Consider the following 62407-nt stretch of genomic DNA (forward strand, 5'->3'; position numbering starts at 1 on the left):
TACAGAATCTAGATCTCCTTGGAGTTGTGCAGCTTTTTATGTAAACAAAAATTCAGAAATAGAAAGAGGCACTCCTTATATTTTAAATTCATAATAAATCGAGTTTGGACAATAATTTTATTTTTAAAATAATAAACTTATAATTTATGAATTTTAAAAATTATTGAATACAATATTTGTATATATTTTCTTTTTTTTTAAATAATTTTATTCAATCCCACTCTAGAATCAAGAGTAAAAAATTTATATTTGTACCATCTCACTCAATTATACAATTAAATATATTTTAGAGTTATAATATAGCAAAAACTTATATATTGTCAATATTGATTAAATTCTATTTTATCAGTCTTAACTGATGATTTAGATGTGTGTGATTTTCATTTTGTGCATAGAGATTGTAATAGAGCAGCTCAATTTATTACTTACAAAATGCTTTATAATGATACTTTTGTTTATAATTTTTCAAAGCAATTCAACTTTATACTATTTTCTTTACCTGTCTAAGGTTTAATAGATTTACTTGTGTTGCAAAGCATGGAGATGGGCCAGGCCCAATGGGCCCCATTCTATTGATGAGTTCCAAACCAATCTCTTGAAATTTGAATCCTTGAACTCACATCCTTGTTGGTCCACTGAGTGTCTTGGCCCATGAGAAGCTGTCCATTTTAATTCAGCTTCACTAGTCACTACCTGAGTCAAGCCCAATCTCTTCTCTCCTTTCTCTTAAAAACAATTTCAAAGACTTGGGAAGGAAGGACGGACAGAAGATCAGCCTCTCTTATAGCAGGGTCTGGTTCTAATTCAAGTCTTCGAATCAGCTTCATGTGCATCTGCTTATTCTGTGGTAGGGCATATCTGCGAGAGAGAGGAATATGAAGCATTATGGGGCAACCCATAATTTTAAACACTGTCCACATTCCACTGCATTTATTGCTTCAGTTTTACCCTTGGAAAAGGATAGATACCCTACAAATTGATATAGTTGGTGGAGTTTATTATTTTAGTTGTGACCCATTACCACTTCAATTCCTTAAATTGTATCCAGACAATTTAGATATCTTCTGCTGGGCATTTATGCTTCAAAAAGCTTATGCCTTCACAAATCATTATCATTAAAATGATTTAATCATTAATTATTAATTAAAGAGAATATCTTTTGGATAGTAATAAAAGGGTTTGAAAAGCCTTTTTTTTTTTTTAAGTAGAATTTGAAGCTTTTAAGCTTGTTGATAAATATAAAAAAAAAATAAATTTAAAATTTTAAGTATTGAAATAAATATATTTTTTAAAACCACTTAAATTAGTGTTTAGGTGTAACCTTTTTATTTATAAAAATATGACAAATTTATAAAATAATATATATATTTTTTTAATTTTGAAAAAGGTATTACTGATTTATAAAAACATTTTTATCTCGTAAATTATTTGTAAATGCTAAAATAAAAAATACTTAGTAACAATATTTAAAATTTAAATATTTTATATAAATTTAAAAAAAATTATTAAAAATATGTAAAAATACAATGTAATAAGTATTGAAAGTTTAATATTAAAATTTAAAATTAATTAATTAAATTTACGTTATTTATTTAAAATTAATTTAATAAATATAATATTTAATTATTTATTTTTATAATTCCCTAATTGAGTTAGTAGTTTATTGATTAAACTAAAAGTGATATACCTCAAACGTCAGAATCCAACCCTATCCCTCAGCCATATCAAAATCCGAGCCAGATCTGATAACACTGCCGAAAGTCAAAAAGCCTAACTTTGCTCCTTTAGTTACCCTTGAAGTGACTGTCCAAAGGAAAGAGAAGCCTAAGCTTGTGGATAGCGTTTGAATTGAATAGGTTTAAAGTTGTTTGCTCACCTGGGCTCAATGAACAGACCAACAATTACCCTCTAAAAATATCTGAGAGCCAATTCCTAGGTCCTAAATTATTATTTATTATTTAAGAGAGACTTTAGGTAGCTAGGGAGAGACACAAAGCATACAACTTCATTCCTATTGAAACATACATATTCATAAAGCATGAAGGAAGCACCCTACAAATAACAGAGAAGTGAATAAATGATACTATGGAGATGGAGGCCAACCATATAATTCAGCATACTCAATTCCTTCATAGAACCTGAACTCAAGCTCCTCCAGCCTTTGCTCATCATCCCACATTTCATCAATACGAAGCAAAGCGCTCAGCAGCGTCTAGTAGATCCTCTAGTAGATGAGGCCCCAAAACTCTCACTTTTGGGAACTTCTCCTTGAGGAAGTTGCTATCAAGTTTCACATTCCAGCATCCTGTCAAATTCACAAACTCGAGCTCAGGGCAGCTTGAAAGGATCTTCAACACGCTTTCTTTGCCGCTGAGGCGATGGTAAGCAATTTCTAAATGCTTCAGCTTAGGCATAGTGGCAGCAATGGCACGAGCCTCATCATCTAGTGGGAACTGGTCTGCTGAAGATGATAGCTCCATGTTCCGGTACAGGACCAGAAGCAATTTACAATGTTTTCCAATGGTCTCTAAAGCTTGAGCACCGATTTTATTGCAATAGCTCACATCCAAGAAAGTGATTGTTGAAAGTTTTCCAGCAATCTGCTCAACAATTGAATCGCTTATTTCGCTTCTTGGCACTTGCAAATTCTCAAGGGATCCAGCACTTGCAAAACCAAAAAAGAAAAAACCCAAGTCACTAGGTTTCTGATTAGAGAATGCCACCATTAAAAGTCTTCGCCTAATGATGATACAAAGCCAGCTCCACAGATAGCAATTACAACGAGGAACAGCTACAATAAATACATTTGAGCATTGCAAACATAACAAACAAATAAAGATCAAAACGAGACATGTTTTCACATCTGCATTGAGAAGATCCTAAATGAACACAGAATAGAGAAGCAATCAAGATCACCTATTAAGCAAACCGCGCTGCACCTAAACTAGAAATTGCGAGCAGATTACAAGATTTCATGAAGAGCTTAGCAATTGAAAATTGAAGTTTGATCAAACAAGTTTAGTTCAGCTTACTGCTCAACGAGGAATGAGAAAATAGAATTATTGGAAATGCCAGTGACAGAGAGCTTGCGGAGGGATCCACAGCTTCGAGTGATCAACATTCGAAGCATGCGATCAAGGTGGTGAGGCTGGCGACTTTTACTCCATTCCTCGATGTCTATCTCTTGCCAACAATATGGCCCTGAAACTGCTCTGCCCCATGATTTGCAAACCCTTGGGATCACTGTTAGTATCTCTTGTAGAGAAAGATTTCTAAAGATTAGAGCAAGGGCATCTGGTATCAGCTCATCCCAACAGCGATAATCACTTGCCTCGTCCATATATTTTGCCTGTAGAATCAAATAACACAAATGTAGGGGAAATCCAAAGTTAATCCAAGCATGACACAGACCTCTTGAATCTCATTTATGGATATCATCAGAAAGGGTTAATCCTACAAGAGAACTTTGAAGGGAAATCTGCAGAATTCAAGAATCCAAAACTAAAAGAAAAACACAAAAGATCTGAGATACACGCAATTAATTTTCAGTAACAAAATATCTTTTAATTATCAAACATAAGAGAAAAAAAATCGACAATGATATTAGTAGGTTACATGCAAGGGAAAGAGATCAGATAAGGAACTAAATTACCAAAAAAATGAGAAAAAAATAACAAAGCTTGTATATTTATATTAATCATTCAACATCAGTAAACCAAATGAAGACATTAGGACCCAAAAGATTAAAAATTTCCAATTACAGTAAAAAAAGAGGACTAAAATCTGGATAAAACGAAAGAAACGGCAAAAAAAAATTGATCGGGAGAGGGAAATCAAGAAATAAACTGCAAATCAAAGCACGAATAAGATGTACGCTAAGTAGCTTTACAGATCCATGAAGCTAGATCCACACAAGAAAACTGGTTAGAAACATCATTTGCATGTCTATTACGGCGGGAAGCGAGCGGGTGATGATGAGTTTAAGCTAAAACTCTGAATGGTTGAAATGAATGAGAAGCAAAAGACAAGAAATTGCATGTTCTTGCAATTCAAACAACCCTGAAACAGAGTGTGTTTTCTGGGGTAAGCAACGGACAAAGAAAGAGAGATATAAAGTAATAACAAGTCTCGACGTATTTGCATAAACACCTTGAAGAAAAAGAAGCAATTTTCCCCCCCTTGGAAGACTCTGGCTTTCTTAGTTTCTCTGTGATTTGGGTTCTGCAACAGGGTCACCGATTTATCCCCCACAAACGCAGGCAAAAATAAAACAGAGAGAGAAGGCGGTGGGGTAAAAAGAAACAGAGAAAGCTACAAAATTAGTGGAGCCCGCATCTGCCCACCTAACAATACAAGAACCAAATGGTAAAAACAAAGCGTGTAAAAGCAAAATACAGCGGGAAGTATAAACGTACGAGTTAAATACCCACCAGAAAATGGAATATTTTGCAGCAAGAGAAAAAAACAGAGACAAAAAGAAAAAGAAAATATCCAATGGGAGCGTTTTATTATAGAGATTCAGAAGTGTCAAGCACTCAAAGCTCGTGCTAATTACAGTTTTGTTTCACAAGCACTGTTTTAGTATATTTATTTCTCCTCTGAAGTATAGGTTTGAACTTTGAATAAGACTCAAGCCGCTTGACATTTGTGCAGATTTTGTGCAGATTTTAGCGAATTGCGACATGAATGTTTACAAGTTCCAAATGGGTCTTGTAGAACCGTGAACTGGCAGGGTAGGGCATTCCACGGAGTTCAAGATGACGTTGGTCTAGGCCCATGACCATGAGATATTTGGACTTTGGTTTTTTAGCCTTGAAAAAGTTGCATTTCAGGTGCCAACTTGGCAAGATTTGAGCTCAGGATCAGGCTCCACCAGCTGCTCATACTTTGCACTCTACAGTTCTACACCACCTCCACCACCATAACACAGAGACCAAAAACGTACGGTATCCTGCTGGGTAGCAATAAAGATCGTAATCTACTACTATACATTTCCCCGTTATACGTACTTGTGTACGCGTTTGTTTCATTGATTTGATGGTCGTTGGGCCATGTGGTTCCAATCGTCTTTTACGTCAACATCATGTCACGGATAAAGCTAATGTAATTTTGATCTCATCCTGAAAGTTTTGGTACCATAATAAACATGAGTGATTTCGACAAAAAAAAAAAAACATTAATGATACACCAAATTGTTACACCCAACAAAACAAACACATATTCAATTATTTATTTTATTTTTAATTTGATTTTGATAAATACAGAAGCGAAAATGGGTAAGAGATTGCCTGGGTGGGTATGGATTGTGTACTGTTTATGGGGTTATTGAACCTAATCAAATTGAAAACCGTACTCTATCATATTGGAATAAAAAAAAAAATCGCCAATATAATAATCAAATCAAATTTTTATTTATTATTTTCGTTATATTTTAATTTTTTATTAAAAATTGAAACGAAATTATATTAAATCAGAATTTTAGGTAAAATCTTATCGAAATTGAACAACCTAAATTGTAGGCAGAGAGCGAGGAGTCTGATTTTTCAGATAAATAATAATACTGTCATTGAGATTTTTTATGTTTTATTTTTTAAATCTAAAGATAGAGATTGCATTGATAGTAAAAGAGGCATTATAAATTTGCGTCTTGGGGGTCTTGTTTCTCAATGTAGACAGTTGCTTCAATTACCTTGGAAGGTTGAGTTTCTTCACTGCTGTAGAGAGGCCAATAAGGTGGCTGATGTTTTAGCTAACTTGGCTGTTCAAGGTGAAGAAGGGTTTCATCAGCTTAATTCGATTTCTATTGAAGTTGTGCAATTCCTCCGCTAAAATTAATTTCAAATAATGTTTGATTTTCTGGGGGCACACCCTACCCTTTCTATATATATATATATATATATATATATATATATATATATGAAAGACATTATAGGGCTACAATCCAAATATTATAGAGCCACAATAAGCCTGATAAACAAGCAAAGAAACTAAATGAGGTCCAAGCACAAATCATAATTCAACCCCATGACCTAAAACATAGATTCCTACAAACCCAATACAACATCAGCCCAAGCCTAGCAACCAACCCTAGTAAGGCAGCAACCAGGAGGCAGCCATTAGGAAGGACCCCAACATCAAAGCCAATCACTAGATCTAACTGTCAAGGAAGAACAATGGCCATGTAAGCTAAGTTTGAACAAAGATGAGTGAACTGGAGCAGAAAAACAACTCAGTTGAAACTCACAGTAACCATGGAGATGCCGGGGATGCAGCAGAGAGAAAGAGGGCTATGAAGAGCTCTTCAGCATTTTCTCAGCCATAGAGTCGGGCAGTTTTTAGTGGGTAAAGACCCCAGAGGTTTCACTTGCCAAAGACATAAATTCTCTGCACACTCAACCAATCAGATCAATCCTCGTCTAGACAGCTTCCATGGTACACAGAGGTCCCTAAAGACAGGTCCCTTTGACATTACACCGACCTGCAACAAAATAATATATATATATATATATATACATCTCAGTCCCAGAAACTAAGAGAGGAGACCCGCTCTCTGAGAGCACGGGAAGGAGACACAACTGCAATTTTATGTGATGACAAATTAATTATAGGATAATAATTATTATTTAAATTAAAAAATATTTTTAATATATAAATAAAATTAAATTTTATAAAATTTATTATAGTCCATCCCCTATCCGAATGTGGCTAGAACTACATGTTTCTGACGCTGGTATTGGTATATTATACTAATTCTTTTATCCTTCTCGTTTGGCCCACAAGTTTGAAATTTTTTAAAAACCAAACCATATTGCGATACTATTTATTTTCATTTTTTTTTTATATTTCTGACAATAATATAAGATTTATTTTCTATATTATAAAAAAAATATATATATTTTTGTAAAAGAAAGAGTATTATTTTTATGTATAAAAAAAATATACTATAATCTTTAATAACTTATCGCATGAGTCGATTTTTATGATTTAATTTTAGGTGAATTACTATAAATATTGCCATTATTTGTCTCTTAAATCTATATATTAACAATTATGTTAGAACTGTCACTCTTTCATTTTAATAGTTTGATATAATATTGCCCAGCAAAGTATTTTCAGCTTTTACTAATTGCGATCGATATAATTTTATATATAGCAAAGTGATTTTAACTTTTATTAGTTTTAATTTCCATAATTATTTTGTTTAAGATTATTTTGCTTAACAAAAGTTCATGCTTCACAAAATTTGTGTATTTTATCTCATAAGTTTTACGTAAAGTGATATCTTTTTAAAAAAAGTAATTATTTAAAAAAATTAAATTAATAAAAAATAATAACACTTTATATAAATATAAACATATATATTATAAATAATATAATATAGTGTTATTTTAAATTTATTATAATAGTACTAAATTTTTATTAAAAATAAATCATTTAATTCATTGCTATTACTTAATTATAAGTTCTTATTATATTAATCTAAAAAATGCTATATTCATACATATTTTTGAAGTATATATCACCATTTTTCTATTATTTTAATATATTTTTTAAAAGATAATTATTTTGTAAAAATTAAGTAACACTTTACGCAAATTGTATGAGATAAAAAAAAATTGTGAAGTATAAATTTTTAAAGCAAAGTATTTTTTATTATTATTATTAAAAAGAAAACAGAGTGCGTGTGTACAAATAGTTGAGTTTATGATTATTCTATTTTACATAAAGTAAAATTTATATATAAAAAAAAACTTTACATCAAATTTATAAAATAAAAAATAATTTTTGGAGATAAAATAGTATTACTCTATTTTATATTAAATAAATATAGAAACATCCTTTGTATTGCATATAATTATTTATTATGTTATGAATACATTATAAATAGAATATTACATAAATGAATGTTAATTAAATTTGATTATATTTAAAGATTATTTAAGTACATTATATTGATTTATAAGCTTATAAATTATTGAATGATATTAAATTATATTTATTATTAATTAAAAGTTATATCATATTTAATGCCTTTTTCATTTTTCTATTATTGTTTAATAAATATAAATTATAATTAATTAATTAATTTTTTTATTATTTAATATTATAATAAATATTAATATAATTAAAACTCTATTTATTTTGTAAAAAAAAATTAATTTCTATTTGATAAAAAAATATTTTTTATTAATCTATTTTTTTAAGTATATCACACGCTATAAAATATAAAAAAAATATTTTCAATAAAATAAATCACCATTTTTTCACTCATTTTAACTTTGAAGGACGGATTAATAAAGCTACACTAACTTTTACTCGTTAAACTAACTGTTGTTCGTTAAATTCAATGTAACCATTGTATATACGACATCTGATTTTGATCATTGATCATAATGCTCTTTATATAAAATTTATTATAATTAATAATTATAATAATTTTGTTACACATAAAACGATTTTATTCCAAAAGTTTTCAAAATAAAGGAATTAACTATTTAAGTATTAGCCCCTTCAACCTCCATCAAACGCACCACAAGTATTATATTATAGAGTAATTGCAGCATCCTTTTTTTCCTTTCACTATTATAATTAATAATAGAATAAATTTCTCCAGTAATCACTCAACTCAAATTGTTAAATGTTTCATTTCACATACAATACTTTAATTTGTTTAATAAAATCACTCATTTTCTATTTTTTCACTACCAATTAATCAAACTAAAATACGATTGAATTTCCAATAGGACTCTTATATGGTGTGTCTTATATAGTTTTAAATCATAAAAAAAAAAAAAAATTATTCCCTTACCAGATCAAATTAAAAACCAAAGCAAAAAATCAAATTTATCCCTACACTGATTATTACATTTACTAATATCTATTTTAAAAAAAAAAAAAAACTAAAGAAAACAACAAATTTCAATCCCTAACAAAGATATAATTTTTTTTATATAATTTAAAACAATATATAAGACACACAAATTCTATTAAATTCTAATCTAGGGACTACTGGTGGAAAAAAATAAAAAATAAAGTAATTTTATTAAAATAAATTGAAATATAACAACTAAAATAAAACGATTAGCATAGTTGAATGACAGCGGAAAATTTATCCTTAATAATCCAATCAAGGCAAATGAGCTACAACACCACTAGTTGCAAATCTTAAAAGATACAAGGGATTTATTTAACATTATAATTAAAATTATTATTAAAAAATATTTTTTAAAATATATTAGTTAAAAAATATTAAAAATTAATTATAATTAAATTTCATATGCTTTAACTAAAAAAATTAACATAATTAAATCATTTATAAATTTTTTAACATTGTTTAAAATATTTTTTTTTTAAAAAAAATCATTTTTTAACCTCCCAACCATGGAGATAAAATGACACCTTGCCTTTCAAGTTTCAACTACCCAGTACCAAGGCATAGTCTAGACTCTAGAGTCTCTTAACTCAAAAAAAACAAAAAAAAAACAACTTGCCTTACCGGTCAGCAGTCTGCTATAGATCCTAAAACCTACCCATGACTTTTATCTCCCAAAGAAGGAAATTTATTTCTAGCATATAAATAGAAAATAGATGACTCCTACCCAACGACCATGAAACGGAACTCCTACGAAATAGCAAAGTCCTACGGGCGCACGCACCATTCAAGTATGCAATTCTTTTGTACCCGAGAAAGGCCTTCAAAAGGGCATAATATATGATGCAACAATAGAAAGAATGTGTAAAGGTCTCAATTAATAATAATAATAATAATAATAATAATAAATGTTAAAAAAGAATGTGAATCCCCACTGCACACAATACAGATGCATGTTTTCTAACAATGCTCATCACACTTGGCACAGCATTTCACTTTTGATTATCAGTCTATCACAACAATTGATCTAATGACAAGGAAAGAAAAAACAGATACATGTTTTCTAACAATGCTCATCACGCTTGGCACAGCATTCCACTTTTGATTATCCGTCTATCACAACAATTGATCTAGTGACAAGGAAAGAAAAACCATGCACATTTGTATAACATTTGTCTAAAATCAAACGTTAACATAGAATTTCATCCCATTAACTACTCAATTTGTAATTTGTGTACTAACATCAAATATAAGTTGTTCAACAAAAACGCAGGCACTGACCTCTGACACTGCATCTGTATGGCCAATAAAAGAGGCAAGAGAAGAAAAAAGGTTGAGCAGGAAAATCAAATTAATTCATGTTATAAAATGTATGATAAGTTAAACTGGCAACCATTAATAGTGCTTATGATAAGTTAAACTGGCAACCATTAATAGTGCTCGGTGAGATCAGGTGGAAAATGCTTTCTCTTGATCGATCCTATTGAGCCTGATAATACATTCTACTCCCTGGAAGAAAGAAAGAATAATAAAAATCAACCATAAAACTCAATAATAAGCTTTGCAATGATTAAGGCAACAACTAGTTCAGATCATAAGCCAACCCCAGTAACATGTAGCATTCTAAATACTTCTACTCATGAAATTGACCAGACAAATAGTATCCAAGTCATCAAGAAGACACTGCCACTATCAAACATAAAAACTGAAGAATGAAGATTCCTCTCACAGGATCAAAGCACTATAACCATAAGTCCATTGAATTTGCCATTTGCCATGATATTGCGGCAATGTGAATGTGAAATGTAAGGAGACAGCCACAAATAAAAACTTAACCACACACCAAGTGTTCCAAACTAAGCAAAAAGACACATCTAAAACCATAAATACATCAATTCTGCTGTTGTAACTAAACAAACATTCACCATAAATGTAAGATACTCGTGAACAAAGCTAATGGACTAATGTAATTCAGAAAACAAATAAAGAATCCTGCAGATAATGTGCTGACTAAAAATGTGCTGGACATGTTTGCACTTAATGTCAATTTCAATTTTATTTTCTTCTAGTAATAAATTTAAGCACAGTGCCTCATAACCATATTTCAAATCATCAAAATGTTATGCCAAGTATCTATGTCTCAATAAACTATTTCTTTCACAGCCACTGATCAAAAAGCAACAAACACTTGATTAAAACGTTAACTAAAATTTCCAAAATTTATATTTCTGCCTAGGTAAACCAAATTGAATGAAATATTGGATGCAGTAATAAAGGAGAGAAAAACACATACCACTTAATGAGCCACCCAAACAGAAAGTGTTGCATGATGGGAACTTTCCCCAACACTTCAGCCTTATACATCTTAAGCAACCCACTATTCACCTTGTTCCAATTAGGCACCCCACTGATGTCGTCCAATAATGGCGAATGTTCAGCAAACAACCCCTTTTTCACCTTCTTGATAAATGCAATGCAAGAAAGGTACATGAACTCTTTTGAAAAATTTTCCAAAATATCTTCGTTGTGAATTGACTTGGGCTTCATATACTTGTGATCAATCAATTGCGATGATCCAAATATAAAGGGCAAGAAATGATAATCATCAAGCCCCCAAACACCATGTGAACCCGCAGGCTCCAAACAGTAAACCAATTGCAATTTCCTCATTAGCTCAAGGTAATTTACGAAAACGCGAGCCACCACAGCATGATAATCCTCTTCCTTAATAATTCCCATCCTTGCCAGGCAGTATAACCACGCTGCGAAATTAGTCTCGTGGCCAGTACCATAATCAATCCGGCTTGAATTGCCAAAACTATCGGTGAAATAAGGAACAATCTCGACCGTTGCAGATTTAAAATCATCAGGTAAAAATTGAAGCATCAACGATTCGCTATTTTCCTCCAAACGGCTATGCCAGGTTCGGTACGAGACATTGCCATAGCGAGCTGCTTGTTGAACCGGAGGAATTTCCTCAATCCACTGCATTAGGGTTTGAAGAATGGAGAGTATCGCCTTTACGGTGGGCGATTCATGGGAGGGATCGGAGATTTTGTGGCGGCGGATAGATTCCGAAAGAGCAACAACGAAGCCGAGGAAGTTCTTCCCGGAAGCGGATTCCTGGAAGTGGCGAATACCATCGGGGTTTTGAATTTTCTTAGAGGGAGATTGGAAGTTGTAAGGAGGGGAAATAGTAGGGACCTTTTGTGATTGAGGGACAGGAGCGAGGATTATAGCTTGGGAGTTGTTGGGAGGAAGATTGATAGCCGGATAACGGATTGGGCGGTAAGCAGGAGGCGGAGACATTTCTGGCCATGAAGATTGAGGCGGCGAAGGGAAGGCCGTTGGGCCCCCGCATTTGGCGCAAGTGCTGCTGGTGCATGATGGTGGAGAGGCCGTAGGTGACTTAGGAGGGTCTTGATGCTGCTGGGGGTGGTGGTGGTGGTGGGGCTCTTCCATACCGGTGGCTTTTGGTGGAGCGGAATGGGGGGAGCGGGAGGGAAGGGAAGGGAAGAGGGTTGACGAACTCTACTTTCCAGTTTCCACTTGGAGAAGGCGGGCTACTATGGGCTACTTTCCATTAGGTGCTGGGCCCACTCATATTGTTAGGCTACCCTGATCTCCTACTCCGAGTCCCACTATGAGAAATGGACCATTTGTTACGTTTAAGCCCAAAATCGCACGGCTCGAAAAATGTTCTCTTATTTTAGTAGTAGAATATAGAACCACTTGGAATGAGCATTTATAATAATTATAACATACATTAACATTCTAATATACAACGTAACACTTGAAAAAAAAACAAAACTCTCTATATCTACATCAGTACATACATTACATCAGTACATACATTATCAAAGTGCATACCTACAAATTATAAACTAAATATGGTTATGAATTTTATATTTTATTTTATTTACAAGAGGGTTTTGCACGTGGAGGTCTGAGGGTCCCACATTGCAGGGAGCAGATATTTACGCCCATTCATACCCAATGCGTTGTAGCTAGCTCCTGTCGTTTTGTCCACCAAAACCTCCCCAGGATATCCCGGGTGTGCTCCGTTTCCAAAAATACCCGTGCACGCGCTCACTGCCTCTAGTGGAGCGCCAGCGCTCCCCTCAAAGTACCCGTTATTAAACGGATTCGTCACCGTTCCCGCCAAAACCGTGGCCAAATTAATGATCATTCCGTCAATTCCAATATCGCCACTGGGAGAGACCAAAGGGGGATTTTGCGGTCCGTAAATGGGCTGGTGGAAAGGCCATGCGCACTGACCGGGGCACTGAGTCAGTGAGTTACCTACCCAAGCATAGGCGAACTCGCCATTGCCCGTACCCGATCCATGTGCCCCACATCGACTCGTGCAAAATCCCTCAATCGCCACATCAGCAGATGTAAAAACGAAATTGATTGGATTTTTACCTTGGCTAGCTATGGAGGCCAACGTTACAAGCTGTGCCATTTTGAGTGATTTTCCAAGAAAGTAATTCTCATCAAGCACCTGATTCCCTACGATGACGGAGCATGAACCTCCTCTGTACATTCCGGTGGTCTCCCACCAGGACGATACCGAAGGCGATGGAGCTTTGACCCAATTGAGAGAGTTGTGAAAGTCAACGATTATGGAGCGCTGGATCGGAGAGAACTTGCCATACCAAATTAGATTAATGGTGACATTGCCTTTAAGAAGTGGGCCGTTGTGGTAAAGCAGAAGAGGTTGTTCTTGAACCAGAGCAGCAAGTTTTCTTGTTGTGGCTAGAGCAGGGCGAAGCATAGAGAATAGCACAAGAAGTGAAACAAAAATGGTGAAATGGGAAATTGAAGCCATAATGAGAAGGTGAAGTTGCTTTTGCTTTTATTTCTTGGTGACTAGTGAATGTTTCCGACTTTGAATTGACGATGGGGTTTGTGTACGTATGAAGGGTATTTCTAAGGGCGATCGAAAGGCGCTTGTGCTTGCGGATGCAGCTGGAGAAAGTATTTATATTTATATATATATACACTAAGGTCGACATAGCCATTAAGACTAGGCAGTGTCCTGGGAAGGGGCTAACTTTTGAGCTTTGATCTCATCCTTTAAAAATGTTTTATGTGCCCTGGCAAGAGGCACAGCGTCCCTTCTTCTTGGAACCTACCTTCCTTTCTTTCTTAGGATTCTTTTCTAGCATTATTATTATAGTCATTATTTATTATTATAATATGCCCATAGCATGCTAGCTGTTCGTGTGATTAGTCCTTCAATGGTTTTCAACGCACAGGTTTAATTTTTTTGTCGAACACACAGGTTTAATTCGGTAGCATTTAAGTGGTGTTAGCCGAAAATTGCAACTTGTCAAGTATCAATCTTTCATTCTAAACAAAATAACAGTCAATAATAATAATAATAATTAGCTAGCATCTATCAGGGTGACACATATTTAGATGAATACTCATAACAATAGGCATCAAATTCACAATAATTAGGCAAAGATTAGGAAAAAAATTATCCCTTATGAACTAATTAGGCAAGCAATAAAATTTGAACCCGCAAATATTCAACTCCATAGCATACAAAATGGTCGGAAAGCTGAAGCACTAACACCGAAGGAAAGGAGATGCGCAATCGTCCAATCGATAATGGGTGGGCGGTGCTAATTATTTGTGATCAAGAATTTGACGAAGAAGCAAAGAATTTACGTGGCGATGGATTTGGATGAAGCTCACATGCAAGCAGCAAGCGCCAGTAATATTCACTGGCGGACTTGTCGCCAACGTTATGGCTAAGTGCAGTGGCACTATGGCAGCAGGAATTATTGGTGGCTTCTGCTCCAATTTCCAAATAAGCAACATCTATGGTTTAGGGGACGTGTGTAGTGGTCCGTGGACAGTGTTTAGTGCGTTGGCATGAACAGTGTTTCCAGGGACCTACCTTGGGAATAATGTGCAAAATAAATTTGGATGGGTATGATGCCCTCCAACATAATTTTCGTGGCAAATTTGGATTTTGAAGGGCCAAGCTTGACAATTTATAACCTTTCGGTTATGGATTTGATTAACCTTGAGCCAAGACTAGCTGGGTGATAAATTAAACAAGGAACCTTCAATGCCCAAATTCAAAAGGATTGGCATATGTGGAAAACCAGGTTGAGAAGTTTGGAAAGATTAACAAACTCTGAAACCTTTTACTTCCGGAAAATTCTTGGCCAGTCACCCTCTTTATAGACCCAAAATGCTTGTTGTCTACACCAAGTGCATGTATCAATCAATAGGTAATCTGAAATCATAGTAAATCTCATTTATCTCATTTATTTTTTTTTTCTAATGATGATTTTGTGTATGAAGTAAAGTCATACGCTTCAAGGTATATTTTAATTATGTGAGACGTATTAACTTCACATGTAAAATCCTTCTTCTTTTGAATTGATTAATATGAACAAAATCTAGACAAGAACGAATCGCACACTTAATTATTTGAAATGCCAAGACTGACTGTTGGATCTTTTTTCTAGCTGTGTAAAACTGGAGCTAGCACCTGCAAGGTGAATTGGCAAGCATTTAGCTTCATAGCAACTTAAGCCCCTAGCCCTTTAAATCCTAATCGGGGCAAAACAAGCTTAATTAGCCGCGTGTAAAAATTAAAACCACAGAGTCTATTAAAAATGAAATTTCTAAGACAATCCTGGAATATGTCCAATATGGGAGCAATTAATTACTGACGCTCTTTCTTTGTGTTGAGTCAACATTGATCCAGAAACAGAGAAACATTCATCATATTAGAGCTAGATAAGCGCCAGGCTGAAAATGGCCTGTTAGCATCAAAGGTGCTCCATTAATAGTTATCCTTGTAAATTTACAAATAAATTGGGAAAAAGATATAAAACAAAATTATTCGGAAGAAAATCTGCGTTTTCATTATTCATTAACGGTACTACAAATGAATGAATTTAATAATAAAAAATCAAAGAATATTCTGTTTTTCTCGCAATTCTACAGTTACTTGTGTTTTACAAGAAGATTGGTGAGCGCGTTTCAGACCAGAGTCGAACAAGCTGAGGTTGAAGGATCAAACAAAGCGGGAAGCAAGTATATCCTGCCATCAACACCGTGTGCATTGTAGCTAGCACCAGTTGTAGCGTCCACCAAGAGATCCCCTGCATAACCGGGATAGGCTCCCTTTCCATATACCCCAGGGCAAGCCGATGCAGCATCCAGGGGAGCCTCCTTTGGACCTTGGAAGTATCCATTTCCAAATGGATTGGTCACAGTTCCAGCTAAAAGGCTAGCCAAATTGATGACCATACCATCAAGACCTACATCGTTGTTGGGCGCAACAAGAGGTGGGCTTTGTGGTCCATAGATTGGCTGGTGGAATGGCCAAGCACATTGACCTGGGCATTGAGTCTCAGAATTCCCAACCCAGATGTAAGCAAATTTGGAGCTTTTGCCATTGATTTTTTGAGCACTCATAGAAGAACCATGAGTACCACACCTGCTAGAGCAAAACCCTTCAACAGCCACATCAGATGAAGTCAAAACCACATTGATAGCATCTTTTTGTCCACCCTTAGATGCTAATCGAACAATTTGCTTATTGGATAGTGATTTGCCCAATGAATAGTTCTCATCAGAGATTTGGGTAACCAAAGAAAGGGCAAGAGGGGCGGTTTTCTTTGATTTGACGAGGTGGTAGTATTTCTCGGTGGCTTTCCACCACGTAGCAACAGATGGTTGGGCAGTGGTGGGTTGGGTAGAAGAAAGGGAAGTAATGAAATCGGAGACAATGGCACGCTGGGCAGGTTTGAAGTTACCGTACCAGATGATGTTGACAGAAATTTTTCCAGTAAGAAGAGGGCCATTGTGGTATTGAAAGAGCAAGGGCTGTTGGGCTTGATCAGACTCTGCGAGTCTTCTTGCTGCTGAGCTGAAATGAACAAGAGAAACAAATAAAAGGAGCTTAAGCAGGAAATGAGAGGCACCAAAAGAGGCCATAATAATAGATTTTAAACAAGATTAATATTGAAGGAAAATAAACGAAGTGAGCGATGAAGTTTGGAGTGAAGAGAAAAGAATGAGAAGATGGGTATAAATAGTGCAGAGAGTTGAGAGAGAGTTCATCTTGGGGAGGGAAACTACTGGATCTGGCTGGAGCCTGGTAGGATTAGAGTCCAAAAGAAACGCGGTGTCTGATTAAAGTGGTATGACAGCTAAGGAGAAGAAAACAAACATTGACGTGCCAATGTGTAAGAGGAAAACGACAAAAGCTTGCGCTATTAGTATTTGGTTGAGCCCCCTTCGGGTTGTTTAAAAAAAATAAGCATCCGTAATTTAAAAAAATAAAAATTAAGCATTCAAAATAATATTTTTCAGTTGCATTTTATGACTTGATCTAATATTAAATGTTAACTGTTAAGCTGTGTTTGATAAAAAGTTACAAAATTAATAATTAAATATTATATAAATTTTAATTTTTTTAAAAAATAATTATTAATTTAATTTTAAAAATATATAAATATTAATAAGATAAAAAATTAATTTATTTTATTTTAAATATCTAAAAAATATTAATAATAGTTAAAAGTTATAATAATAATTATTATCATTTTATTAATTTCGTACTAAATACTCTATTAATTTAAATTAAGTTAAATTACCTACACTCTCATTAATAGTCTATCTATCTTCAAAAACAAATTAGTTATAGTCAAACATTTATGCATTCAAAATATATTGTGAAGGAATTATACATGTGATAATTAAATATCTTTGTTGTAATTTTTTTTTTTAGGTTGAAATCTTTGGTTTTTCATCATGCTCAAATATATGATGAATTTTTTTTCCTGTTAGAAGGTAGATAGGATTCGGCATTTTGATAATATAATAGCAATTTTATCATATCTCTCATTTTATATAAGTACTACTCACGCACATTGCACATTTTATGTGAAATCCTGAATGACAAACTCTTGGACACAACCACACTTATGGACCTCACGTAGAGCTACACCGGTACACACACTTGGCTCACCTCTCTCGAGGTCTCCCTTTTTTTTCTATTAGAAGGTAGACACAGACATATATAATGTAATTACTTGAAAAGAATATTTATTTATTCATGAAAAATTTACTATTTATATATATATTCAAATTTCCCAGCAAAAGAAGGTTTCTAAAAAATAAAGGATATAAAGATAAATTCATCCAAATATAATTATTTTTTTATTTTATTTTTTCAAATAATAAAAAAATGTTTATTTTGCTCATTCTCCATCCTCGCTCAAAATTTTCCAAACAGAGTTAGAATAAAATCAAGTGTGTATATATATAACACGTAGTTATAAATGATTTTTATTTCATTTTAAATATTAGTTGAAGATAATTTATATAATATTAATTGTTGAAATTTAATAAAATAACGTTAACAATAAGTATGTCAAATTTGAGAAATATAATTAAAAAGTATGAAATTAAAAATATTCAAATGATGATTGTAACAACAAAAAAAAAATAAAAATAATAATACTAATAAATAAATAAATTAATTAATTAAAAAAAAAATCAGAAAACTAGCAGCCCCCCTTAAAACTCTCCCTCCCGTCACTCTCCCTTTCCTTCCCTTTTTCTATCGGCCGGCGATCCTCCAGCCACTATGGCCGGCCTTAGGTGTCCCCCCACCCTGGGCGATGCCGGCGAGCCACCAGCCGGCAGGTAGCACCGCCAGACGCGGCGGTAAGAGAAGGAGAAGAGAGAGAAAACGCGCGCACAGTGGGCAGCGGCTTTCCGGGTCGATTCCGGCTTCATCCGACGTCCGATCGAGGTGATTCAGGTGGCGTTGGAAATCTTGTTCCGAGAGCTTTCTTTTGATACCCATTTTGCAACAAATGGAGGTTGGATGAGTGAGATATGGAGGAGAGAAGTTTCGGGTTTTTCAAGCTTTTTTGTCAAATCTAGGACGATCCAACCGTTGGATCGACGATCCGAGACCACCTATGGACTGAGGAAGAGGAGAGGAACATGATGGTATGATCAGATCCGACAAATGTCATAGGCGGTCGGCTACCGTGCATGGTGGTTCCGGCGGTGGCTCCGGTGAGCTTTGAAAATGATTCAACTTCCAGAGGTTTCCTCATAAATTTTTGAAATTTTTGAGACACAGATAAACTTCGGGTAAGATTATTTTCATTATTTCTCTGTCTGTGGAGCATAAATACAGTGTTTCTTAAACAGGAAAAAAATGGAGAAAAATTCTAAGAAAAATATATGATGAAAGTAAAATTATTTAGATATATTCTATGGTGTTTGTTGAATTTTTGAGTGAATATAGAATATTTTTGAAAAAAAAATATAGATGGATTTTAGTTAGATTTTAGCATATGGACATATAAGATTATTTGAAATTATGATATTTAAATTTTATATGATTGGTTGAAACTTGAGGATGTAGGTTTAAATATGTAAATATTGAATTGGGATGAATTAAGAATATGTTAGCTGCTGGAAACTTATGAAATTGAGTAATATTTTAAGTAAAATATTCATGGGTGATTAGAAAATTATAATTCCTTTTGCAATAGCCTTATAATATTATTAATGACCGCGGGGCAAAATTTTAGAATTTTTAAAGCACATTTGGGTAGTTTTTGCAAAAGGGCTAGTTATAGGGACTAAAACGTAATTTTTCAAGTTTATGACTATTGTCTGATTTAGAGGGCCCAGGAGGGGCCATGTGATGTTGATGAGATGTGATTGTGGAAATTGAGAATTTAGAAGTGTTATTTGAATCTTTTTACAGGTTGGGTAGGTCCCAGGTATAGGGGAAACTCTGCCGGATTTCTGGCATAAATTAGGCTGTCTATTGCCTCTTTAGAGTTTTATTCTAACTTAGTACTAATAAATTTATAATTTAATTATTAGGTGATCGAGGTCAGCTATTTTCCTGCATCCAGCAGCCACAATAGTCATCGGTGTACTGTGAGTAAAATATTAATTTTAATTGTAATTTCAATATTATTATATATTCAAGTATGCCCATGCATCACTTATATATATGTATTTATGCAGTTAAACTCTAAGAACGTTTTATGTTGCATTCACAACTGTTAAAGTGCCATGGATGTTGTTGTGGTAATTTAGAGCAGTGTGCGTGAGTTGGCGTGCGTGTGGTGTGGTGTTAGCTATGGATAGGACGGGTAGACATGGCTTGAGATCTTCGCTTGGACCCGGTCCTTCGGGGTAGACACGGCTTGAGTTCTTCGCTGGGACCCCAATTTGGTTTATTAAGTGGAAGTCCGAGCTTGAGTTCTTCGCTGGCACAGTTTGGATTAAGAGAGCTGTATAGGGGATCAGCTCCCATATATGTATTGTTTGACATTATCGGGTGTGTGAGTGCTCCAAATTACCTTTTTGCTGTTATGATGTGAAAACATTGACGATGTTGCATTTCACTCTACAGGGTGCATTAGCTTTAGATAGCTATAGAGATTATAGTTAAAATTGATATTTTACTCTCTGAGTCGAACGCTCACTCCTGTTCACATATTTTTTCAGGCTACAGGAGGAGTTCTTTTACAGAGCAACCTGCTTTCTTCCTTGCAGGTTTAACGTCGGTTATTTAATTGTCTTATTATTTTTCAAAATTTGAAATCTAGAACTCTGCATGTGTTAGTAATAGTGTGAACCTTAGTAGAAATCATGTTAATTTAAAATTTTGAGATTAATAAATGAAGATTTGTGTGGTATTTAAACAATTTGTAAGTGGTGGTAACAGGGTTGAGCGAGGCTCCCCTTACTTCAGTTTTTGATAGTTATCGGGTTGGGTTGACCCGAATAAAAATATTTTATTTTATTTAATTTTATTTACATATTGGGCCTAAGTTTTTGGGCCTTGGTTTTGGATTTGAGAACAGTAAGGGTTACTACGGGCCTCGGGGGCTTTATGCCGGCCCAGGTCCTAGTGCCGGTCCGGCCCATAGGTTGGGTCATGACAAAGTTGGTATCAGAGCTTAGGCTCTAGATTCATGGGAAAGAATATACTTGGGAGTGTAAAAGGAGTCTTGTTAGGATGTTACATGCAGAGTATGGGATTCTGTTTTGTCTTTTCTGTAATTCTTGGTTTCTAGATTCTGCGTTATACCTCGGGAAATATAAAAGTGTCTCAGTTAGTGTCTTGATTTTCGTAGAGTACATAGAAATGTGAAATAGAGTTAGCAGACATGTTGAGGTCTGTCATGAGGATACGTAATCCAAGAAATGCTATGTTTCTGTTTGTATGGGTTTAAATGGTGTACCCATTTCGTGCAAGGCACGAGTATATAAAGGTGAGCCTTGAAAGTACAGTTGCCCTAGATAAGGATGAGGATACCACTGCTGGCAGTCATCAGTGGATGACCCAGTCAGAATAGGTTTGTGATAATATAAGATTCAAGAGAAATAAGAAATTGGGAGACCTAGTCGGTCAGGACGTATCGTAGTAACTATATAATGTTCTCGATGTCTGCTCTGTAAGCTGCAAATTACAGTATCGACATGAGATTATTGTGTAGAGCTACGTGCATCCCGTGGTGCTCCATAATGAGGGTGTTTGCGGATGGCTTCTGTTTTGGTACAGTTATGCCAGAACAGAGTTTTATATCTGCAGAGGAGTTGGGAACTCCTGGTTAGGGGTCTAGAGTTAGAATATTGAAAGGTCACAGTTGGGTGATAACTAGAGTCAGTGACTCAGTTACCCTAGCATGAGCTAGAGTTACATCAAGAGTTGCCATCAGACCAAAGGTTTCAGATTAGTTGCAAAGTAAAGGTGAAACTTATAGAGTGAGAATAGTATACCTTGTGTGTATCAGTAAGGTGTAAAGTACAACCCTACTACCTAGAGAAAGTCGAAACTATGAATTGATGATTTATAGAGCTATGATATGATAAAAGAGTCATTAACTTGACATGGTTTTGGCAAGGTGGTAAATGTAGTACCTTTGTTGCAGCAAGTTAGGGTATAGTCCTATCTTTTCAGAAGGGATCGAAGGTTATTACTGATAATGATGGCTTATGGAATAGTGTCCCATATGGGACTGTAGAGTGTGGTAGAGAGTAGTTGGCTCAGGTATCCTGGAGAGGATACAAGTTCCATTATAGGAATCATATATAATCAGATCATGATGGATGTAAATCCTTTGAATTGGATGACAGGTTTTGGTGCCCGAAATCTTAAGTTTTGGCGAATTGAGTAAACATAGAAAAATAATAATAATAATAATAATAATAAAATAAAATAATAATAATAATTATAATAATAATAACAAATAAATAAAATTGCTGTAGAATCAGTTTTCGAGGTAGTAAGGGTATTATGTAAGCTAAAGGATAAGAATAGAGATCATACAATAAAAGTATGACTATAATTTCATGAGTTCCTTTCTAACTTCATATTGTTCAAAACAATAGTATAATCTAATTATAACAGTATTAAGAGTAATAAATTAGCGAAGATAAATCACAAAAGGCCAATGGATAGAGAAAGTACAGAATGAAAGTTTGGACAATTGATTGCAGATGCAATATAATCTAAATGCCAGTGGAAGTACTAGCTAGAGTGGTCAAAGGACCAAATCTGAGTAGCACAGATATGTGATAACGTGGCAGAGACTCTGAAAGATATAGTTAGCAAGTACAGCTGTCATGTTAGGAAGAATAAGGGAACCAGGGATAGAATAGTCAAGTTCTATTTTGGGTAAGACAAAAGAAATAAATGAAAGGACAGCCTGAAGGGCGCATAATAAAAGGAACAAAGTTAAGATATAGGGTAGGCTAAGTGTTATTCTTGGCAAGGTAAATGACAAGGACGAAAAACCCAAAATGGGACCACATTAGTGAGAATAGTGATAGAGATATGGAATCTAGTAATGTGATACTCATAGCATGATGTAGTTGAAGTAGTGCCAGGGGCTAAAATATAGAGCTTGGAGTTACATGATCGGATCATACTTTATCTATTCCCTATTCCTAAAGTGAAGTGGATAGCAATGGGGCAAGATTCTTTTAACTTGTTAACAGTATCAAGAATATTAGGCGAGGAATACAATAATAATGAGCAAAAGCTAGAAGTGTGCGATGGTATTGCGGACTATCTAATTAGGCAGAGAAAAAGAAGTTAGTAAGTAGTAAGTTAAATAAAAGTCAATCTAAGGGATCAAATAGGTATGATGAGTGGAATGAATTATAGATAATAACACATAGGTTTTAGGTTAAACTTTTGAGATAGTGAGAAGGTAGTTAGAGGTTCGTTATGGATGTCAGGCAAACATTGTTAGTGTGATCAACAAAATCACTTTGCAGTGAAGTAATAATGACAGAACAACAGTAGAGGTAGAACGAAAAGTGACAAGTATGGGTGGTAATAAATCACTAGAAAGTTCAAGGATCAAATTAATGACCATAGATAAGGGTGGAATTAGTGTTGGAAGAATCTATTAGTAAGAGAAATCTTTCAGGATTCAACAAAAGTTAAGGGCACAATATAAACGATGATAGATATGAATCATAGGTCGAGTATAAGTAAAGTTAATAAAATTATAAAGTATTATGTCAGGAAGGACAATGGTACGATAAAGGGTTCATGCAGATGATACCTTATAGGTAGAGCACAATTGTGCTAGGAGATGATGAAATTTGAAGAGAAAGACCAAGAAACATAGGTTAAACGTTATTATATGGACAATCAGCGTAGTTTAATATAAGAGGATATTTTTCTTTCTTTTCAAGTTTAGCTTGTGCTATTGGTTCTAGAGGGTTATATAAGGAATAGAGACTGAGTCAAGGAGACCTAGTTATTTGAGAGTTTGGTAGGCACCAATTCATACACAATTTCCTGATATGAGAATGACAGTAAGTGCATACTTAGTGTTAAGTATGAAAGGACGATCAGAGTAATGACAGGAGTTAAATTGAGTTAGCTACTAAGGCTTGCAACCGTTTTAAACTATGAGCTGGAGGAAATACTAATTGTGGATGAGTTTCAATAGATGAAATTGTTGCTGATGGGTAATTTGAGGTTGAAGTTTGGAAAGTTATGGCAGTATATGTGATTATATTAAAGAGAATAAACACGTGAAGTATCTTGTTTAGAATTAAGGCATGGCACACATTTCCCACAGCCGTATTAGTTCAGATGGAACTTATAGTTTCTGGAGCTCCTATCCATCCGGGATGAGCAATTTCTTACTAAGGCTGGTAGGGAATGATAATGTTCTGATAGGTAAGTTGGGAAAAGGAGATACAAAAAGAAATTTCTATGGGTAATTATAAGTGTTACATAAGGTGAAGAATGTGCTGGTAGGAGTAAATCGTAATGTTAGAATTCTCGAAGTAGCAGAATTAGTAATCAAGATAAGACTAAGAAATAAAAAGAAAGTTAAAGTTGATGATATGATGGACATCCTTGAAGGAAAAAGGTATAAGGGTAAAATAGGACTAAAATTAAGGAATAAGTACAGCAGGTTGAAAAGATATCAACAATACCAGAAATAGAAAAAAAAAAGAAAGTGGATAAGATCCAAAGGACAATAATAAAGCTCGCTAGAGCTAGTTAAAATGATGAGGATAAGAAGGAATAGGTATGCTAGGAACACATTAAGAGATGTTTGAAATCAGTTATTATGAGATGATATAGTAAAGGAGTAGTGGAGCCTCGATCTAAGTGCCAATGTGTTAGAAGTAGGCCACATATTAAGAAGCTTTAGGAAGAAGTCTAGATATTCTCATTCCAGAGGAGGAGTGAGAATTGATAAAGTCGCATGGATTGAGTTGTCAGGGAATATAAACACTTTTGTTATATAAGAGAAGAGACCCAGTTCACTTTCTAATATTGATAAATGGTACACTTAGCCCTTAGAGGGAACTCTACCTAACTAGTTACATAAGATGGACAAAGGTTGGTCTAAAGACCTTAGTAATGACACAAAAGAGATTGAAAAATTTGAAGTATCATGGGAGTGAAAAGATTTATAGGTATTGACCACTGAGGTCATAAGAAGAGTGAAGATCTCGAACAAGATGCCTAGATTAGGTGCTCCAGGAAAGCTACTCATAGGATGCCTTAGGATAAGGAACATAAGTCATGTTTTTGGGGAAACAGAGATTATTAAAACAAAAGAATGAGGACTGAAGTCACCAAGGGACACGTTAGGACGTAATAAAAGTGAGATAAGTGCTAAAGTCGATTAAAGTTATCAGATATCAAGTCGAGAGTAGTGGAGGTATAGTGAATACTTGAGATGTCAGAAAAATGGTCAATGAATAGCCAAGAGATAAGAGCATCTCTAGAAAGAGATGATGACAAATAGGACACTATAGTAGAATCAGAGAGCAGTAGAATGTCATATATAACATACGAGGAGTTTGAAGAATAAATATTTTACCAATCTCTGCATAGCCGGAGGAGTAATGATTGTACTTGTTCTAATAATCTTCTTTTCCTTATCTCTTGTTTGTTCGAAAATTCGAGGACGAATTTTTCTTAAGGGGGGAAGAATGTAACAACCCAAAAAAAATAAAAATTTAAAATAATAATACTAATAAATAAATTAATTAATTAATTAAAAAAAAAATCAGAAAACCAGCAGCCCCTCCCCCTCTTTAAACTCTCCCTCCCGTCACTCTCCCTTCCCCTCCCTTTTTCTTCCGGCTGGCGAGCCTCCAGCCACCATGGCCGGCCGGCGAGGCGTCCCCCCCACCCTGGGCTACGCCGACGAGCCACCAGCCGGCCGGTAGCACCGCCAGACGCAGCCGTAAGAGAAGGAGAAGAGAGAGAAAATGCGCGCACAGTGGGCAGCGGCTTTCCGAGCCGATTCTGGCTTCATCCGACGTCCGATAGAGGCGATTCAGGTGGCGTTGGAAAGCTTGTTCCGAGAGCTTTCTTTTGATACCCATTTTGCAGCAAATGGAGGTCGGATGAGTGAGATATGGAGGAGAGAAATTTCGGGTTTTTCAAGCTTTTTCATCAGATCTAGGACGATCCAACCGTTGGATCGACGATCCGAGACCACCTATGGACTGAGGAGGATGAGAGGAACATGATGGTATGATCAGATCCGGCAAATGTCGCCGGCGGTCGGCCACCGTGCGCGGTGGCTCCGGCGGTGGCTCTGGTGAGCTTTGAAGATGATTCAACTTCCAGAGGCTTCCTCATAAATTTTTGAAATTTTTGAGACACAGATAAACTTCGGGTAAGATTATTTTCATTATTTCTTTGTCTGTTGAGCATAAATACAGTGTTTCTTAAACAGGAAAAAATTTGGAGAAAAATTCTAAGAAAAATATATGATGAAAGTAAAATTATTTGGAGATATTCTATGGTGTTTGTTGAATTTTTGAGTGATTGTAGAATATTTTTGAAAAAAAAATATAGATGGATCGATTTTAGTTAGATTTTTAGCATATGGGCATATAAGATTATTTGAAATTATGATATTTAAATTTTATATGATTGGTTGAAGCTTGAGGATGGAGGTTTAAATATGTGAGTATTGAATTGGGATGAATTAAGAATATGTTAGCTGCTGGAAACTTATGAAATTGAGTAATATTTTGAGTAAAATATTCATGGGTGATTAGAAAATTATAATTCATTTTGCAATAGCCTTATAATATTATTAAGGACCGCGGGGCAAAATTTTAGAATTTTTAGAGCACATTTAGGTAGTTTTTGCAAAAGGGCTAGTTATAGGGACTAAAACGTAATTTTTCAAGTTTTTGACTATTATCTGATTTGGAGGGCCCAGGAGGAGCCATGTGATGTTGATGAGATGTGATTGTGGAAATTAAGAATTTAGAAGTGTTATTTGAATCTTTTTGCATATTGGGTAGGTCCCAGGTATAAGGGAAACTCTGCCGGATTTCCGGCATAAATTAGGTTTTCTATTGCCTTTTTAGAGTTTTATTCTAACTTAGTACTAATAAATTTATAATAATTTAATTATTAGGTAATCGATGTCAGCTATTTTCCTGCATCCAGCAGCCACAATAGTTATCGGTGTACTGTGAGTAAAATATTAATTTTAATTGTAATTTCGATATTATTATATGTTCAAGCATACCCATGCATCACTTATATGTATGTATTTATGTAGTTAAACTCTAGGCACATTTTATGTTGCATTCACAATTGTTAAAGTGCCATGGATGTTGTTGTGGTAATTTAGAGCAGTGTGCGTGAGTTGACGTGCGTGTGGTGTGGTGTTAGCTATGGATAGGACTGGTAGACACGGCTTGAGATCTTCGCTGGGACCCGATCTTTCGGGGTAGACACGGCTTGAGTTCTTCGCTGGGACCCCGATTTGGTTTATTAAGTGGAAGTCCGAGCTTGAGTTCTTCGCTGGCACAGTTTGGATTAAGAGAGCTGTATAGGGGATCAGCTCCCATATATATATTGTTTGACATTATCGGGTGTGTGAGTGCTCCAAATTACCTTTTTGCTGTTATGATGTGAAAACATTAACGATGTTGCATTTCACTCTACAGGGTGCATTAGCTTTAGATAGCTATAGAGATTATGGTTAAAATTGATATTTTACTCTCTGAGTCGAACGCTCACTCATGTTCATCTATTTTTCCAGATTACAGGAGGAGTTCTTTTACAGAGCAACCTGCTTTCTTCCTTGCAGGTTTAACGTCGGTTATTTAATTGTCTTATTATTTTTCAAAATTTGAAATCTAGAACTTCGCATGTGTTAGTAATAGTGTGAACCTTATTAGAAATCGTGTTAATTTAAAATTTTGAGATTAATAATTAAAGATTTGTGTGGTATTTAAACAATTTGTAAGTGGTGGTAACAGGGTTGAGCGAGGCTCCCTTTACTTCAGTTTTTGATGGTTATCGGGTTGGGTTGACCCGAATAAAAATATTTTATTTTATTTTATTTTATTTACATGTTGGGCCTCAGGAGCTTTATGTTGACCCAAGTCCTAGTGTCGGTCCGGCCCATAGGTTGGGTCGTGACAATGATGCATGAATTTTTTAGACAATTATTAATAAAAGCGATGTTTATATTTGATATTAAACGGAATAATAATAATAATAATAATAATAATAATTAATTATTAATTATACAATAAAAAAGACCAAGAGAATAATAAGAAAAAAGTATTGATACAAAATTTATCATCTGCAATAACTATTTAAATAAAAGTTTACATATATATTGTCAATAACAAGTTAAAATAATAATAATAATAACATTTTTTATAAACGTTGTTGTAATTAACTAATTACCATACATTTATTATGAATAGTACTAATTTTCCCATTAACTTTTGTCCTTATGAATCAAAATATTAGTAACCATCACGTGTGTCGTGTAAGTGTAATTGCATTTTGAGATAGAAGACACTTTCGAGGAGTTGTACAATGAAATAAAAGAATGCTTCTTTCCCTCTCGCATGCAGGGCTGTTTTTGTCAGAAAACCAGGAAGCTGGAAAGTGGTCACCAACTTTTCTTTCAATAGTGTGTTTGGGAGGCTAGAAACTTAGGTATGCAAAAGTAGTAAATTTGGACAAGACAATTAATTGACCTAATAAAAGCAATATCCCCTCTTTTTTCAAAAAAAAAAAAAACAAAAGCAAAAGCTGTAAATATTAGCAGAGAGCCAGACATTCTTTTTCAGTGAAAAAGCAAACCAAGTAATTTGCTTTTCTGTTATTAATCCGCGTAAGCCAAAAAAAAAAAAAAACAAATAAATCAATTACGTACAACGTCTCTCGCAGTCTCTATATATGTGTAGCGTATATAATTCCACTAATGATGTTAATCTAAGAATGATAAATCCTACTCCCACTACCTTCAACATTTTTAGACCAAAGTTGAACAAGAAGATGTTGAAGGATCATACAAAGCAGGAAGCAAGTACTTCCTACCATTATCTCCATTCGCATTGTAGCTAGCACCAGTAGTAGAATCCACCAATAAGTTTCCTGCATAACCCGGATAAGCCCCTTTACCATAAACCCCAGTGCAAGCTGATGCTGCCTCCAGTGGTGCCTCTTTTGGACCCTGGAAGTATCCATTTCCAAATGGGTTTGTGGCAGTCCCAGCCAAAAGGCTGGCCAAGTTGATTACCATGCCATCAAGACCCACATCGTTGTTGGGCGCAACCAAGGGTGGGCTCTGTGGTCCGTAGATTGGCTGGTGGAATGGCCAGGCGCAGTAACCAGGGCATTGAGTCTCCGAATTACCAACCCAAATATAGGCAAATTTGTAGTTCTTGCCCTTGATGTGACCAGTTTGGGATCCAGAAGCAGACCCATGAGTCCCACATCTACTGAGGCAAAACCCTTCAACGGCAACATCAGAAGCTGTGAGGACAACATTAATAGCATTCATTTGATCACCCTTTGAAGCCAACTGAACAATCTGTTTGTTTGCGAGTGATTTTCCTAGCGAGTATGTCTCATCTAGTATTTGCTTGCCCAAAGCAATGGAAAGGGTAGACTTTTTGGAAGTCGCGAGGTGGTAGTATTTCTCGGTGGTTTTCCACCAGGCAGCAACAGAGGGCTGGTCATTTTGGGAAGATGGAGTTGACAATGACGTTATAAAATCTGAGATAATGGCTTTCTGGGATGGCTTGAATTTGCCATACCAGATGAGGTTGATGGAGATTTTACCAGAAAGAAGAGGACCATTGTGGTAACTCAAGAGCTGAGACTGATCTTGCACTAGCTCATTGAGCATTCTAGCAGCAAAAGAGACATGGAAGACAGAGACTAAAAGGAACAGTTTCAGAACACAATGAAGAGCAAAAGAAGCCATTTTTTAAAAATGTAATGCTATAAAAAAGGAACAGAAGAAGAAACTGAGATAAGTTGTGTTTCTGCGTGGGATGGGGAAGGGTAGAAGAAGGCTATTTATACAGGTCGAAGAAGATGAGTTCTTTAAAGTGAAAAAAAAAAAAGAGCTGGAGGAACCTGCCTAGAAAGAGACAAAAAAAAGGGAGGGGATGGTTTCGCCATTTTCGAGTTACTACTTGCTCAGAAAGAAAGAGAGAAAAAAAGACGAGTCCTGAAGAACCGCGTTTTAATTCAAAAGAGAGAACACTGTCCCTACTCGCATATTACAGTGTTTATCTCCCACCCTCCGATCACATATGCCTCAAATTAGGAGCGTGATACCCAAACGAGTATATCTCCCAAATCCAAATCAGCTTTGATCATAATATTACAGCTTAGTCACAGTTTGCAGATACACACATTGACGAAAACACCCTCCCTTTCAAGCCAAACGTCAAGCTGTTGAAAGGGTAAGAAAGACAAAAGAAAGTGGATATAATATAGACGTTAAAGAGACAGGCTGGAAATAGGAGCTATGTGTTGCGTTCTCGAGTGTTTTGTGTGATTATGAATGGAATATTATTTATTTATTTTATTGGGAAGTGTGACTGGTCCAGCTGGCAGTCAGCACCCAAAGGCAAAAGAGCAAACAATGGGTATCCTAGGTGAGAGAGCACGTGAGACTACGCGCTTAGATAAAGATTATATTAATAAGAGAGAAAAAAATTTCATTTTGAGAAATTAAAAAAAGCATTTTATAAAATGTATGAGAAGTTAAAAAATATTTTTTTATTTAAAAATTTTGTGAATAAAATATATTAAATTTAATTTAAAAATAATATAATTTTAAAAATAATTTTTTCAATATCAGTGGTAACGGGCAAAACAGGCCCATAAATAAAGTGTATTTATTCGGTAGAAATGGGTACCAGCGGAATTGAGAGGTACCAGCTTTGGTAACGAGAAGAGAATACAGCTGTAAGAAGACAGCTAGTGTGGCGCTGCCAGGTCATCTTTTTTCTGCTTTAATAGAAGTGAACGTTGGCTTTATTTTTCATTTTATTGTTTTCTTTTAAATAGAAGGAAAGCAGATATTCAAATTTAAATCTATTAGCTGAAAGAACTCAGTTATTATACTTAATCAAATGGTCAAATTGATATTAATCAGAACAAGAATTAAAATTTAAAAGATTTTGCAATTTTAATTTCCTTAAACATATTGAAAGGGCTAATTTCAGTTGGATTTAGTGTATTGATCAGCCCCACCGGGCGGAGATGGGAAGCAGGAATCGTCGTAATGTCCCCTTCAAGCAATTCTCGTGAATAGTTGTAAAAAACCCCAATATTTTTTATAAAATAAAATGCTAAGAGACTTCAAACTAAAATGCCTTTAACGTCAACTTCATCCTCATATCAATGGCGTTGGCCAGGCATTTATTAATTTAATTATAAAGATGATAATATACTTATGAATGTTGAAAAGTTGGGCAAATCCTCCGCTAACAATGCTCTACATTCGCGGCCGATCAATAGACGCAATAGCTAGACCTCGAGCGTGTCTGATGCCTATTATATTCAATTATTCATCACTCCATAGCTGCCTTTGTTTGGCTTCTGACAGACATAACCTGCACAACAGAGCTGTTTAATATGATAGTTTTATAGGTGCACGAGTGGTTTCTATTCTACGATCCTTAATTCCCTAACTCATAATAGAATTGCCTTGCATTAGATGGCCTTTGTTGGCGAATAAACGTGCATCAAACGTGACATGTTTCTGGGTTCCCTTGACTAAAAGTTTTCCGAAGCAATGCCAACATTACAGCATTTATTTTCAATGCCCAAATTCCAAACATACACTATGGATTGGTTGTTTCTAATCTGATAGTCTGCCACATTGTTTTTTTTTTTTTTCCCTTGTAATTTTATGGATGTTTTGGGCATCTTTGACTATAAATTTAATCTCTAGCTCTGGACTATCAGAAGAATATTAATTACAGTTCATTCGCATGGCAAAATGCAATAATCTTATTTTGAAATTGATTGATAAATTTCCCCCATTTGATCAAAATAATTGATATAAATGCCAGTCCCATTCATTAACACGGTAATTAAGAAATTAATTTATTTTGTTAAGCAGATTTATAAAATAAAATTGGGTTGAGGGATTTGCTAATACCAAAAGATTAATTAACGTAGCGTGCATACTGAGCTCCAGTGACAGTTCTCTCGTGATGAAGCAACCCCAAAAGCTGGTGAGCAACTCAAATTACCAAGCATTGCATGTGACCCCACTAAGTATGGTACATATTCTCTTTTTCTGGGAGAAGGACCAAAAACAAAAGTTTTAGAATCCCATCATGTTCAAGTTCACTGCATTTTTGTGTTAGATCGAAAGTGCATCGCACTTTATCTCTACATAAACTACTACTTAAATAATTAATTAATAATTATGTGCATAGATTCTTTAATTATGGCACGTTTAATTAAATTTATTAACCCTATAATATGTCAATTAATATTGCTTAAATACCTCGGTGGTGGCAAGGGTTTAGCTAAGAATCTGCAATTAACAACACTATAAAAAGCTTGAGAATTGAGCCTGGTTCAAATGAAGAGTCATTACATTATCCAGTGATGCGACCATCAGTAGCCAAGCCTCGTAATCTCCGTACAAAATACAAAAGCTATGAAGGAAAGGAAGAGAATACTGCGCCATAACATCAAATATGCAACTTCCTCTTATCGTTTTACGTTCCCGTGATCTATGTTAAATGAAGTCTGAAGAATTTGCTCGTGAAAGCAACACAACGACCTCCGCTTGCTCTTTATGCATGATCCATGCTCTCCTCAATACAATGTTATTAAACCTGGTTCAGCCTGTTGGGTTGTTCAAATAAGCGATAACATTAAATCAAATTAAATTTTTATTTAAATCATATAAGGAATTGGCTCATAAAAATCAAGTGATTCTATTAATTTTTCATTATTCAATTAAATTTTTATAAAATTTAATAAAATTTATTTTGATATAAAAATTAACACACCAATAATATATATATATATATATATATATATATATATATATATATATATATATAAAGTTTAATAAACATTGAAAATGTAATTTTAAAATTACTCTCTATAAAATACCTTTTTTATCAGCTCCCAAAAAAGTGACCCTCTCTTCCTCTCCAAATAATTTCAATTTTTTTTTTCTCTCTCTCCAAAATACTTTTTTTTTTATCTCAATAAAATATATTGTCCAAAATAATTTATTTTCAAAATATAGAAATTAATTAATTAATTTTATTAAAATAAAAAGATGAAATATTAATATTTTTTAAAATATAAAAATTAATTAATTAATTTTACTAAAATATAAAAAATAAATAGTAATTTAATAAGTATTAATTAAAAAAAATAAGTGAAAGTAAAATATATAAATTAAATAATATATTTTTTAAAATATAAAAATTAAATAATTAATTTTATTAAAATGTAATAATTAAATAATTTTTTTTTAAAAGAAAAGTAATTTCATATATTAGATTTCTCCATACCTTATGGCTTTATAATTTGTGGCATTAAATTAGGGCTGAAATGGAACTGGGCTTAGTCCACTTTTTTACTGTGCCATTCATTCTCTGCTCCATAAAATGTCCATGTTAAGAAAATAGGGCGATATGAATGCAGCGGTTTCCCCATATACAAAATTGTGCAGCTCAAATCCAACAGCAGCATCAAAAACCGGCGCATCGTTGATCTCGATATATAGATTGAAAAAAATCTCTGAAACTCAACACAACCTCCATTTTTTAAAAAAAAAAAAATTTCAGGAACTATAATAGAAGTTTTCGGCAATTTATTTTAGATCTTTAATTAAATTTTTAAAATTAAATATTTTTAAAATTTTTTAAAATATATAAAATTTATAGTTTCATATTTTTTTTCATTTTATATATAATTTTTCACATGCAATGAATTTTTTTTAATTTAATGATACACTATAAAATAAATATATATAATATATATTCTTTTTATTTATGAATATATCCCAAGCAATATTTCTTGTAATATACTAAAAAATATGCTCTTATCACTTTTCTTTGTAAACAAGAATTAAGGATAAAAGAGGATCTTCTCCCTCAGACCTTCTTATAAAAGAGGATCTTCTTCCTCAGACTTTCTTTGTCACACCTTACTCCTCTGTAAGATATAACATGATCCCGTAATATACCTAATGACTTACCGAACTTCACCTATCGATAACCCATTAAGTACACTACAATAAATTTTAAAACCATTTTCTTACTTTTTGAAAGTGGTGAGCATTTTTTATAGGAACTAAAAACATTTAATTAAAGTTGAAAAGCTATGTAAAATTTTTGACCAATTTTATTTTTCCACAAATTCTAAAAAAATTTCGGCAGAATACCGACAGTAATTGAGAAAAACTAAAAATTTACTTGTGGAAAAACACTTTCAATAACAGCACTTCATCAAATCTCAACCACCAAATCACTTAATCAACACAAATCCATCAAATCTCCACAATTCAAAATAAGATTGTCATCCCAAATTTTTTCAAAATAAGTTATATACCAAGATAAGCCGGGAGCCCTTACCACACGTATAATGAACTCATGCTATGCCTCTTCCCTCTCCATAGGTACTCTCTGGCCGTGCCCTTTTGTTCATTATACATGTGATAACGGGACCGTCGCACCTTAATGTCAAAACAAAGATATTTTTGATACACAGGATCCTCTTAAAGAGGCAAGTGTAGAGCATACGTATCTCTGATTATAAGAGTATGATACACGTTCAAAGGTTTTCGAAGAGAAGGAGAAGAGTTTAGAAAGCCATAGAAGAGAACTTCAGAGAATATTATTGAAAGGGAACTAAGTCTGATTACAACTGAAGAGAGCATCTCCTTATATAGGCGAGGAGGCTCTTAACATTACAGGCAACCGGTTAGAAACTGGCTACCGACACTCTTAAAGCAACATAAAGGAAAGCAAAATAAAGACAGATACATCATTACATTATTGACTGACAAACTTTAACTTTTATCATGGAGTGGTGGACAGATTGAGGGTGTCAAAGTCGGAGTCATCAGAGTCGATTCCAAAAAAGTCCTTTGGCCACTGTCTGTGTACAGGAGATGGTGGGTTAGCGCTTTGAATGGCATCTCGTGACTCTGTGTCCATCGGATCCTGGGAATCTTGCCACATGGGATGGGTCCAGTCAATAGGCTCATCAGTGAGAGACTGGATGGGTCCAAGTGATGTACAATTCACATGGGGAGGTACCAGACAATAATAGCAGTTGATTTCACAAAGATACTCAGCTAGTTGTTTTCTCAAGGGTCCCATGGCCTCTTTGTCAATAATTGATCCCACGTAAGTCCTCCACTCGTATTCAGTATTCTGGGTCTAGAGGAGTCCATCGGGCCTTCTAGAGAAAGGCCTGTGAAAAATGAACATGGTTCTGATGTTGGGCTGAGTAGCGATGGGCCTGTCTTCTATTCCATGGGTGTTTATGATGCGCTTCAGACTGTAGCGCTATGCTGAAATGGGCTTGAACCATTCCAGAAATCTGGATAGGAGAGTTTTGTTGGTGTTGTTCATAACATATTGATACAGGGCCATGAGTGGGAATTCTATCCCTGTAGAATAGAGAGTAACCATGCACCAGAGGAGCCATAGTTCTTCTAGGATGAGTTCTCTGCCAGGGTGGATACTGAAACAGGTGAGAAAAGGGTTGTCAGGGATAAAGACAGTTGAGGAGGGGAGTAATCCCCTTATGGTGTTTCTTGCACTCAGGTAGTGAAACAGATGATCCCTTGCGAACTTAGCCATTTTTGTGATAGGCTGGTTTGGTGAGCATCCGGGAGGGAAACTGTCTGGAGTAGGAACCAGGAAATTATGCATTGGAGAAGGAGTATGTGGAGAGGATGAAGATGATGCCATGAGGATCAAGGGGAGTGTAGAGGAGGATTGGATCAGGTGGAGGGTTTTTGGCCTGGATAGGAGGTCAGGAACCAAGTTGTGTTTTCCTTTGATATGCTGGACTGTGAATTTATACTTGGCGAACCAGTCCTTAAGCCTCAGTAATTGTGGTTCAGGAAGAGACTTGTTTTTGAAATCTAGAACCTTTGGGAAGGATGAGCTGTCCATGACCACAGTGAAATGGTGGCCAATCAAATGAAATTCGAATTTCTTTATCCCATTTTTGACAGCTAATATTTCTTTATAGACCGAATGATAATGTTTCTGAGGCACTGGGAACTCTCCACTAGCATGTCCGCAGATATGCTTTTCTCCTTGGATCTCTTTTATGAGGATTGCACCCCAGTGGGTGTCACTAGCATCAGTCTGAAGGATGCGGTGTCCAATGCTGGGAATCTTTAGTGGTGGCGGGTTCAAAGCCACTTCTTTTAATTTTTTTACTGCACATGTCTGTTCTTCCCTCCATGGTGGGGCATCTTTTTTAAGCATCTTTGACAGCTGGCAGGTGTGGGCGGCCACATGCGGGATAAACTTCCTGATGTAATTGATAATACCAAGGAACTGTTGTATTTGTTTTACTGTCAAGTCTTTATCAGGAAACTTTATTAATTCTTCTGCAATGTGAGGTCCCGGTTGGTATTTTCCATCCTTGAATTTCATTCCAAGGAAGTCGATGTCAGTTTGTGCCAGTGAGCTCTTCTTTTCTGATAGCATAATTCCATAGGAATCCACCAATTGTTGAAATGTGGAGAGGAGTGTCCTATGGGCCGTAACATCTTTGGAGAAGAGAAGGATATCGTCTATATAAATAAGAGCACTATGTAGTATGGGCTCGAATATCCTTGTCATGGCCTTTTGGAAAACTGATGGGGCCGTCTTAAGGCCGAATGGAAGGACTGTCCATTGGTATTGGGCCGTAGGAATACAGAAGACAGTCTTGGGCCTATCAGAGGGGTTAATACCCAATTGCCAAAAGCCAGCTTTAAGATCAAACTTGGAGAAGATATGGGCTTCGTGTAGTTGAGTGAACAAGGCTTCAGGCTTTGGTAATGGGAACTTGTCATCTTGGAGGAAATGATTCAGGGGCTTGTAATCTATGACAAGTCTTTTCTTCCCTCTTAGTCGTTCCGATCTTTTTTCAATATAAAAGGCCTGGCAGGCCCATTGGGAGGAAGTGGGTTCTATGAGGCCTTGTTGAAGAAGCTGTCTGCACTCTTCTTGGGCTAGAGCCAAGTCTGTAGGATTCATTCCCGGGTGTGATGCCTTTGTCGGATTGATATCTTCATTGGGTTTGAATGGAAGACTGACAAAGAATTCCGGGTTTTTCCATAGGGGGTAGTGATGGTGAAAATGTGCATGGGAATCAGCACAGGACCTTAAGAGGAGCTCCTTGTGCTCTTGGAATTCAGCTGAGGCATCAGCCAGAGAATATAACCTTGGGACAGAAGTAAATGGCTGAAAATTCCTTTTATATTTCAATCATGTGGGGAGGATCTTCAAATGCTTCGCCTGTTAATATAAGTCAAAGCCTATCAGTAGATCCTTGTCAGGAAGATCCGACCCGATGACCCTAGTCCAGAGGATATAAGTGGGGAAGAACTGGATTCCAATTGGATGCTTAGTGATGAGGCTAGTTTTGAAAACATTTCCATCTGCATCCTTAAAGTATTCTTCTTGAGGGACCCAGTATTCTGAGGGTAAGATGGCTGGGTTCATCATGCTTTTGTGAGCCCCGGTATCCAAGAAGCCAATGACACTAATGGGCCGTTCATACTTGCTAGGAAGAATATGAATCGGGACTAAAGGAATTGGAATAGTGTCTGGGCCATAAGTGGATTGGGAGGATTGGATATGTTGGGCCAGGTAAGACGGGTAATGGGCTTCAGTATCTGAACTGGATTCTTCTGAAGTGAATGAGTAATCTTCTTCTGATCCAGTGTCTATTCCAAGGGCAAAGACTGTATCTTCATCGGGCTCATCCTGTTCAGAGAACAGGGATTCAACATCATCATGCTCCAGGGAGATGTGAGAAGCCTGCTGTATATGTTGTAATAGCTTAACTGCCTTATTGGGGTTTTTTGGGCAGTTCTTGGCATAATGACCTCGATTGCCACAGACATAGCACCTGTCAGACTTCTTTGTACCCGTTCTTTTCTTTCGAAAGTATCTGACTGACTTTCTTCCTTTCTTTTGCTTGAAAGGGGGTTTGAACCCAGAGGGATGCTTCTTGTAATGTGCTTTCTTTTTTGGCTTGCATTCACAGTTCTTTTCCTTGCATTTAATGGCAAGGTGAGACTTCTGGCATACATTCTTCAAAGCTTTGCTGTTGTCAATGATATCTTTGAACAATTTCTGTTGCTCGCACATTTTGTCCAGACAGGCCAGAGTCATTTGATGGATTTCCCCTATAGTGATAGCATTCATTGCTCTTCTGGTAGCAGCAATACTTCTGTGGAGTTCTGGTTGTAATGCTTCTGGTAAGGAGGCAATATAAGTATGCCTGAGGTTGACATCATTGTAACCATTAAGAAAATAATAACGCTGAGTCATGCGCTGGTAGTGTTTTTCAATGTCTGATCTTTTTAAAGAACAGCAGCGCATATCAAAGAACTCTTGTCTTAACTGCTTGCTGTATAAGGATGCATATCCTAGAAACTCAGCAAAGAGAGCGTTGACTGCTTATAAGGGAGTCAGGTGGCAAAGTTGAGCTTTCTGATATTCTCCAATGGAGGAAAACCAATCTTGCAATGTGCCAACAGTTCGAGAGATGAATTCTCTGAGTATAGTGTGGGAGTCAGCACCTTCCCGGAGCATTTGGACATCAAGCCAAGCTTTAAATTCTGCAAGGCGATCTCTCCACTTTGATGGGGGAACATCATCTAAGGTGAACCATGGGCCTGGTCTGTTGTGGAGCGCTTGGTAGTCCAAAATCTAGAATTGGTTCATCATCAGGGATCTCAACATGGGGGTCTTGAGGAGGCCTTGTAGGGCCTGTAGTGCCACTGGTAGAATCTGTGGTTGGTGAAGGACCTGTTTGGGAGGCTGTTGGCTGAGGATCAGCCATAAGCAGTGTCGTGATATCCATACGTCCGTCCTCACTATCATCAGACAAGTCATCAGAAGAATCTTCTTCTGGTTCTGGCTCAGAGGGTATGGACACCATATGCTGAGGAGGAGGATCAGGATATATTTTGTCCTTCCCTTTATCAATTTTCTTTTTCGGAGGATGGGAAGCTTCCGAGGAAGATGGACTCTTTGGCTCATACCTGGCAGGTGTTGGAGTAGGTTTGAACAAAGGAGACGGGTGGTATGTTGGAGGTGGTTCATATGAATAGTTAAAAGGTCCAAAAGGGGAGTAAGTAGGTTCAGGAGTAGGAAGAAAAGGATTAGGAGTTGTTTGAGCAGAGAAAGGGTTGAATGGGCTGTAAGAGACCGGAGCTTCTGTGGGCTTATGCAAGTCTGCCTCAACTTGGGCCAACTGTTTTTTCAGCCTTCTTATCTCCTGTTCCTTTTGGTTGAATTCTACGCCAAATCTCCGTTGTTGGATCAAAGCCTTCAGATCTCTATCAAGCTGGGTAATTCTGCTTTATAAGTCCTTGTACATGTTTTGGGCAAAAGCAGTGAAGGAGTCAATTTTTTGATCAACATGCTGAGTCCTGGTGAGGACTTGATCAATCTTGGAATCAATACGCTGGAGTGCCTTATTCTGGACAGCAGCATTCTTGGTTTGCCAGTTCAAAACTTCTTCAGCTTGAGTGATCGGGGTGATCTGACCTTCACTATCAACCTTTGTTGAGTGAATGAAAGGTCTGATGGAGATTTTGGTCTGGTCCGTCATGCATGTGCCAATGGAGGAAAGTCTGCTTCGTAAGAGGCAAGTGAGAACATCATGCAGGGTTGTACCAGAGGAAGTGCAGGAGGAGGGGAAGAAACTGGCTTGAGAGGGGGTAGTTTCTTTCCTTCTTTTCTGATGATCTCAAGGGCAAGCTCATAGATGGGAAGAGGCTTCTTCTGCTTGGTTTCTTTATGGATACCAATCCATGGACTATTATCTGGATAGTCTCTTCTGTGAATTTGTTGAGGCTTACAAGAGGCTCTCCTGGTTTGTTTGGTGAGCTTCCTCCAATTTTTATCAGACAGAGGATGGTTATATTCATTTTCCCAGTAGTTATCACAACAATCACAATCTTCATCGCATGCTCCAGAGCCTGGGAGATCCCAGGGGCAATGACCATCTATTTTCTGAGGATAGATGTAATGGTTGTCAGGTGTCACTGCTCCAATGGGATAGTCTTCTTGCTCCTTTTCTAATGGCTGGACCATCATGGTCTGGAATACAGGCAGGGATCCTGTAGAATGCCGTGGTGGCTGGAAGGAAGTTTGTACTGTTCCGTCAGGATTCCTTTTGAAAGATGATTCTGTGATCTGGATTGGTTGAGTTGTTGAATGGAGCCTTTCGTAGTTGGTTAACCAATCCTTTGGGATGAGCTGTTCAAGCTCATTTCTAGGCAGTTGCCTAGGTATCTGAACAATTGTTGGAGTGGTTTCAGTGTATGCTAGCACAAGCAGAGCATCATTTGATACAGATGGCTGAGATAGATCTACTGCATGATCTTGCAGTCTGTAGATAATTTGGTGGTGTAACGTAGCCATCATGGAAGATGTGACTTGGGCTAACCCCGTGAGTTGGATTTGGACTTTTAAAGCAGTGCTGAGATGTGGATCTCTGAGGAAAAGATTGTAGTTAGGGAAAAACGTCAAGACCACACTTCCTGCATGCAAAGTGGTAAGATATGTCCCTATCACTGCATGTTCATACTGTAAAAACCTCATATCGAGGAGTGATACTCTTGCTGTTACTGGAAGTCCTCGTCGTCCATGTAGACTGAGGATAAGTCGAACAGCTCCCAAGTGAAGATGAGAAAACCTTTCTTGTCTCCATCTGGGGATGAGCTGAGGAGGGATTTCAAAGGTTACGTACTGTTCAGCATATGAACTCTGGAGAGAGCATTGGTCCATTCTGGATGCCTGAACATATTCTTTTGACAAAGATCTTCTGGAAGAAATGAGAGATCTGATAGATCTGGTCAAAGATCCAGATCATCTGTAGATGTTGTATGGACTGAGAAGAGGAAGAAGAGATTCTCCAACCTGAGCATCTTCAGGTAAAGTGGATATTTCAACGAGATTATCAATTCTGGAGGATAGTGTTCTTCGAAGTGGTGAAGAAAAAGAAAGAGAAGAAGTGAGGTTAACAATCTCAAAGGGAGAAGGGGTCTGAAGATGAGTTTCAGAAACAGGGTTAGGTGTTTGACAAGCCATGTTTGGTACGTGGCGTTGTGACTAAAGATCGCTCTACCTTCTAGGAAGGAATCAAGCAGTTACTAGTTTCCAGCCGATATACCAAGATAAGAGAAGATGGCAGAAAACAGTGATACAGATATTAAGAGAAATACCAGAGTTTGAAGATTTCTCTACTACTCACCAGTGAAGTATGTATAATACAAACATAATCAGGCTCTGATACCAAGATAAGCCGGGAGCCCTTACCACACGTATAATGAACTCATGCTATGCCTCTTCCCTCTCCATAGGTACTCTCTGGCTGTGCCCTTTTGTTCATTATACATGTGATAACGGGAATATTTGATTTTATTTATAATTTAGTTCACAGACATAAAAAGCCAAAAGATAATATGATTACATATGGCTATACAACTGCTCAGTTACAAAAGTACATATGACTACAAAATTATTTATATCAAGAAATTATAAGGGTATAATCAAATATCCGTACAAAAGTCTCTAGGTAGTCCCCACAATCAGCAGCTCACTCTGCTGCTTTTCCTTGTCTCTATCTGCGACAGCAAAAGAAGTTATCGCTGAGTATAAAAATACTCAGTGGTGCACAATAAAATGTAAAATGCGTAATATAAAATATTTATGAACAATTCACAATTTAAAAATCTCACAATCACATTTCCAAATTTTTCAAAGCTCATTATAACACAGTTTTGGTCAAACAATTTAATAAACACAATGTTGCCAATCAATACACAACCTAAGCCATGACACAAAATTTCCGATCAATGCAGTGTTGTACACCACGACAAAGCAATCTACAACCTCACTAATCGAAATCAATGAGGGAGGTAGCTAGCTAGCTAATGAGTACTCATCCGATCTCGACCTCAGCTGGTAAGCCAGAGAGGGAGGAAAATAAACGATCTCAACCCCATAAATGGAGGATGAATAATGTGATACTGTCATGCTAAGTGTGAATCTAAAATTAATTTAAAACAATTATTTCCAATAATTTATGAGAGATCCCAAATAATTTCCAAAGTCATTTTTGCAATTACAAAGTGGCAACACAATTTATAAATAACACAGCGATTTCATAAAGCATAGCAATTCAACTTTTCAATTGGAAAACAATTACATAACTTTATTGTGCACAAACCTGACGTGAGTCGACTTTAAGCCTTGACTTAGCCCTTAGCCCTTCCGGGTCTTTTTCAGCTGAAACACACAATTGACATTGTTTCAGTATCTTATCACAATAAATCCAATAATTAATTCATATATACTCAATTCTAGCCCCAATATGCTTAAACTAACGCTCTTAAAATTTTCATTTCGGAGTTACTATTTATGTCAATATGTTGACTTTCTTATGCTTAATAGGTATGAGAAATCCAATTATACCCACATACCACATTTTGGGTGCCTAATTTGTTGGTTTTGATTGTTTCTTCAAATTTTGGGTCTCTTAGGTACAATTTCAAAATTTTTAGATTTAATATCCTGTTTTTTACTGTTTCATTGATCATGTTGCTGTGAGAATTTGGCAAAGTGTTATTCATAAAACTTGTTCCTTATTGTCTTAGCTTTAATTCCCTTTTTGAAGCACTCCATTTGGAGTTTTGTAGCCCAAGATATGGCCATTTGAACATGGCTAGCCAGATTAGTCTACCCAGAATTTCTGGGCACCTAATTTGGTTCTGGCAGTTTTAGATCACTAATTTTGGGTGGTCAAATAACTTAGATATGGGCAGAATTTGGGTTCGTGTTCTTCATGAAAGTTGTAGTGATATATCATACCTTTCCAATGCCACAAAAATCAGGTCATTTGGACCTATATAGCCCAAGTTATGGCCAAATGAACATACACTATTCATTTGGTTATTTTGGTACAGTGGCAGTGCACTACATTCGAGTTTAACCTAATTGTTCACTATGTTATAGTCATTTTTTGGGCATGATTCCTAAATAAAAAATGTGCCATTATGTGTCTGTTTTCATCCCCAATTTGCTTCACACCAATTGGGTTGGTAAATTTTCAGTTTTGGTACCTAAAAGGGACCTAGGTCAAGCTGCCAGAATCTATACACTAACCAATCTGAATTACAATTTGGTTCTACCAATTCACACACACCAAAAATGGTCTCAATTGACCATTTCTCAATTCAACTAAGGTCAATTGCATCAATTAACCATTTCCCCACTTTTTCTCAAATTTTCAAAATGTTCAAGAACCATAATTACCTAAGTTTAAAATCTTGTAACACCCCAAAATTTTAAATTTTATGAGCATTTTTGGTATTTTAATTTTATTTAAATTTTAGGAATTTTTTTGAGATTTTTCGGATTTTAAAAATCGGGTTCGATTTTTCGAAAATATAAACTTTGATGAATTTTAAAAATTAATTTAAAGACCACGTGGCAAAACTAAAAATATATTTGGAGTCTACGTATTTTTCTGAGTTTTCTGGAATTTTTTCAGAATTTTTGGACCTCGTTTTCGGTCCCGAGGCAGAGTAAAAATTCAAAATTTTGTATTCTGAATCGAACCGGCCGAATCGAACCGGACCGGATCGGACCGGTCGAATCGGACCGGTCTTCTTCTCTTTTTCTTCCTCCCGCGCGCGACGTTCCCTCTTCCTTCTCTCTCTCTCTTTTCTCTCTCCTCCCTCCCCTGCCGCCGGCTAGCCACCTCCCCTGCCACCCCAGCCGACCGGCGCTGCCACCCTGCCACTCCCACCAGCCGTGCCGCGCGAATCCTCTCTCGCGCTTGCTTCTCCGGCCAAAATCCGGCCGATCCGGCCACCAATTGGACCGGGTCTTGTGTCTAAAATCATCTACTCGACGAGAGCTTTCCATAGACACCAAGAACGCCGAAATCCATCGAGCGGTTTGTCCAATTTTTGCTCGGGAAGATTTTAGCTCATTTCGACTTTTGGGCTAGATTTCTCGAAAACCGTGAATCCCACGAGGAAACCGAGGGTATCAGCACGCTCCACTCGTCGAGAGCTTCGCGGCGACATAAATTTCAAATTTTTCTGACACCGTTTTTCGGTGGGTCCCACGGAACTTCGCAGTGTTTTTCCGAGCATTTAATGAGTTTAGAAAATTCTGAAAAATTTATGTACTAACCCCCGTGTTATGGGCTTCGTGTAGGTATCCTTGATTCGCGAATTCGGCGATTGACCAGTTCATAAATTTCGCCGATCGACTGCACGGAAAAGTCTCGAATTGACCGAGGTTTTGGCTAGCCCCCAATGTCGACGCCCCGAAAGGCCCTCAAAGTCGGAATCGGCAAAGGTAAACCCGAACCTTGCTTTTTCGTAATTTTCTAGTGCTTAAATAGGATTAAAAATCCATAAAATATTCGTGGTAGCTTAGAAAATTATGATTCTTTTTGCAATAGCTTAGTGATGTTGCTAAGGACCGCGGGGCAAAGTTTTAGAATTTTTAGAACTTATTTGGGCAGTTTTTGCAAAAATGGTCAATTATAAGGACTAAATTGAAATTTTACATATTGTAACGGATGATTGATTTGATGGGCCCAGGAGGGGCTGTGTGATGTGATTGAGTTGTGGATATATGGATTGTGAGTATAGAAGTGTGTTTTGAGCCCTTTTGCAGGTTGGGTAGGTCCTAGGTATAGGGGAGACTCTGCCGGATTTTCGGCACGACTTAGGACGTATTGGTCTTTTTCTTTGTTTGTATTGAGTCAGATTTATTAAATGATTGTAATAAAATTGTCGTGAGCCGATGCCTTCTTCCTCCGCTCACCGCCACAAAGGACCGTTGTCATGTCTGTGAGTAAAATATTAATTTTAATTGTAATTTCACTATTATTATATGTTCAAGCATGCCCATGCATCACTTATATGCATATATCTATGTAGATAAACTTTAGGCACGATTTATGTTGCATTCATAACTGTGAAAGTGCCATGTATGTTGCTGTGGTAATTTGGAGCAGCAGCGTGTGCGTTGGCGTGCGTGTGATGTGGTGTGAACTATGGATAGGACGGGTAGTCACGCTTGAGATCTTCATTGGGACTCGATCCTTCGGGGTAGTCACGGCTTGAGTTCTTCAGGGACCCCGATTTGGTTTATTAAGCGAAAGTCCGCTTGAGTTCTTCACCGCACCAGTTGGATTTAAGAGAGTCAGATAGGGATCAGCTCCCATACATTATGATTGATATCACTGGGTGTGTGAGTGCTCCAAATTACCTTTCTGATGTTATGATGTGAAAATGTTGTTGATGTTGCATTTCACTCTACAGGGTGCACTAGTTCTAGATAGTTATAGAGATTATGGTTAAAATTGATATTTTACTCTCTGAGTCGAACGCTCACTCCTGTTCAATATTTTTTTTCAGGCCACAGGAGGATATTTTTGAGATTAACCTGCTTTCTTCCTCGCAGGTCGATTATTAACGTTTGCATAAACTTGTTAAATCTTAGAATTTCCGCATGTGTTAGAAATGTTTATTTGATATGGGTCTGTAAACTAAATTATTATTTTGGACCTGTAAACTTAATATTCTATGCATGTTTGATAGATTTGATGAGGGAGCTGAGCTCCCATTTATTTTTATGCTGATGAGTATGTGGAGGGTGAGTTGAGCTCCCCAATTGAGTATTTATTGTGTTTACAGGTCGGGTGAGTCAAAAACTCCCCGTTGAAAGGTCCATTTTATGGCCGGACTCTGTCCGATTGATTTCTTGAAATTGGGCTCAAATGGGCCTTAGAGTTGGGTTAAGTGAATAGTTAGGCTTACTACGGGCCTCGGGGGCTTTAGGTTGGTCCAGGTCTTAGTGCCGGTCTGGCCCATAGGTTGGGTCGTGACAAATCTAATGAAATCAAAGTGTATATTCATGGTCTACATACATAATTCAACCTAAACAACCATTCAAATGTATCTAATTCATTTAATTCAAACCCTCACATAAGCTGGCCGAATTTCTAATTACTCCCCCAATAATTGTTTTGTTTTAAATTTAAGTGAAAATCTAAGTTAAATCAACTTAATACATGTGCATCAAACTAAAATTTCAAATTAAATTGCTTACCTTCACTTTGAACTTCAATTTTTCACTTCACTCCCTTTTTCCTTTTCTTTTCTTCTTCAAATCACCTTCTCAAGTGAAGATAGCAAGCTTTATGGGGGAAATTTGGGAAATTAGGGTTAAATAAGTGAAGAAGTAAGCTTGTAACTAAGCTTTCATGGAGGTGTTTCAATGGAGGAGAGGGGTGGAGGTTTCGGCCAAGGCTTGAAGGATGAAAAGAAATGGGTTTTTTTCTTTTTAATTTTTGTATTTTTATGTCTTTAACAATAATTATTGACTAAGTCAAAATTGGTGGGAAAAATAAAATGAATTTTAACATCATGTGTGATGTCATCTACATGATATCATAACTCAAAGTTTTATTCTTTTTCTTTTTTTAAAATTTTTTTAATAGTTCTTTAATTTAATTCTCTATTCTGAAATTTTTGTTTCTCCAATTTTATTGGACAGTTAGGTCAGGAGTTAGCTCTAGGGGTGAATTGACCAAATTGCCCCTCGCTGATTCAGTCCGATTTGCAAATTATTTGATATTTCTTTCGGATCTCTGACCTAATTATTTGACCTGCTTAACAATTCTTTTTTGTGATTTTCTCTTTTCCACTGTGTTCACAATAGTCCTAAGGACCGCGGCGTCCTATTTTTCGATTCAAAATTCAGGTTACGATGGCCTTCGCAGTCACTTCCCGAGAAGGTCACCCATCACTGTGACTTCCGGCTAATTTAATCTTTTATGTTCTGTTTTTCTTATTTATACTTACCTATCTGTCAATCACTAATTATTTGTATTCAGGGCTTATCTAGGTGTCTCAGATGTATTCTAATCTTCTTAATTGTCCGGACTGACACCGGTCACTAGAACAGTGAAATATGCCAGGCTATGCAAATAGGGGTGTTACATTCTCTCTCTTTTTACTATATTTCTATTATACTACTATTTCTTCTAGCTTAAGTGTCGGAGGGACTCACCACGGACCTTCCCGTAGACCTGTAATCATTTTTTCTTTTACTTGTAAGTCCCTTATAGATGAAAGTAGGACTATAGCAATGAAACAATAATTTCATGTTTCATCTTTTAATCTTTATAACGTAATTATTTTTAATAAAATCATATTTCTATTTTACTTAATTAGTGTAAAGAAAATTATATATATTTCATTTTTATTTTTACTTGTAAATTTATGTAATTTATTTTATCATTGATTAAATCATACATGTCTAATGATTTCTAAAATTAATAATATAAATTATTCAACATTTTCAACATTTACATATATATGTAATTTTTCATTATTTATATACATTGTTATAATTATGACTCAAAATCCTGATGAGATTTGGAAAGAAATCTTTTCCTAATTTGAGTGGGAGAAATATTCCTCAATAAGATGTAGGAATATTTCCTATAAATATTTTCTATAATGAGTAGAACTCTTATTTTAGTGTTATTACTAAATTGAGTAGGACTCCTAATCAGATAAGGATTGAGAAAATTAACACTATAAATAGGAGAATGATGAAAAAGGTTTTTTTGGCTTTTGCCCATTGAAGAGAGTGGCTATCTATGAAAACTTAATAGATCCAAAAGTAGCTACTGTGAAGAAAGGGAAGAAGTTTTTTTTCTAGCATGGGCCTAGGAAAAAGAATGGATGGCCTGGTGACTTTTCTTGAGATGAAGGGGCAGATCACGAGTTATGGTTTGGGCTATGAGCCAACTGAAGAGAAAGAAAAGCCAAAGCCTCCTAAGTCCTTGAAAGAGGGGGCAATTACCTGGACATATGATTAGGGGCTACTACATGTGAAAGTGCTAAAGCAGAAAATCAGGACCATTGATCTAAGAACTGCATGGAAAGCTAAGCACCTAAAGCTACATCCCTAAGTTTGAGTCTGTCTTTTATAATGCTCACAATAGTGATACTGATATTTCTATTTCTGATATACTTGATGCAAATTTTAAGGTGAAGATTAATAATATGACCAGTCCTTCGACGTACTTGTTTGATGTTTATTCTAATGGGCATCTGCATGACATTCATAATCATTTAGAATCAGTTTCTATTAATGCATCAAAATCGATCTCTATTAATTTGGGTACACCAAATAATCCTAAAGACATTAAGTTAGCTGAAGATTTAACCCAAGAAGAAAGAGATAAATTTATAGCCTTGTTAATAGAGTACCAAGAAGCACATGCCTCAAGCTTAAAATCAGATGGCCAATTCCCAAGTCACGCTGGTGTCCTCATAGGAAAAGAGTGATCAAAAGTTGACTTAGCTAGTTATCCTAATGAGGAGTAAAATTTCATGCTATGAAGGATTAATAGTAGCACATGTGGACCTAGAGAGAGAAAGAAAATGATATAAAGATATAAGGAGGTCTCTGAAAGTGAGAGAACACTTGCAATAAGCCAACAAAAGAGATAGAGTAACAATTCATAGATTAGCCACTCAACTTACTTTAGCTGAGGGGCAATTCTACAAACTCTTATGTGTGATAGAAAAATACGCTGAGCAAATAATGAAAGAAATACATGTAGGAATGTGTGGTCCCCATATGAATGGAAAGGTTCTAGTTGGGAAAAAATGTTCAAAACATATAAGAATAGGCTTGAAAGACTCCCTTATATTCTTTAAGGTTATCGTAGTACTGCAAGAATATTCACGGGGGCAACCTCATTCTCTTTAGTGTATAGGACTAAAGCAATGCTATCCATTAAGCAAGAGCTCAGATCCTTAAGAGTGATACTAGAAGCTAAGATCCTAAAAAAATGAGTGGGCTTAGAAGAGATACGAAGAACTAGCTTTGATTAAAAGAGAATGTGAGCCTTGTATCATATGCAGGCTTATCAGAGGAAGATAGCCAGAGCATTTAATAAGAAGATGAAGTCAAGAAAGATCAAAGAGGGAGACATGGTTGTGAAACAAACTCGGCCCATCCCTTTTGATCCAAGAGAAAAGTTTAAGTCAAATTGAGATGGTCCATACATAGTCAAAAAGATCTTGCCAGGAGGTGTTATAAGAATATCAGACCTGGATGAAAATGAATTTCAAGAACCAGTCTACTTAGACAGGCTCAAATAATACTTTATGTGAGATAGGCCTGCTAGGCTAAAAACTTACAAAAGGCGGTCTAGGCAAAAGTAAGGGTCAAAAAAGAAAAAAAAAAAGAAAAGAAAAAAAATGCTAGATTGAAAATCTGTAAAATGTGGTATAGACAAAAGGAGAGATGAGAAAAGATCTGGATGGGAAACCTGAAAAGGCCATTAGGCAGGTTATAAAAATTATTTCTAACTTTGGAAGGTTGAAAATTTGGTAAAACTAAATGTAAGAGGGAGTAATAGTGTACCTGAATAAATAAAGAAGTTTTTAATTGCATTATCCAGGAATAGGTTTTATTTAATTATGATTGTAAATGTTTGTATCTTAAGGGATACATCAAATGATTAAGTGATTGAACTGCATTGTTTTGATTTAACCTATTGTCTTGTGAGCATGATAGAATAGGTGCTTGACATGAATATCCTGGTGATTGTCTAATTAAAAAAAAAAAAAAAAAGAGAAAAAGAACAAGAAAAAGAAAAGAAAAAAGGAGAGCTCGCTAAGTGGAAAACCCAAAAGGGCAGCTTAGGCAAAAGTTAGAGCAAGCCCGCTGAAATGAAAACTCAAAAGAACATTTCAGGCAAAAGTTAGGGCACAAAGAATTGAGTTCATGGAAGAGAAAGGAGTCAAGGCAGAACAAAGTTTTGAAATAGCGGTAGAATAATGAAGCATGGGGGAGAGAAGAAAAAGAAAAATTAGAGGGAAATTGTATTGTGACCTTAAGGAAGTCTTTTTTTTTTTGTGAACAGTTCTTCTCAAAAATTTTGAGGTTATAAGAAAGTTTTTGCAAAAAGAGGCCCCCCAGAGGACTAAATTTTTTTAGGATCTCTAGCAAAATCAGCATGCCCATGATAGGAAGTAGCATAAAAGAAGCACAAAAATCACAAAAAGAGTTATGAGACTTAGTCATCCCAATTTTTTCAAATCATGAAATAGATATTTTTTGGTAAGTCCTTAGACGTTATTTAGGATGCACGACATAGTTGTGTAAGGCATAGAAGAACATGCATCAACATGTCACCTGTAGGTGTGTAAGGTGTAGAAGAATATGCATCACCACAGTTTCAAGTATCGAACTACGAGGGGGTCTGATTCTTCCTTAGGATAGTGAGGGGGATACATAGGTAGTTTAGGACTACGGTCCTAAATACGAACCCATAAAATTTCATAGCAAATATTTTTTGGTAAGTCCTTAGACATTATTTAGGGCATATGGCATAGTTGTGTTAGGCGTAGAAGAACACGCATCAACATGTCACTTATAGGTGTGTAAGGCGTAGAAGAACATATATCACCACAGTTTCAAATATCGAACTACGAGTGGGTCTGATTCTTTATCAGGATAGCGAGGGGGATACGTAGGTAGTTTAGGACTGCGGTCCTAAATACGAATCCATAACATTTCAAATCACACAGTTGCCATTGTCATGAGACCGTAGCTAGTCTCATGACGTAGAGTGTATCGACAGAGCAAGATGCACTCGATTTTCATATGACACAATTATTACAGTTATGAGACCGAGCAAGATGTACTCAATCCTTATAGCCAATGTTTCATAGTTATTAGAAGATTGAGTTTCACTTTGATGAAACTTGAGCAATACTTTCGCATTGATTTCAACTTTCGCCAAAGTGGGGGGCAAATTGTAGACTCTTATTTTGTGATAAGTATGTGAATTGAGGCCGTGAGAAACCCGATGATGAAAAATTGTATGACTGTAAGATATAATTGAAGGTATAGAACTGGATTATTAATTCCGTAGCATGATCTTGAAAATAATAATAATAATAATATGTTTTTTTGGGAAATTAATTTAATTTAAATAAAATTTTGTTTTGTTTAAATTTAACATTGGTAGTTCTTAAATGAACCTAATTAAGTTTAATTGGGCCCCATGGGCCTGAGAAAGTCTAGTTAGGAATTTTAAATAGAACTCGTTTAATTTTTTTTTCTGAAAATTAAAATAAGAAAATATATTTTTCTCTCTCCCTCTCCAATACAAACTCTCTCTCCCACTTGGCCCCACTCTCTTCCTCACTCCCTATTGGTGCTGCCCTCTTTCCCTTTCTTTCTATTGGTTGAAATACCTCACCCATATCCCAGTCTCACCCAAATTCCTCAATTCCAGTTGCTTAAGTTATCTGAACCTTATCACACTAATACTTCAAACCCTTTGGCCCCACTCTCTTTCTCACTCCCTATTAGTGCGACCCCCTTTCTCTCTCTTCCTATTGGTTAGAACACCTCACCCATATCACAGTCTCACCCAAATTCTATAATTCCAGTTATTTAAGTTATCTAAACTTTATCACCATAAGACTCCAAACCCTATCACACCTCTCTCCCAAAACTCTATAAATACCCTACTGGAGAAGGAAAGAAAAAAGAGAGGTGGAGGAGAAGACAAAGAAAAAAAGGAAAAAAAATTAAAGAGAGGAATAGCCAAAATTCTTTTAGTTCTTCTTTCTTTCCAGCGATATTTCTTCAAGGTTAATTCTTTTATTTTCTTTTCAAGATCTATGCCATGTAATGTTTAATTCTATGTTCCTTGTTTTTAATCTATTTTATACGTTCATATAGATCATGTAATCATGTTTAATTTGAGGGGATACACAACTCTGCACATGTTTAGTTTTCTGTGTCTCATATTTTTATTATTTTTCGTTATTTTCTGAATCTCTAAAAAATTTGTAAAAAATTATATTCATATTCTACACAAAATTCTATTAATTTTAGGCTTAAGAATCACTAAAAAAGCTTTAATATTTTGTAAGTTATGGCTGTTTTAAGTTAGGGTTCCTGTAAAACCATATTTGCAAGATACCCGACTTGTGGAGCCCATATCTTCCTTGTTTCTTAATATTTTTGTGAAAATTTGGTGTCTAAAATTAAGTTTGGAATCTTGTGAATCGTTTCCAATTAGTTTCGCATTCATCTCTGTTATGGTTGGTGAGTTATGAATTTTACAAAAAAGTAGTGCGATTTTATTCCTGGAAAAAGTTACGATTTGTGTAGACCATTCAGCTAGGGTTTTGTTTAGTTTATAAATTTTATGATGTTATATGATGTTTTGGCTATCTTCTGTAATTTTTTTTTTATGTTTTTTAGGCTTGTCTAACTATTTTTCAAAAATCAAATTTCTTGTTACTGTTAATCTGCCAGAATTTAGAAATTATATATTTATGCATATTCTTGTATTTTCTTGGGTTTCAATTAATATTTGATCTATTTTTCTGTGATTTTCTAATTCAAGAAATATTATGAAGTGTTTGAAATATGTTAGAAGATATGGACCCTTAGGTAATTGTAACTAATTAGGAATCTTAACCCTTTAGGAGACTAGAGTTAGAATTCAATATAAATTGTTATTAATATTTTCTTTATTTCTTTTATTTTCTTTAGTATCTTTATTTTTTATTACAAACAAAATTGGTAAGTAGCCCTAATGTAAGTACCAAAGAAGGCATTTGCGTGGAGCTTAAATGGAGCTAAAAGAGAGCAAGCCAGGGATATTATTGTCATACTAGAAGAGAATGCCCTTTTTTAAGAGTAGTTTGCTCCAATGGCAACTGCATTTATCAACAGGTAAGTAGCCCTAAAACTCCTCGAATAATCATTGACATGAAATTGTAGTAATAATAGAATTTTTATTTGGTAAATTAAAATTAACTTTATTTTTAATTTAACCAACTTTTGTATGTAATTAATTTAAATAAATATTTTGTAAATTAAAATTAATCTTGTTTGTAAATTAAACTAACATTGTCATATAAAATAGATTTAATTTAATATTTGGTAATTATAAAATAAATTTGCATATTTTAAATCTTTATTAGTTTGTGATTGTTTGGGCCTTATGTGATATTAGACTAAATTACACATGTACCTAATTAATTTAGTTCAATTATCCTTAGGGTAACTTGGTGAAAATTAATTGATTAGGTTAAATAGAAACGTAGGGTTATTTGAAATTGAATTTGTTTGTAAATTAAATTCTCAATAATAAATTAATTTTACTCATCTAGTAAATACCATTTAAATAATTAGCAACCTCATAGATAGGAATTACTTGTGCATGAAAATTGCTTGTGAACAACAACTCTTTTGTGAATTACTTGCGTGTTTAGGATTAGAATTGCGTTTTTAAGATAAAGTTTAATAAAGAAATAATAAGCAAGACTTTTAGAAATATTATTAGAGGACTGACACTTGAATTAACGAGGTTAGACCAGGCGTAAGTGGTGTCTAACACCTTCCCCTTACGTACTCACTATTCCGAACCTAGACATTGGGCTATGATAATGACGGTTGTGGAAACTCTGCAAGGAGTAAGTTGCCATCCATGATCCTCGAAAGAAACACTGAATATGTCCCAGTTATTACCCGGATGGCGACTCCTATCTATCTATGCCTTCGTGGCATAAATCCTTAGTACCATGATAGTGTTATGGGAATATAGTACTTACCAGTTGTTTGATTTCTATTAGGATTGTATGAAGTACATGTCTAGGAAATACTGTCTAAGGAGGTGGTACTTAAGTGATACCATTGTAACGCCACCATCTTTTCTGGGCATTACCTGGTGCATTTTATATAATTCTAGTGTATGATATTTCGCCTCACGCCCCCTCTCATAGTTATATCTATAGGAGACTGAGATTGACTAACTAATATATTTAATATAAGCAGTTTGATATTTTATTGGTTCTCTTAGGTGTAATTTGATTGATGGGTAATATAGTTTTGAATTTATAATGATGATTTATTTATTTATTAATAGTGGAAGATGACATGTCCGTGAATGTAACACTATATTAAGAGGGTGAACTATGTAAATATTAATATTTTATATATTTTTTTATTTATTTATAACTTACACACTTTAATAGTGCATAATATTTATATATAATAAAATAAATACATAATGATTTAAGAATAAAAATAATAATTTTATTCTTTTCTTTTTTTTTTTTTAATTTTCCCTATATTTGTCTGGGAAAATGCTATTCAGGCGGTTAACATTGAGTAATCATGAGGCCGACAGGAAAGAATAATCCTCTGACAAGAGAATAAAATACTTTACCAAGAAAAAAATAAATAAATAAATAAATAAATAAATAAATATATATATATATATATATATATATATATATATATATATATATGAGAAAATTGTGAAAAATCAACGAATGTTATTAGAAAAGTAAAAGGAAGTTTGCTATATTTAGGTTTCGCCGTCTTAGCAGGATTACCATAAACGACACGATTCTATTTATCCAAAATCTAAACCTCCATTAAATATTATCTCAATTCTCTTTTACAATAATAATATTTTTATAACTTTTTAAATTTTTAATAATAAATCTAAATTTTTAAATTTACTGATATAATGTGATATTTTTTTTATCAAATATACAAAAATTTAAATAAGCGGCACACTTTTTAATAAAATTATAATAATTATATTTTATTATATATTAGTAATACAGTGTTTATCATATTTTTATTGATTCACGTACAATATAATGTATATGGCATTTTTTTTTCCTTTTTCACAATATGTGTATGGCAGTCGACGGTCAACTTCTATCATTTTCTTATAATGATGAGATATTTCTTCAAGTAATAATTAAATTGGAATTGAAAATGGTCACCAATTTAATTAATAGCCCAAATAAAGGACTTATACGAAGGTGGGAGTGTGCGGTACAACACGTGAGTTGTCGTGTCGTGTCGTGTCGTGCCGGAGTCACTTGCCGGCACCATTCCATTAAGAAAAAAACAAACTTTTGCCTTCCAATTCTTACTTCATATGATTTGAAATCAACGTAGGAAAGAGTGGGCTCACTTATTCCCTCTAGAGTATGAATTGAATGATTCAATCTAGTTTTAATTATTTAAAAAAATATATATTAATTTTTCTCAAATAAAAATAAAAATGAAACTAAAAGTCGAATTGCAATTTTAAGAAAACAATTTTCAATAATTATTTTTTTTATCAAATTATTCTTTATATTTATTTTATAATCCATAAAAAATTAATTTTTTTAAGTTTATTGGTTCAATAATTAATTTTAATTAAGGTATTCTCCATCACTGCTTGAAACTATTGATTTTGACTTGACCCATATCAAAGTTGTCCTGCAGAATGGTCTCTATAAGACTACGCCTAGTTTCAACTTCCCTCTCTTCTTTCTTGCTTTTCTTTTCATTTCTCTACAATTAAATTTGATCAGGGAGAAAATAATTTCTTTTTTTTTTTTTTTATCAAAGAGAACAATTATTTATTTTCAAATAAGATGGCTATTCAGTGTACACAAACTAAAATTCGTATCTGCATGCGTGGATTGCAAATCGAAAGTGCGTCCTTGCGACCAATTTGCCAAATTGAACGCCCGATTTGACTTGAACGGCCTACGTTGCTTCGAAATAATTTTTTAATTATACTCAAAATGGATTTAGAGGATGGCATCCGCAATTAATTAATTTTATTTTTATTTTTTTCAAATACAATCATTCCATTTTGTTTTTATTAAACCAAACTAATTGTATCGTCTTGCTCTTACCTGCCAATTAAGATATTATTTTGAGGAAACAATTATTAAGTTTTAAGTAAAGTATATAAATAATACCTTCACTTTGAGTAATGTAAAATTTCTTAATTTTTAATTTAAATAATATAAAATTTTATTTAATATTTAATAGTTAATTTTTAAATTATTTTTTATTAAAATAATAATTGTTACATTAAAATTTATATTCTCTCTTTATTATTTTGACACCTATTAAAAAAATTAATTATATTCTCTTTTTACCAATAGTTTTAACAATTCAAATTATATAAAAATATTTTAATATTTCAGAATCTGTTTATTCAAAATTATTAATTCATGAAAATATAATTTTTTAATTTAATAATTATCATATCAATATAAATAATTTAAAAATTAATTACCGTAAATCACTAAAAAATTTTATGTGATTAAAATTAAAAGTAAAAAAAAATTTACATTATCAATTAAAATTTAAATATCTTATTATTGTATACCTATTAACTTAATGCACTATCCATATAATTTACGCCTAAGTTTATAATAAAGAATGAAACGGGTAACCGCTAAATGATCCACATTAATGATCATCCATCGCTTGGTACTGTGGTGGTGCCACATTGAAAGAAGTGAGGCATCCCACTTAATTTTTTAGGGGAGGGGGGAGGGGGCAACTTAATGCACAATATGCAAAATCGTAAAAAGGGCAAAGTTTGAAGTCCTTTTTTTTAAATAAAAAATTTGTAAAAAAATTACAAACCATACAGAGAGAACAATTTCTTTTATTTTTTGAAAATTGTTTTAATATGCAAAATTGAAAACATTTTATGATTTTTTTTAAAATTAAAATAATTATATAGTAATTATTTATATTAATTATTATTATTAACTCAAAAAAACAGATCCACAAACACATAGATTCAATACACCCACGACAACCATCCTCACCCTTTATTAGGGTGTGCAAACGGTCGGTTTGGTTCCGAATCGAACTGAACCAAACCGATAAAACCAAAAATTGAAAATAAAAAATTTTAAAAACCGAACCGAACCGATTGATAAGAAAAAATCAAATCGAATCGAACTGATAAATATCGGTTCGGTTCGGTTTTAAACCGATCAAACCGAAATTTATAAAATTTCATATTTTTAACATTAAATCTAAATAATAAAAACATAAAAACAAAAAAAAATAGAAATCAAAACTCAAAAATCTTAAGGTTCGGTTCGGTTTTCTTTGATTTCGGTTCGATTCGATTCAATTTGGTTCGATTTTTTATTTCCTATATATATTAATAATTTCAGTTCGGTTCAGTTTTTTTGATTTTTTTATGAAAATAACCGAACCGAACCGATTAATCCAAAATTATCAAAAATATAAACCGAACCGAACCGATTAAATTTTAAAACCGAACCGATTGAACCGAATTAATCAGTTCGATTCGATTTTTCAGTTTAAACCGAAAACTGCACACCCCTACCCTTTATAACCATAAAGCTCTGAGCAAGAGTGAACAACAAGCACATGCAACCCTCTTCATGAAAGAATATCCTGCCAAATCAAACCACAATAGATCCAAAATATTTATAGCCCCACTTAGAGATGGGAGGAAGACCCATTCTTTGGGCAAGGGAAAGGGAAACCCTTCCTTGCATGAAAGAACAGAGGAAGTTGAAGAAACTCTTATCTCTAAAAAAGTACGGAGAGAAACAATAAACATTCTTGTTACTTATCATAAAGAATATTATTTATCTTTATGATATGAATTACACTAACTAGATTGCTGTAAGATTATTACAATATATCTATATGATACAACAAAATTTAAAGTCTGTAAATCATAAATTTTGAAAATTTCCTTAAAAATTTTTTATATGAACAGAATTTAAAGAGATTAAAAAAGAAAAAAAAGAAATAAAAATTATATATATGATTTCAATAATTTATTCATATTTATAAAGAATGAAAAGTAATGATATTTTTTTAGATAGACATATCTGTTTATTTCTAACAGACACGATTATTTATTTTAAATCGACATATCTTTTAACATATGTGACTATATTGATTTATTAATAAATACATCTGTTATGACATCTCTCCTGATAATCATAACTATTTGTGTGTAATAAATATGTTTGGTTATTAATAGATACATCTATTTTTTAACAAACACATCTTTTGTAATTAATTTATAAAAATTAAAATAAAATAATTATTTTATTTTACACACATATATGCTAAGTATTATTATAAAATAATATATATATATATATATTTAAATATATAATTCTATATATTTTATTAATTTCACTTCTTCATTTTTTTCGTATTTTAATATGAAAATTTTTTCTCTCTACATTATCAAATATACAAATTATTTATAATATTGCGTACTTGGCCATTTAGGAAATTGCAATGTTATAAATTGTTAAACTAAAAAAAAGAGTATAGTATATATATATATAAACTGTTTTTTATAATTAATTACCTTCTCAGTTTCCAAACTTTATAATTTGAGATGCCCAAGATTTACTGCTTACAAAAAAGAAAAAAAAAAAAAAAGATTAGTTAGTTACTTGCCGTCTGGGAATTCTGTACAATAAAAGGTCAAATTAGGAAAAGAAATATTACATACGAGGGAAAAAACTTCGTTGATGCATTTAGATGAATAACATATGTGCAAGATTACAGCAACATGTTGAGTCCCTTATTAGGGCAAGTAATTAATGATGTGTATGGTTTGGTTTCTGTATATATTTTTTAAGAATATTGAATTAAATTTTAATTTTTTTATTTAAAACTATTTTTTTTTATATTTCAATTAGATATTTTAATGTTTTAATTTGATTTTTAATACTTTAATTTTTAGTTCAGGTTAAATTTTATTTTATTATTTGAATTATATTAAATTAATGTTTTATTTTTATTTCATTATATTATTATAAAATAATATATAATTATTAATCGAGATTTCTAAAAAAGGTTCACACCTCAATAACTTTTCACTTTAGCAGTGCAAATAAATTATTTTATGACCACATCCATGTTATTTATGATTATTATTATTATTATTATATTGAAGTTGTAATTGACTGGGACTGCCTGCCTCAGATATCAATTAATAATACCATGCATCATGAGTTCTAGAAAGCTATAGTCTCTCCTTCAGATTGTAGAATATTCTCCGTATCCATAAAAATAACATTATTTTTTACAGAAAAATGAACCTGAGTTTTACATGTGACCTAATAATCTCTCGCTTTCCTGACATTTGTCTATAAAAGCCCCATGCATTCTCTTGCTCACAGCATCCCATTCTGTGTTTTGAGTAAAAACTAATTAACAATCTCAATCTACAAATTGTTTTGAAGTTCTTTCATAACGACAAAGAAGCAAGAGAATGGGTTCCTTAAGCTTTCTTCAAAAGCCTCATGCAGTCTGCATTCCTTACCCAGCTCAAGGCCACATAAACCCCATGCTCAAACTAGCCAAACTCCTCCACCACAAAGGCTTCCATATCACCTTTGTTAACACCGAGTATAACCATAAGCGCCTCCTCAAATCTCGAGGCCCCGACTCTCTCAACGGCCTCCCTACCTTTCAGTTTCATACCATCCCCGATGGCCTCCCTCCAACCGACGCTGATGCCACCCAGGACATACCATCCCTGTGCCAGTCCACCAAGAAAACCTGCTTGGCTCCCTTTAGAAACCTCCTCTCCATGCTCAATGACACTTCTTCATCTGACGTTCCTCCTGTAACTTGCATAATTTCTGATGGGGCCATGAGCTTCACTCTTGATGCAGCACAGGAGCTGGATATTCCTGAGGTTCTGTTTTGGACAACTAGTGCTTGTGGTTTTATGGCCTACCTTCAATGTCATCAGTTAATTGACAAGGGTCTCACGCCATTGAAAGGTTCTTTCTACTTACATTTCATTTCGAACCTACTTGATTCCTTTGAAGATGAAGCAATTAATTTTAATATTGATGATATCTTTTTCCTTGTTTTCAATTTGCAGATGAGAGCTACTTAACTAATGGTTACCTGGATACCGTTATAGATTGGATTCCAGGCATGAAAGGTATCCGCTTGAGGGATATACCACCTTTTATCAGAACCACAGATCCTGGAGACGCTATGATTGATTTTATAATCTCAGAGACTGAAAGATGTCAAAAAGCCTCTGCAATTATCTTGAATACATTTGATGCCTTGGAGCATGATGTTTTAACTGCACTTTCTACATTATTGCCCCCTGTATACTCCATTGGCTCTCTTCACCTTCTCCTCGATAACGTTGAAGATAAGGACTTGAAGTTGATTGGATCAAACTTATGGAAAGAAGAATCTGGGTGTCTTGAATGGCTCGACTCAAAAGAACCCAACTCAGTCGTTTACGTGAATTTCGGAAGCATCACTGTCATGACAAACGAGCAGTTGGTAGAGTTTGCTTGGGGACTTGCTAATAGCAACAAAACATTTATGTGGGTTATCAGGCCTGATCTTGTCGCCGGACATACCGCCGTTCTCCCGCCAGAGTTTGTGACAGTGACTAAAGAAAGAGGTCTTTTAGCAAGCTGGTGCCCCCAGGAACAAGTGCTAAGCCACCCATCAATTGGAGGGTTCTTAACACACTGTGGATGGAACTCTACCCTTGAAAGCATCTGTGCAGGAGTACCAATGATTTGTTGGCCTTTCTTCGCAGAGCAACAAACCAATTGCCGTTACATTTGCAGTGAATGGGGCATTGGCATGGAGATAAACAGTGATGTGAAGAGGAATGAAGTTGAGAGCCTTTTGATAGAGTTAATGGAAGGAGACAAGGGTAAAGAAATGAAGAAGAAAGCCATGGAATGGAGGCAGATGGCAAAAGAGGCTACTGCGAGTCTCGGAGGCTCATCTGTCCAGAATTTGGAAAACGTCATCAACCAAGCTCTACTGTCATCTTCTACAGATTAGACAAGCCGATGAAATCTATCGTTGTATTTTTTTTCTTCTTGGTTAATTATCGTTTAATTTTTATATTTTAATTAAATTAATATTTATCTTCATACTTTAAAAATCATATTATTTATTTTTTATATTTTTCTTTCGTTAAGTGATTTAATTTATTTATTAATTAATTAAGATTAATTAAATTATTATTTAATTTTATATTTTAATAAAATTAATCAATTAATTCTTATATTAAAAAAATATATTAACTGATATATATAATTTGACTCAATCAATTATTTATTTTTATAATTTTTTTCTAAATATAAGCTATTATAATAGCTTCCTCTTATTTTCTTTTTTCATTTTTTTTTCCTTAAATCTGTACTCTTTTCCCCTCATTTTCTCATTGTCTTCGTCTGTTGATAAAAATAATGTAAATTATTTATATAAATAGTTAATCAGTTTCATTAAATTTATAAGTAATCAAATAAAATTATTTTTTAGTAGAGAAAATATAAAAATAATATTCAAGAAATTAAAAAATTTTTAAAATGTAAATTTTAGATTTAGTCTCTGCATATTAAATTTTTATTTTTATTCAATAATATATTTTTCAAAATAGTATGTATTTCAAAATATATTGACCAACTAATTAATTTTACTAAAATAGATGGACTAAATAGTAGTGTTTTTCAAGATATAAGGATCATCTAATTAGTTTCTTTAAACTAGAAGGATTAAATAATATATTTTTTTAAATATAAAAATTAAATAGTTAATTTCATGAAAATACACGAACTAAATAATAATTTTCTTTTTTTCTTTATCCTTTATATATGGTCTACATATTTTCAAATAGAATGAAGTATTTTAAATTATACTCATCCCTATCAATTTGAAAATAGATGTTTTATTTTTTAAAATATAATAAAAATTATAATCGAGTATCTTTAATTTTTATAAAAAATAAGTTAATTTTTAAAGTATATTTATATTACTATAAATAAAATAATATTTCTATTAAAATTCAATATTAATAAATTATAATAAAATAGTTAACTCAATTTTAAAAAAATTAAATTATTATAAATATTAGAATTATAAAAATTAAACTGTTAAAAAATATAGAATGCAATGAATTAAGTTATAAAAAATTATTATATTAATAAAAATATAATATTCAAAGATGAATTTTTTAAAATAAAAAAATATGATTTTATAATATTTTAAAAATTAAATTATAAAATACTCTAAAATGTATTCAAATGATTACTGCACAAAAGAGTAAAATTATTGACCCTAAAGTATATTTTGTTTGTTAAAAAAAATTTAATATTAAATTATTAAAATTTAATTTATAATAATTTAAAACATATATATTTTACATATTTATATATTAAATTTACAATAAATTGAGTTTGGTACGAATTGCCGCTTATTAATTGTGAACGAGAGGTTTTCAATCCAAGATGGCCATGTGATCATTACCAACGGAGTCGAAGAATGAGTCAGGAAAGGTTTCAGGCTTCCTAACTTAACGCCTATTTTTCAGTTCAAGCTTCAAACGGCACACTTCTTGACAAGTTTGATAAAGTAATTTAACTAGTTGGGGTAAGTTTTTTTTTTTTGAAGAAGTAAAATAGAGAGTTTTAATTTTGCAGAAAGTTAAGATTTTGATGATTTGCACAAGTCAATTATTAATATTTTTTAAAAATTTAAAATTAATTTATTGAGTTATTTCTAATTAAATAAGATATAAAAAGTTTTATATTG

General features: G+C 34.4%; 6 protein-coding genes and 1 long non-coding RNA gene across 9 annotated transcripts; 1 reads left to right on the forward strand and 6 right to left on the reverse strand.

The window, feature by feature from the left end:
- Positions 1–1987: 1987 nt before the first annotated feature.
- On the reverse strand, positions 1988–4342 carry LOC110636701 (F-box protein FBW2). The gene is given in 5 exon segments (XM_021786514.2): positions 1988–2192; positions 2194–2664; positions 3033–3349; positions 3890–4059; positions 4150–4342. Coding segments are annotated over 3 exon segments (888 nt in total). The 5' UTR covers positions 3341–3349; positions 3890–4059; positions 4150–4342; the 3' UTR covers positions 1988–2083.
- Positions 4343–5992: 1650 nt separating this feature from the next.
- LOC131171313 (uncharacterized) lies at positions 5993–6561 on the reverse strand. Its single transcript, XR_009141971.1, has 2 exons — positions 6245–6561; positions 5993–6157 (listed from the first exon to the last, which is right to left on the reverse strand). It is a non-coding gene; the product is annotated as an uncharacterized LOC131171313 (long non-coding RNA).
- Positions 6562–10061: 3500 nt separating this feature from the next.
- Positions 10062–12412, reverse strand: LOC110636708 (uncharacterized). 3 transcript variants are annotated; one of them, XR_002491387.2, is made up of 3 exons: positions 11166–12412; positions 10301–10381; positions 10062–10167 (listed from the first exon to the last, which is right to left on the reverse strand). XR_002491387.2 is itself a non-coding variant. In XM_021786527.2 (2 exons), the coding sequence occupies exons 1-2, from the start codon at positions 12332–12334 to the stop codon at positions 10375–10377; spliced, it is 1176 nt and encodes a 391-aa protein (XP_021642219.2). In that variant the 5' UTR covers positions 12335–12411; the 3' UTR covers positions 10062–10374. The 3 variants fall into 3 exon arrangements, 1 of the variants encoding a protein (XP_021642219.2); XR_009141972.1 differs by having other exon boundaries at positions 10062–10243; positions 10279–10381; positions 11166–12411; XM_021786527.2 differs by having other exon boundaries at positions 10062–10381; positions 11166–12411.
- A 351-nt stretch (positions 12413–12763) lies between these two features.
- Positions 12764–13883, reverse strand: LOC110636709 (protein EXORDIUM-like 2). Its single transcript, XM_058131020.1, has one exon. It carries the CDS (start codon positions 13701–13703, stop codon positions 12792–12794), a length of 912 nt encoding a protein of 303 aa, XP_057987003.1. The 5' UTR covers positions 13704–13883; the 3' UTR covers positions 12764–12791.
- Positions 13884–15739: 1856 nt separating this feature from the next.
- Positions 15740–16989, reverse strand: LOC110636705 (protein PHOSPHATE-INDUCED 1). Its single transcript, XM_021786523.2, has one exon. It carries the CDS (start codon positions 16841–16843, stop codon positions 15884–15886), a length of 960 nt encoding a protein of 319 aa, XP_021642215.2. The 5' UTR covers positions 16844–16989; the 3' UTR covers positions 15740–15883.
- An 11593-nt stretch (positions 16990–28582) lies between these two features.
- Positions 28583–29750, reverse strand: LOC110636706 (protein PHOSPHATE-INDUCED 1). Its single transcript, XM_021786525.2, has one exon. It carries the CDS (start codon positions 29644–29646, stop codon positions 28690–28692), a length of 957 nt encoding a protein of 318 aa, XP_021642217.2. The 5' UTR covers positions 29647–29750; the 3' UTR covers positions 28583–28689.
- A 29267-nt stretch (positions 29751–59017) lies between these two features.
- On the forward strand, positions 59018–60776 carry LOC110649944 (7-deoxyloganetin glucosyltransferase). Its single transcript, XM_021804707.2, has 2 exons — positions 59018–59610; positions 59715–60776. Exons 1-2 carry the CDS (start codon positions 59094–59096, stop codon positions 60653–60655), a joined length of 1458 nt encoding a protein of 485 aa, XP_021660399.2. The 5' UTR covers positions 59018–59093; the 3' UTR covers positions 60656–60776.
- Positions 60777–62407: the final 1631 nt, after the last annotated feature.

Source organism: Hevea brasiliensis, chromosome 12 (genome assembly GCF_030052815.1).
Source record: "Hevea brasiliensis isolate MT/VB/25A 57/8 chromosome 12, ASM3005281v1, whole genome shotgun sequence".
Classification (NCBI taxonomy): Eukaryota; Viridiplantae; Streptophyta; class Magnoliopsida; order Malpighiales; family Euphorbiaceae; genus Hevea; species Hevea brasiliensis.

Bases quoted from the DNA above. Each gene is read 5' to 3' on its own strand.
- LOC110636706 (XM_021786525.2), bottom strand. From the start codon at position 29,646: ATGGCTTCTTTTGCTCTTCATTGTGTTCTGAAACTGTTCCTTTTAGTC.
- LOC110636705 (XM_021786523.2), bottom strand. From the start codon at position 16,843: ATGGCCTCTTTTGGTGCCTCTCATTTCCTGCTTAAGCTCCTTTTATTT.
- LOC110636708 (XM_021786527.2), bottom strand. From the start codon at position 12,334: ATGGAAGAGCCCCACCACCACCACCACCCCCAGCAGCATCAAGACCCT.
- LOC110649944 (XM_021804707.2), top strand. From the start codon at position 59,094: ATGGGTTCCTTAAGCTTTCTTCAAAAGCCTCATGCAGTCTGCATTCCT. The intron at 59,611-59,714 runs GTTCTTTCTACT...TTCAATTTGCAG, and splicing joins GGGTCTCACGCCATTGAAAG to ATGAGAGCTACTTAACTAAT.
- LOC110636709 (XM_058131020.1), bottom strand. From the start codon at position 13,703: ATGGCTTCAATTTCCCATTTCACCATTTTTGTTTCACTTCTTGTGCTA.